Source organism: Enoplosus armatus, chromosome 12, assembly GCF_043641665.1.
Source record: "Enoplosus armatus isolate fEnoArm2 chromosome 12, fEnoArm2.hap1, whole genome shotgun sequence".
NCBI classification, from domain to species: Eukaryota; Metazoa; Chordata; class Actinopteri; order Centrarchiformes; family Enoplosidae; genus Enoplosus; species Enoplosus armatus.
The window spans coordinates 1,583,032-1,655,120 of record NC_092191.1 but is presented as its reverse complement, the minus strand read 5'-3'; the positions used below and the strand labels follow the sequence as shown (position 1 = coordinate 1,655,120).

At 43.0% G+C, this 72,089-nt stretch overlaps 2 protein-coding genes across 4 annotated transcripts in view; both read left to right on the top strand.

Moving 5' to 3' along the window:
- Positions 1–13,286, top strand: part of pcgf5b (polycomb group ring finger 5b) — a 17,316-nt gene extending 4,030 nt beyond the window's left edge. Inside the window, exons 2-9 of one of the 2 annotated variants that reach the window (XM_070915920.1) lie at positions 1–423; positions 990–1,086; positions 1,590–1,645; positions 3,492–3,551; positions 4,079–4,266; positions 4,517–4,615; positions 5,517–5,606; positions 12,868–13,286. The exon at positions 1–423 is cut by the window's left edge and continues 406 nt beyond it. In XM_070915920.1, coding sequence (XP_070772021.1) covers positions 309–423; positions 990–1,086; positions 1,590–1,645; positions 3,492–3,551; positions 4,079–4,266; positions 4,517–4,615; positions 5,517–5,606; positions 12,868–12,915 — 753 coding nt within the window. In that variant the 5' untranslated portion in view covers positions 1–308 and the 3' untranslated portion in view covers positions 12,916–13,286. Of the gene's footprint in view, positions 424–989; positions 1,087–1,589; positions 1,646–3,491; positions 3,552–4,075; positions 4,267–4,516; positions 4,616–5,516; positions 5,607–12,867 lie in introns of both variants that reach the window. The other variant, XM_070915919.1, reaches the window with a different exon arrangement.
- Positions 13,287–30,263: 16,977 nt separating this feature from the next.
- hectd2 (HECT domain containing 2) lies at positions 30,264–63,547 on the top strand. 2 transcript variants are annotated; one of them, XM_070916032.1, is made up of 22 exons: positions 30,264–30,344; positions 35,136–35,277; positions 40,391–40,529; positions 40,682–40,784; positions 40,954–41,043; positions 41,501–41,565; positions 41,724–41,769; positions 43,726–43,835; positions 45,003–45,151; positions 45,254–45,377; positions 45,897–45,993; positions 46,311–46,418; positions 47,316–47,448; positions 49,990–50,078; positions 54,256–54,320; positions 54,438–54,531; positions 56,156–56,230; positions 58,356–58,443; positions 59,071–59,177; positions 61,452–61,567; positions 62,545–62,688; positions 63,351–63,547. In XM_070916032.1, the coding sequence occupies exons 1-22, from the start codon at positions 30,264–30,266 to the stop codon at positions 63,469–63,471; spliced, it is 2,286 nt and encodes a 761-aa protein (XP_070772133.1). In that variant the 3' UTR covers positions 63,472–63,547. The 2 variants fall into 2 exon arrangements, with proteins under 2 accessions (XP_070772133.1, XP_070772132.1); XM_070916031.1 differs by having other exon boundaries at positions 30,264–30,347.
- Positions 63,548–72,089: the final 8,542 nt, after the last annotated feature.

The window sequence follows — 72,089 nt, the reverse complement described above, 5'->3', positions numbered from 1 at the left end:
GATTTTACACAGTAGGATCTCTTATCTCTCTCATAAATCGTGGATAGTGAACACTTGTATGCACTATCCTGGACACTGGCCAGTGTGAAGACCCCAACCCTTTACAGCCAACTCAGCTTAAAACTAAAATCCTAATTAAACTCTAGCAGGCAATATTAGCCTGTAACTGTAATCTTTTCCATTCCTCATCGTTGTGAATGGACGTCTGACTCTTCTAAAGCTAGAAGGTGACGTCTCCCTTCAGCTTCGTACTGTCACTCCGACTCCCGGGCAGTATCTCGCTGTAGCGTTGCTAAAGAACTCCAAATATGGCCGCTACAGGAAGGAAGCACTTAGTGAGAGACTTTAACCATTTCATCACCTGTTACCTGTGTCGAGGTTACCTGATTAAACCGACCACGGTCACCGAGTGCCTGCACACCTGTGAGTCAAACACGCAAACACACACAGATTTCTTTGTTACTTAAGGTGGCGGTGCACGACTCTCATGTCAAGGGGTTCAAATAACTGGCAGAAGTTCATCAAGATAGTTTCACGTCATCTGGTTTGCTCAGAATCCCCCACAGTGCATTGTGTGAACACATCATCGCCCACTTTTGTCAATTAGCTGGTTAGTTAGGACGCTGCGTTCATATCATACTGTTCAGAATCTTATTGTGAGCAGCTGAGAGGCAAAAAACATTCATGTTAACGAACTGCTTCAAATATGAAACCCAATAAAACAGCTAATTTAGGCTTTTTTGTACGATGTCACTTAGAGGCCAGAATGGTGGTAACCGTTAATAAAGTGCAAACTCTCCCAAGTTGGAATGACAGCAGGTTTCTTCTGTTTTTCTTCTGTTGATATTCGATGCACGAGGTGATTGACAGTTAGAGAGTCAGCTACTCAGGCTCGTGAGTGAGCAAGCTATCTGCTAACGATCAAGCTAGCAAGGAGATACTAACTTAACCTAATGTAATGAAATATGTTGATGTTGTTTCTTCTGCAGTCTGTAAGAGCTGCATTGTGCAGCACTTTGAGGACAGTAATGACTGTCCTAAATGTGGCATTCAGGTCCATGAGACCAACCCACTGGAGATGCTCAGGTGAGATGTCCTTTCTCTTGTCTCACTTCGTCCTCTCTTTCATTTGACTGAGGGTTTGTCACCCTTGAGCTCTCTTCCTCTTTCTTCTTTATGGCTCTGTGTCTCTCACTTCATCTTAGAAGACACTGTGTTGCTAGCTTTCCAATGCTTTGAGTACCACAAATTTAATTCCATTCACCTCCATTGTATTGATCCACCTGTTGTTCTCGTCTGTCTAGTGTTTGATCATCTGTCTCCTGATCCTTCTGCTTCTCTCCTATCGTATTTACCACCTCCTATTCTTTGTTGTTTTTGTTGTTTTGTGTTTCACCCCTTTGTTCCTCCATGTTTTTTATTTCCTCCCTTTGTCTCACATCTTTTAATCCCACCTGACTTCTTTTCTTGGCTTTCCGCCCACCTGATCCCTCTCCTCTACCCGTGCGACTTCCTCTTCACTTCCTCATCATCCTCCTCTCGCTCCACCTCCTTCTCACACTCTTCTCTCTCTCTCTGCATATTCTCAGGTTGGACAACACCCTGGAGGAGATCATTTTCAAGCTGGTGCCCGGGCTCAGAGAAAGTGAGTTAGCCAGATGGTTTCATCAATCTTTCTTTGTTTAATTATGTGACTATTCATGGGAGGTAGGAAAAATAATTGAGTGAACGGACAGCACTCCGATCACATAATTTATTACAAGACATGCAACAGATTTATTACTGCGCACAAATGGCCTTCAGCATGCAGACTAGCAACAATGTTGTGACCCCATGCTAGTTTATATATGAGGTTTAACCAGTGGAGGAACCAAATTACATATGGGCAAAGAAAGACAACAATCACAACATTTAATAACAAAATATCAGAAGAAAAAAGAAATACACAGGAACATTGTCTTTGTAGCTCTCTCATGACTCTCCATAGTGGATTACTAGTGTCCTTGCTTTGGCAAGGCAACTTTTTTAACCTTATTACTGGGTGTTATTGATCGAATACTGTTATTAGTGCTAAATACATGCGTGATACATTAATATATGGGGCAATCTGTTGTATAATGTCTGTAGCAACCACCTAGCAATCACCAAGAACATCTTATCTTATTAACTACAATCATTTAGCAAGACCTTACCAACCACCCAACACCCCCTCATAACCACACAATGTCTGTAGTAACCACCTAGCCAACGGTGTCCTTATGACTCTGGTTAATGTCCGTCCACATTTCTAGAGCCCTTGCAACTTCCGTAAAAGGCAGGACCCAAACTGCTTCACAATTAATCAGATCCAGTGGCCTCCGAATGGCACCTGCACGGCTGAAAAGTGCTCTCGAACAAAACAAAATCCCTACAAGCTCATGGGTGCTGCTGTGCAGTTCTGATCCTCCTGTAAGATGGAAGGGAGCTCCTGCCCAGATCAGTATTCATTTGTCAGTGTCCCATTTTCAGAAAGGCGGAAGCTGAAGAATTTTAGAACAAGATGATGATGTACAACATCGTCTCTGCAGCGGGGCCAACAAGAAGCCACGTCAACTTGTCTAACTAAAGCTGTGATGGTACTTTAATTTTATGACTCCATAACTTCACCTCCGCTGACAGAGCGCTCTGGCAGCAGAAAGATGGAGCAGATATCATGTATTTTAGTGGGGCTCGGTGTTAAAATCAGCCTTGTACGAGTTCTGTGTTATGGTTTTCTTTCTTTACCCGACACGTGTCACGTCCGTGCAGAGCATTTCTTTGCACTCATTCAAATCAAGCTCGCCCGTGGCTGTCTTTTAATTGTTCTTTAGAGTGTGGAATAAATCAAAGTTTATTCAGTATGAATACAACATTGCAGTGTGACTGACTGTTCACGAGTTTGAGTCCCATAACGGCAGCAGTGTGTGTGCCGGTTTCTTTGACAGAATCAACTAAATGCCTCAAATGCAGAGGTTTTAAACAGAGACAGAGACAGAAATGCTTGTCCAGGTTACACCATAGCTCCGAACAGGGCTGTTGGGGACTAGATATTAGCCATGATGGTGTTTATTTTTAGTAGTCGTGGTCAAATTAGTGCAGGTTGCTCATGTTAGACAATACATTCCCCAGCCTATAAATCAGTTAAGGAAAGGCAACCTTTTGCCAGGATAGTATTCTTACTGTAGCCTGTTTGATAAGCTTAGGTCTAGTCCAGATAATGGGTCTCTGTCTTTAGACCTTAATGCCAAGGAGCCTGTATGCATCAACTGAACATAAACCTTCCCAAATCCCTCCATTACACCCCGAAGAACTTAAATTCAGTTAAGAGAAATTGACTTCTTTGAACACAAATACCGTCTTAAAACACAAGGTCTCTATCTGGAGAGAAGTAGCTCATCTAATATCAGAGTCACCCTTCCTTCTTCTTTGTGCTGTTAAAACTGCCTTTTTTATCTGTTGTTCACCTGAACCAGAAGAGGAACAGCAGGAACTCGAATTCTGGAAGAAGAATCAGCCCAAAGAAAACGGCCAAGGTAAGCTGCTGGCCATTCAGAGTGTGTGAAAATGGCAATATTATCTGTATTTCTGTATCTGTAGCACCTTTGTTAGTTAAAACTGAAAGTTGTGATTCACCAGCATGTGAATAATCATCATATGAATCATCAAATGAATGTGGGGCAGTGCTGATTGCAGGGGAATTTCTTTCTCATACATCATCAACATAAAGCTCTTCTGGGGCAAACAGGGTTTCTACTGTTCTTTGGAGGGGGAAATAATTCAGTAGTATCATGTATCATCATCATCATGTTTTTGCTTGGGGACTGTTGGATCGCTGTAATAATATCCTGAAGAGTCGGTCTAGACCTGCTCTATTTGTAAAGTGTCATGAGATGACTTTTGTTGTGATTTTTGGTGCTATATAAATACAGTTGAATTGAATGAAACCGTTAAACTGTATCTTGAACATTTGAATGGATATTTGGAGTTTTGTTTGACGTCACACCTCACTGTTCATGCTAACTGTACTCAGTAGTGTGTGAATGTTTGTCTGAAACAGCAGCAGAAACCTTGAGGTGTCAGAGGTTCGGACTGCCTGAGGTTGGAGGCGATGATGGTGATGGTGACGGTGGTGGTGGTGAAGATGGTGACGATGGCGGTGATGAAGACTACCACAGGAGTGACCCTCAGATAGCCATCTGCCTGGACTGCCTGCGCAACACGGGACAGTCGGGGGAGAGCACTGTCACGGTGTGTGTGTGCTTTAATAATAATTTCACTTTATTTAAATGATTTCTTGGTCAATAAACCTTAAAAACAGCAAAGCCTTATAGTTTTATAGTTTTTTATGACATTGGGGAGACGTTGGTTTGTAAATGTTTCTAAGCTTCTTGGATGGTCAGTATCTAATCCCTTGTAATGGTTTGAATAAAAACTACATTTATCTTTTAGGTCTCTCATTAAATCACGGTGTAATAGAATTTGTCTCTCGTCCAATTAGGATTTGATGAAGAGGTTCATCCGCTGCTCCAGTAGAGTCACCGTGGGAACAATTAAGAAGTTTCTCAGTCTTAAACTAAAGCTGCCGAGCTCGTATGAGGTGAGAAACACATTCACTCCTCCAGTTAAGGTTAAAGGGATTGAACAATTTCTTTACCCGCCCAGTCTCAGACAAATTCATTGACCCCTTTCATGCACACCTTTATACGTCTACATGTTATTTGAAGGTATGTTGATCGGTAACAATAGCGTAGCTTAGCTCAATTTCTGGATCAAATAGCAACTTTCCTCAAAAGCTTGGAAATAATACTTTTAAACCTCCATGACGGATGGCTACTCGATCCACCTAAACTGCTGTCAGACGTGTTGTTATTAGCTGGTGCTTTGGTTTGAACAGTAACGGACTCTCTGTTGACTCAGTCATCAAGCTGCCACACAATGAGAATGAGACAGCAAATCACAATCACAGTAAGCTTCAAGGAAATAACATCTGAATGAAAAGGTCAACAGAGGCAGTCTGAGCAAAAGCCACAGCAAATGAGTAAAGGTGGAGTCAAACTCTGACCGGGTGAACTGTGACTCCAACCAGTCAGTGTTTATGAAGCCAGATGCTCATTAATATTCCATCCCAACTACCATTATCATCAGTCAGCGTTATCAGAGGATTCAAAGCTGCTGGCTTCCATATTTGCTAAAGGCTGTGTGAGTGTGTTATACCAGTTTTAGCTCAGTCTTTCACACACTCACACATTCAGAGCAGCCTCCCTCTCATTACCACAGTGAACTTCCCCTTCCCTTTCATTTTGTGCATTAGCACCAAGATCCTTTTTAGTTTTGTTTCCCTCGTCCTTCTCTGCATCTTATCGCCCTTTGACTGGTTTTTGCACCACGTTGTCATTTTGACCCTTTTATTAAATGAACTTGCGTCTTTAATCTTTTTCTTTAATTTTGCGTGGTGAAAATATTTATTTAATTTATCTCTTGTTGTTTTTTCTGTCCAGCTGGATGTGCTGTGTAACGGAGAGATCATGGGCAGAGATCACACTCTGGAGTTCATCTACATGACCCGATGGAGGCTACATGGAGAGAATGTAAGGCTGTCGCTCTCACTTCCTGTTTATGTGTACATGTTTGCATGCTCATGTGTAGGTGCACTGGTGCAGGAAAGTGTGTGTGTGTGTGTGTTATGCATTCACTCACTCAGAGGGACTAAAAGCTCATCCCCACGAGGTTAAATTTTTATTTTATGGTTTAATGCTTCGTGTTAAGTTAAGGTTTAGAATCAGGCTCCAGCAGCGATCAGGGTTGTGGTCAGGCCAGCAGAAGTAACAGTGTGGTTAAGGTTAGCAAAAGAATGAAAGTAGTACAAGTACTGTGTGTGTGTGTTCGCGTGTTTGTGCGTTGTACTAGTTGAATGATTCTCTATTCAGCTTTAAATAGTTTTTGCAGGAAGAAAGTCTTTATTCCAAGAATCTGTCATGACTCAAGATGGCTGAAAGGAGACTTTTCTCAACGTTGTTATGTTGTTAGTGTAAAATGCTGAAAGTCACATTTTAAAGATGAAGCTCTTGCTTTCATGCTTAACTGAAAGTTTTACTTCCTTTTATTGATTATATTGTACCTCTCATACCACACACAAACACTTTTTTTTCCAAACATTTACACACTTTGTGTTTGTGCAACTCATTCAGAGCCTTAATGTTTTCCTTTTAACTGCACAACAACTAGCCACACACTGTGTACTGTAGTGCCTCAGGTTTACATACTGTTTGATTTCCACTCCACTGTGAACACCGAACAGGTGCATAGTGAGAGTCAACACAGGAAATGCTTCACTGCTGATCTTTAGGGGATTAGAGTCTAACACAGATGCCCACAAAAAAACATATGCTTGTAATTATAATACTTGTGAGAACCTTAACTCTAACTCTAACCATCACAGCACCCTGCCTAAACACAAGCCTTACCCTAACCTTGCCCTAAACCTGATTCTAACCTCAAGACAGAACCCACAGACTCTCCTTAAAGAAATGAGGACTGGATCAAACGTCCTCACTTTCAAGGTGAAACATTTTAATTGGTCCTCACAAGGATAGAAGTACAAGAGCAGACGCACCCAGCAGCAGGAGGAGTTGTCCTGGTTTCATCTGAAATGTGACAGCACGCTCGGCCTCAGGCTGGAGGGTCATCAGTCCACTCTGGGGTTCAGTGGGCCAGTGTGTGTGTGTGTGTGTGTGTGTGTGTGTGTGTGTGTGTGTGTGTGTGTGTGTGTGTGTGTGTGTGTGTAATGAAAGGTCCTGTCTGAGGAGTGCAGACAGCTGGCACCGCAGGAGGCCTCCGATACCAGGTCAGCAGGAGGAGGAGAGGAGGATGATATAGAGCAGGGGAAAGATATATATATATATATATATATATATATAGTCATTATATAATCATACTGCATAATGAGCAGAAAACTACACAACCTTAATTTGTAAACAACATTTTGTCAACATTATTTTAAATTGTTATTATTTAGGATGTTATGGGCGTGTTTTCCCAACAACACACACATTGTTTGACCTTAATAATCCAGTTTGAACTGACATCCTTCTTATGTAATAATGAGATACAGATTGTCTGTTTAGCGTGCACAGATTGTCAGAATTGTAGGTCATGTCATTTTCCATCTGGGCCTTTATCCCATATGGAAAGTTGTGGACACACATTATGCAAACATTATGTTGCAGGATTTAGGACAATAAAACAAATCATTCAAAGCGCACCGCTCTGGTCAAAGTCATCCCTGCAAGGAGCACACTGGTGATTATTGTGAAGTGGACTTGTATTGAAAAGGCTGCTGGGCATCCAAACCACAGATCAGAGCTAAGTTATCAGATCCGTTCAGTCCTGCTGTCGTCAGTCCTGCTTAGCACTTGGAACTTGCTTGCTTAAGGAGAGCAGATTTTGCCACACAAGGGGAAGTACATTTTTTACAACCTGGTTTTTACCTGGTGAAAACCTGTCCAGGTCCTCCCTGTAAGCATTGTCAAAAGACATCTACTCATCAGGGTTTAAACTGGTCTTCACGTTACAGCAAGTGCCTGACTTTTACATATAAATAAACGTCTGTTACATTCAAGCCGTTGCCAAGCGGTCGCAGTCACTTGAATGCATTTGAAGATGTCTCGTTCAAGTTAAAATGCTGTGTGAAGTTTCTTTTTTATCACGTAGCTCCATGTCGAGCAAAATCTACTCGGCAGTGTTTCAGAGTTTCCTCCTCCGCCGCTCTGCCCACCACTTTCGTCTTCCAAAACAACAGACAGAAGTCAGTCCTTCAGAATTATTTATGTCCTGCCTGGTGAGTCAGAAGGATAAACACCAAGAAATTATTTTTGAATTCAGTTTGAGGCCTGTCTGGTTAAGGGCAAGGCAAGGAGAGGAGTGATGGGTGAGGGGGGGGGGGGGGGGGGGGGGGTCAGAGTCAGGAATGGAGACAGAAGAGATACGAGTCATTCATCAGTCTCATCCTTCTGACAACTCCTCAGCTTGGCTTCATTTTTCCCCTCTGACATCGAGACACGCGGAGGCCGGCCAGGGCGGCTGCACTCACATGGGAGCGTGGAAAAGATTAATCTGGTCCCAGTCAGAACAGGAAACTGCCTTCTGATTGCCACCGCGGTGGTTTTATAAAAACAAGGGACTCAAACGTATCTGTGAAATAGAAAGAGAAACATCTTTGTTCCGCCTGGGTAATGAACACACTCTGAGGTCGGTTATTGCTGACTGACAGTTCATTATATCCTTCAGCAGTTAAGTTTGGTTGATTTCTGTTTAAATTAACTGTCAACATTTTACTTGGAAAAGATTCTGCAGCTGTAGTTTCACATCACATTAGATAAATATATTGTCAATCTTTCACTAATTTAAATCACATAAACTGACCAACCGAAATGAAATATGTTCTGCAAGAAACCTGATTGCTGCCTGGACGATGTTTTAATTCCAGGAAGTGTGACATCCTGACACTGCCCTGACAGGAGGGCGGGGTGGATGGGGGTCCCGTGTGTGGTTGGGTTAAGTCTACTAAAAGACAGAAAGACAGTGGTTCAGGTTTGATATCGGAAACGTCTTCCTCTGACCTTAAAGAAGTGCTTCAAGTTGCCCAAATAAACCACGTTAGTCATGCTTCAGTAGCCGGGAGCGAATATTGAGGGGAAAAAAAAGAATAAAAATATGTTTTTGATCGCATTAGACTGGACAGGTGTACCTAATAAAGTGGCCTCTGAGTGTATAAACAGGCTGTGATAACACGAACCAACATATTAAGAGGAATTTAAAAGAATATCAGTAAAAAACACAATGCACCAAATCACATACTCATAAAAAACAATAAAAACTTCATACACAGTAAATGGTAGAGGGGATGTAGTAAATATTAAAAGGATTTTAAATCCATACACCATAACATACCAATCTATTTAACCCTTAGATTCAGGATGAAAAATATATATTTTGGACTGCACAATAAATAGCCAAGATGCTCATCTGTGGAGTATAAAATGACACAAAAAGGATGTAAAATCAATCTGTTTTGTCATATGATCGAAGTCTGAACAGATGCAGTAGATGGGGAGATGTGGGAGATGTGTCATAAAGACTTGTGACCTGTTTTCACCGTCTAAGTGACAGACAGAGCCGTCCCACGGATTCTCTCCATGTTTATTCTGTTCAGACAAAGGTCAACTCTGCCTCTCAGATTAGATTAGAAAGAGTAATCGCATTGTTTTTGAGCACAAAATGTATTTCTGAGATCAGCCGAAGTCACAAACTGCAGCTGTGACAGAGTCCCTCCTTCCCTCCAGTAATTGAGGAGCAGTGGATTCACCTCGTTTGCACAAATCAGTTTCAGGTGTTGGCACCGTTTGTTCAGAAGCAGGAAACTTTTTGGCCTGAATGATGGAACAAAACTTAAAGAGTGAAACCCAAAACTTTTTCCTAAACACCTCCAAGCAAGTGCTCCATCCAGAGAAATCCAGACCTCTTCACCCCCTCAAACACACCACACTCATCACACGAGAAGTGGAGTTCAAAATAGGTCAAACAATCTGGAGGGACAGTAGTGTCTTGACACAGTGTTTGAGCAGGAAGATGTTAGTTGGAGAAAAGGGTATCCGTACATTCAAAAACAGTAAAGAAAGCAACTTAGCAAGCAACAGTAGCTCTGCCTTCAAAGAAGTGCACAGGGGGGGGTTTAATCACAGGAAGACATTTTACCAACACTGTCATGTTATATCACTTTCGTTTCCAGTAGAAGGCAAAGATCATTTTTAGACTGACCGTTCAGATGGTGACTGATCTTGAAACTTACTAGAAGCTCCAGTTCTTATATTTCCTCCAAGAGATCCTGACAAGAGATGACAGACAGATTTATTATTCAGGGTCCCCAGAGGAGGAACCTTTGTCATCTTATTTCATGAGCTGTAGTGCAGCCTTACACCAGGGGAGAGACACTAAAGTAGAATATATTGGCATTAAAGCAACTATATATATATATGTGTGTGTGTGTGTGTGTCATGAAGATCTTGATGTTGCTAGCACGTGCATTTGTTTTGGAAGCAAGTGAAAGAAAGACGCAACACAAATCAATCATTGTCAGTCTTGGCAATCGAAATTTGCTACACATACTGGAAGGTGCTTTTTAGCATTTTTTTGTTCTTCGATCAGTTCATTTTCTTTCCTCTTTGCTGACCCGGTATCAGCCATAACCACAAAATATAACCTGCAAAATACAATTCTCTAAAGAAGAATCTCCTTCTGCTTCCTTTTAACTAACTAACGTGCAACCCACTGTGAAGCTGTGACTGGGATTATGTAAACACAGGCTCTTCCAGTCTGCTGTAAATTGTTTGGTCTGGGGACAGACATTAAGAATGACCATATAGAAACAGCCAGTCTTCTCGCTGATGGTGTCGTTTCCTTATGTAGGTCATTAAGAGGCATCAGCATTAAATTGAGACTGTCCTTGTAAATGCTTTAAGCATAATCTAATATATGATAATAGCCCTGTGGGATATGTACTATACAAAACCAGTTAATTGTCCTTTTTGGAGATACCAAACACCATTTGACAGAAGATGTAGTTTTCATTTTTTCCCTTTGTTGAGTTTTGCTTGTGCTGGATGATTCTACATTTCAGTCATTTGACACCAAAACAAAATCCCTTAAAACCAGCTGACAGCTGAACAGAACGTATTTTAGTGCAGTATAATTAAAGTGTTTGGAGACAGAAATGCTGAGTGAAAGAGGCGCAGTGACAGTCGGGTTAGGCTGGATTCAGTGTTGTTCTTTTTTTTTTTTCTTTTTTTCTGAGACATGATGCAGCAAAATGCAGAAAGCCGGAGGAGATGACAGCAGCTGTACTCTGCTGCACCAGCAGCCTCAAGCTGCCAGAAATAGGAGACAGACTCCAAAAAACAGGAGACACACTCTTCACTCTGCAGCTGCTCCGACACAAACACTTGCCTTTTTCTTTTTGAATGTTTTATGAAAAGGGCAGCTCACGTCTTTTGACTGTTTCAAATGTACTTCACAGCCAAAGGAGGCAGGAATGTACAAGTAGTCAGCATTGACATTTCTATTATTTAACCACAGTGATGGATGGATTACTGAGTCGGGCTACAGGCCACAAGCCCACGCAGGGGCCTGAGAGGTCAGGGGTCCCCTGGGCCAAGGCACCGATGTGAAGTGACTGTTAACTTCTGAAAAACTGAAGGTCGATCCTAAACACTCACCATGACGATGCCACATGGCAGATCAACATCATGATTCGAGTTGCAGAGTTGCTGTTTGGTTGCTCTTTGAAATAAGATAAACTGCATTGTGTTGTGGTGTATCAGTTTTTGTTTTTACTGCTGAGCCTGAATTAGAAAGAATCAAATCCCTTCTCCTTTCTATTCTATTTACATGTATTTCTATGGTGGAATACAACGTCTGGAACCCAGATCTGTATTCCTGCCCACTTTTTCACCTCGTTGGTCACAACTTCTCTCCTCATCTCCAACGAATGTGTTTTCCCAGTTACGTTTTAATGAGAAACGTAATTGATGCCTGTATTATGCTCACAGACAATGTTTTTTCATTGAAGGATACATTACATATATGATGCATGTGTCCAATTTCTTCTACAAAAACTTGCTCCTCACGTCCTCACAAGTTCTTTGTTGTCTAATATTAAAAGGTAAACCTAAAGCTAACGTAAAGAGCTTGTTATACACGTAACACTTCCACACACTGGATTCTCTGTATTTCATATATATATATATATACTGAATGAAACATTTCAGACCATCTGTGCTTTTCCAGTGGATTTATAGCTTTTTGGAAATGAACTTTTTAAATGGGCTTCAGCAGAGCGAGCAGCAGCCAGGCCTCTATTACTTTTTATTTTTTCACATTTCTTCTGCATCAGACACTTGGCCTCCGTCCCTGCAGAGCAGAGCCAGGTGGATCCTGGACCGTTTCATGGAAACGGGTTTACGTTCTTCTTTAACTCTGAACTGAATTCGAGAAACCTGCAGATTGAAGTCAGATGAAATAAAAGTCTTTTATGTCAGAAAACAGATTTATCGTCCACTGACACTTTCACAGCCTCGAAAGTGAATATGATACTTGGTAAAAGAAGCCCTCTTCATGTTTCTTCAACTTTTACATTTACATTTGACAACCTGAAAAATACAGTATTCACCTCTTCAGACTGCTCTGTTTACAGGGTGATTCAATGAGTAGAGGATTTCCTTTTAACATGTAGAGGTTTGTTATATAATTTAATGGCATGGGAGTGGACATTATATAACCAAGGATGAGATTATGGAGGAATGCTGAGGCTGATGAGCTGAGTTTTATTTTTTTTTATTTAAGATAAAATGTATTTTTTACATCGCATTTAAATGATAGAAAATTGACCAGTGTATTTACTGTATTACACATATTTCAATATGACACAGTCTTTGTGACATTTAGCTCACATTGACCTCATTCAGTCCTATTTGTTGCGTCTGGAGAAACAGTAGTGTGTGTGTGTGTGTGTGTGTGTGTGTGTTTCAATGCCTGTCATGTTGTATTGGTGTAACAAGGGTTGAAAATGCATGTTGTTGATGTAAAAACTGTTGTTGCACCTTTTAAAAACGTTCTAAAAGTCTATTCAATAAATGATAATACGCACACAGGATTTTCCAGCTTTAGTGATTCGGTATTTATCCAATTATTCCGCTCAGTGTTCGTCTTCATCTTCTGGTGATTTTACAGTGTGAGGAGCAAAAGATCGATTCTCTCTCTCTGAAATAGTTTCTCTTTCCTCTGTCTCTCCCTCAGACGTATCCCATGGTTCTTGAGTACCGGCCACGAATCGACTTTGGCTGAACCACAGCTGCAAGACGAGGACCACACACACACACACACACACACACACACACTTATGCAGACATACATACCAAGAAAAGAAAACATTAGGAACACCTACACGTGCACGCAGACAAACACAAATGCACACAAACACCAACAATGTGCAGAGAAAGAGAAAGATTTAAATGTATTTTTGTACAGCCGATGATGAAGTGCATACGTTGTTATGGTAAAGAGGTTTTATGCTACATAGAATAATATATGCTATAATATATGATATTTTTAAATGTATGTCCCTGTGCCTAAAAACCTGTTGAGATCAGAAAGTATGACCATATCTTCACTTTGCCTGTCTAACTCTGTAGATTAAATGTTGATTTTCTACTGTTGATGACTGTTTGGATTCGCTCTGACTATCCGAAGGTGTGGCTGACAGAACTAACGGCCTAAAACATGTATGCTCTGTTTGGATCTGTTGATTTTCTGGTGAGAACCGCCTCGATGTGGTTTTGGTGAATGAAAGTTCAGGGAGCGTGGTACATACGGGCATCGACAACAAACTTCATCATCTCTGCAGAGACTGATCAGCAACAATTACAATCACCCACTCATTCATCATGGTGTTTCTTTTTAAAGAGAGACAGAACAATATGACCATGATTTCAATGCTTCTTCTGTCACTGGTCATTCCTCATCACACACACACACACACACACACACACACACCTCATGACGACCTGCTGCGTATATACACTGTAGTAGAGCAGGTGCATCAGATGGCATGCGAGCTATGTATGTATGTAGGAGTTATGTAGTCTCAAGGTGTCTGTGGTTCCTGATATGACCCACAGGGATGCTGCTGACCCCTCAACACCATAATACCCTCTGGGTTTACATGAAAAGGTGAATTTATTTGAAGTTTCAGTGAAGACACCAAAGTGTCCAACAACAGCAGATATGTCAGGCTGAAATGTGTATGGTTGTTGATGAGTCCAGCTGTAGAAGAAACTGTTCTGTTCTTGTGGCGTGAGGTTTTGGTCCTGATGGACCGCAGAGGGTCTGAAACAGTTAGTGTCCAGGGTGGGAGGGGTCAGCCACAATCTTCCCTGCTCGCCTCAGAGTCCAGGAGGAGTTCAGGTCCTGGAGGGGTGGCAGATTGCAGCCAATCACCTTCTCAGCAGAGCGAATGAAAGGCTGCAGTCTGCCCTGGTTCTCGGCAGCAGCGTACCAGATGGTGATGGAGGAGGTGAGCATGGACTCAATGACGGGGGTGTAGAAGTGACCATCACTGACTTGGAGCTGATGCTCTCCCACTTGAGGTCCTGGGGGGTGATGGGGGCCGGTGGGGCTTTCACGTTGAAAGACAAAACAGACTTTGTGGTTAAAATCATAATGAAGTACTGTTTGAATTAAAAATCGTTGTTTTAATCAGATATTCATTATATTTATCAAATCTAAATCACGTACGCGTACAGGATGCATTGTGCCAACTTTCTACTGCGTGGACTCATCTCTTCCCTGTGTGGGTGGAGAAGATTGATAATGAGTGTTATCAATACTGAAAGGAACAACAAGAAAGCAATATTTTTTCCACTGAGAGAAAGTGAGAGTGAGAGTCTCGGTACTCACAACCCAACCTGCATTCTGGGTTGGCGAAGCTGCAGTGGGAAGACAAGCGAGTTTCACTTCCTCTTGGTTGATTCATTGCAGGTTGTCAAACAGAAAACAGAAAAGGACGGAGTGAGAAACTGTAACAGACGTTCGTATCGATGACACAGGAGCATCGTGGCCACTGTGGGGCTCTTATTAAGTACTCAAAAAGGGCAAGTAAGCAGATACAGCAAGAAATAAAAACTGACACCGCCTGAGTCGGTATCTCATGTTAAACAAACAGTAGTTCAACATCTAAACAAAACAAATAACAGCCGTAAATAAATAGATAAATACATTGAATATTTATTCAGTAATTATTAATGAATAAATATGTTTGAGAACAACTGATGACAACTGACTCCAGTAAGATTTGTTTGTCATCCAGGTTCAACCTTTTTTTAAATAATATTCAACAATATATGTTATATATTTCACTGTATTTTTGTTGGTAGAACAAGAACATATTTATATGCATGTTTGAATTGTACTTATTATACTTATTAAAAGGGAGAAAGCGTTCTTTCTTCAGAAGCATGTAAGAATTAGGAGGCAACAGAAGATCAAAACTCAAAGTTATTATTTCTGTGTGAACCTGATTAAAGGATGGACTGAATCCCCTCATCAGAATCCATCTCCATCTCTGAACAACCAGGACCTCGTTGATCTGTTCTGATAAACTAATACGTCAGACTGAATTCAGTCTAGTTTCCAAAGACCTCCTTTGTCACATCGCACTGGTGGCTGAAACCTCCTCTGAGTCCTTCAGCTCTGGACTCCTGCCAGTCTGCCGGACAGAAAGACACAGTGATATTGAAGGCAAACAGCGCCTGGCACGAGACAGCTCAGGTGGACTCACTGACAGCTGCAGCGGCCACATCCCAGCTTCAACCTTGGATAATATAAGTATATTATCCTCAGTGTGATTCTACTGTAGCCGTAAGGCTGAATACCCCGTTAGTCAGTGACACTCGAACAGTATTTGACATGTTGATAAAGGAAACAGTGTTAGAAAGAAGTCCTCTTCGTACACAAGATCTTGTATTTCAGAATCAGGTTTATTGCAGAGTAGGTTCACACATACGAGGAATCAGTTTTGGTATTTTGGTGCATACAGAAACACAGTAAGTGGCAAATATAAGACAATAAGATATATTTCTCAGGGAATGTGCAAACGTTCACAGTATGAAGTGTAAGAGTGTTTGCAATGTGCGAGATAGATAATGAAAGTCATATAACCATGAAGTTGCTGAGCACATTGATCAAAATGTGACCAAATTTGTAGCTCTAAAAATACTATAGTTCTTAAAACAGTGAACATAATTACAAAAACAACAAAAACGTCCCTTTTGTCAAGTGTGACTTCAGCGAGCAGGCAGTCCAAATGACAGATGGAGAAACAAACAAATGACTGACGTCTGGATTTTAATCACGGCTGTTGTCATTTTCAGGTTTATTCCCAAATTGTTCCATAATTCACTTAAGATTAAAGAGTTAGAGAGTTAGAGTCGGGGAGTCAGCGGAGACTTTCTGGCCTCCAGTTAAGGACAGTAAAGTGGAGGTTAACGGGCGGTAACGCAGCAGCGGTGTGCATCCTCTGGCTGATGTGGGGGTGTTATAAATATTTTCCTACACTGTTCAGCTTTGGTGAAGTAGCACAGTTGTTACAGACGGCTGATGTCACCACAGGGGTGTAATATTTATCTACTTTTATTTCCATTTATTTCTTTTTCATATGATTCTAAGTGGATTCTGTATGAAGGTCAAACAAAGAAAAGACATTATTATATCATATTTCTGGGATGATGTGTGTGATTAAAAGACATGTAAGTTATTTTTATTAGTGACATTGCAGTAGATGGTGTGTGTGTGTGTGTGTGTGTGTGTGTGTGTGTGTGTGTGTGTGTGTCGGTCATGTATGATTCTGTGTGACAGTGCTGCAGTAAGTATTAGATGAGTGTGTGTTAGCAGACCCGTGTGTGACTGAGTTCATGTGACAGCGTCTGCATGAGTTTGTGTATGGGTGACTATCTGTGAGACATGTTATGCATGTGAGCACGAGTGTGTTTTAGAAAGTGTGTATTTACAGCAGCAGCCCCACCTGCACATTTTGTCACCTCCTCTGCAGTCACATGTTGGACTCTGCTGCCGTGTGAAGGGCAGTTTCACCTCATCGTGTCCTGAAGAGCAACTTTCACCACATGAAAATCTTCTTCTTCTCACCCCGAGGGAGCTAGGATGAGGTGGTTCCGGCCAATGAGAGAGCTGGAGATGGGAAAAAACCAATGCACGTGTCTGATCACAAGCAAGAACTGAAGACTGAAACTGTGTTTCTACTATTTTGGTGAAAATATAACCGGAGGAGCATGTTTTTGGATATGATTGCTCAGTTGGCAGGTGACAAAGCCTTCTTGTCCCACTTCAGCTCTGGACCCAAAGATGGTGCTCATTCAGTCCATGGATCATAATAGAAAGAATCAGAATTTACCTTATTTGCAGTTTTACAGACGTCTCTTTTAGAAATGCCTTTTGGGCCAAAGGGGAATTTTTCGTTGCAATACCGCGAGTGGCCATTAGGCAACAATGGAAGCCAGGCTGAGCCATATCCAGGTCTTATAATACATACATACTTCATCCATCCACCCAGACTTTCTGGCAGTACAGCAGCTGTAAAGATGGTGGAGATAAACGTCATGCTTCTATTGAGCTCAACAGGTGGAAGAAATAACACTAAACAACGTCACGCAGTCCGTCACAGCAGCCTTGTAATAAATCCTTGGTAGCCAAAATGGCTTAATACAAGAGTGGCCTCAATGTGGCGCTCCTGGTTGCCAGAAACATGTCAGACTTGTGATGAATGATGCACCAGAATCGGCTAAAGCACACTTTGGTCAGCTGAGCGCTGCTAACTGGAAATCCGAATTCAGCCCAGATCCCGAGAGACGGCGTAAGTACCGTAAGAATAATCTGAGAGAATAAATACTCTAAAATATAAATACTTTTCAGATGGAAATGTTGTACTTTACACACTTGCACCTCTGACAGCTATAGTTCGTTACAGTGACTCTATTTAGCCTCTTCCCATATGCGAGGGCTTTGCAGGTACACTAGGAATATGTTAGTGATGATGATGATGATGATGACATGCAGGGCTGTCGACTCAGCACATGCCTCAACAACGCCGGCCATTTGTGGGAATGTCATGTTGGTGTCCCGAGCCAGCGACTTGTGGCTGGTGACACATGAGGATGCCAGAGGAGTGACTGCACGACTGCAGACGGGCTGCAGGTCAGAGGTCATTCAGCCCTCACAGGGTGTGACGGTTCAGAAGGTGGAGTTAAGGAGTATAACGTGTATTAGTGAGCCTGCCATGTGTGTGATTTCTGATACTGTTACGGGCCGGTGTGCCGATGGAGTTCAAGTCTGCCGACTATAATTAGAAGCCCAAGCGAACGCTGAAAGAGGCTTTGCTTGCTGTAATTGTTCCTCCTGTTCATTCTCATCATCTCTGTTGTTGGTCAAATAAAGTCAAATAATAAAAAAAATGATTTAATTATGTGAGCAACTTATTGAGTGTCACATTACAGACAGAACTGAAACAGCTGACTCTCATTTTGACTCCCAAAAATGTTCATGTTCAGTTTTTACAGTAAAGTTTACTGAAGTATTACAGATTAAACAGTCAGTTCATAGGAAGGCATGCTCTTATCAGTCTCCATGGAGACCATTGGTCCGTTGTCTGGGAAGCCATCAGAGGTCAGAGGAGCGTTCACAAAGACATGCAAAATGCACCTGTTCAGCATCACCACACACACACACACACACACACACTGACCCGTCAGTCTGGAAGATAAATGGCGTCCGGGTGAGTTGGTGACGGCTCGTTCCAGCCCTCGTGGTGGAGACTGTGTCGTACAGTGAGACGATATGACTGCTTCTTCCCTCCTGCCGAGTCGCCTCACACTATGCTAATACTAATGGACATTAACTTTTACATCACTTACATGTTGACTGTTATTCCTCCATCTCTGATCTGATTACTGTGCTTTTTCTCTGTGGGAGATTACAGCTCCTGTTTTGAGTAATTGAAGTACAGGTCAAACAATAATCTCATTACTGTTTAATTTAAGACTTAAGACTTTTAGACAACTACTGGACAGATTACCATGAACATAGCTGTGGATATTCAGGGGCCTCAGATGCTTTTGGTGACTCCCTGACTCTAATTTTCAGCGCCACCATCAGGTCAAGATTTTAATGTTAAGAAATATTGAATTGTAATGGAGAGATTGTCACGGAGCTGACTGAACAAATGCATGTTCCCCAGAAGATGAACCTTCATTGTGTCACTGGTAATGACCACAGCAGCTTGTTGAGTCTGCTAACAGGGCTTTTCTGTCCATAGGCACCATTATTTTTCACTTTTCACTTTTCATATCTTATTTCTGTACATACTCTTTCTAAATGTATGCTTCTTTCTATTCTTGAATGGGAGCACCGGCACTGTATAATTCCCCCCCCCGAGGATCAATAAAGTATTTCTGATTCTGATTCTGATAACCAAGTCGTTCTTGTGCCTAAACCTAACCAAACCCTAACCACAGCGCTGTCACATCCTGAAACTGGTTTCTCTTTCAGCACTGATATTGTGACGCGGCGCAGACGTGTGACGTCGCCCTGCAGATCAGAAAACTCTTCCATGTGTTGCTCAAGGGGGCTTTGACAAATGAGGTATGTAGTCTTGTTGGGCCTTCCACAGCAACAGCATGTGGTGCACATCACTCTGCACCTATGATTCTGTCAGCTGAAGGTGACGAAGGCGAAGAAAAGATGCAGAAGGGAAGTGACCGCGACATCACACAGTCTGCATCAGGACGGTTTGTTGTGCCTTCTCGTTCGCATACTAGAAGTTGAAACAATACTTCACACTGTGGTGTCACATCCTGGTAACTCTTTGTATGCGCTTCTGTTTGTCCTCTTACAGCTGCATCTTAAAAAAGTTGTTGGTGTTCTCCGTCTCAGAGGAGTCGCTATCTGCTGAGAGTCCGAAATGATTTATGCAAAAGCGCCTCTCTATATTCTGCCGCGACTTAACGGGAGCAGCTGCAGGATGATTTAAGTTGAAAGAGCTGCTCTCTCTTGGTGAGTTTAGATTGTGAATAAAGAACCTTGTGGCAGATTCAATAAGGAGCTGTCCTTGCAAAATGTAAATGAGTCTGGCCTGTGAACCTCCTGATTTGATACTGGACCGATGCCCTCTAGAGGACCCCTGAGGAAAAATGACTTTCTTAACCCAACTTTTAATATGGTGTATTAGTTATTCTGCTTCATTTTACCAATGTTTTATTTCATGTGACTTGTGGCTGGTTTTCACAGTTTGATTATTAGTTTGATAATTATGATTCTCGTGATGTTTTTTTAGCCAGGTTTTCCCAGGCAAAGAGGTGGGTGAGTTGTTTTTCCTTTTGATTTGCGTTATCATAACGAGTAGAGGCAAAGAAACACAAAGAAACACTTCATTGCTTGGGGTCATAAAAACAATTTAAAAAACAATGAATACTATACAAAACAATAAAATATAGAAGATATAGGCCCAGAAATTACAACATTCCTTGCAATAAAAAAGAAACACATTAGAGTGTGAAAGTAAGGAATTAAGAAAGAAATTGGGATGCAGATGACACCAAGACACAAACTCACAATTATGTTTGTATGTTAGTAATTGTCAGTAGTATTACTTTAATATTGGCTATATATATATGAATTGTTCAACTGCTCTATTCGAGTTTTACAATATCTACAAATGTTACTATTTTCAAAATTTAGAAAGCTGACACCATTTCACTCGTCCTTGATCTCATTGGTAAAATGGTGAACTGCATCTCTGTGTGTTCTGACACCACGCCAAGAAAACCAGATCAGAATAAGAGCAGGCATCAGAGAGACAGCTGATCTCTGTGTGCTTCACCATTTTTAAACATGTCAGCATATATGTCACACCTCTGTCACATCATTTCTATTTAGGAAGTTGTGAATACCATAACGGGGAGCTGTTCATCTGGATGGACGCTTCTCTCCGGCACAGAAAGCTGTTGCCATATGAAAGGACCCCTGATCTCCATGTGACTGTTGAATAAAGATGTCACTGTAAGAGAGAAACAAACACTGTGGCTCTAAAACGTTAATGGATGTGTGTTAAAACGTGTCATTTAGATATAAAAGTCTATTCAACAGGTTGCAAACTAAAATATATTCACATCCCCATCAGCCACCGGTATGTGGAGGAGCATGTGGTGTGTGTGTGTGTGTGTGTGTGTGTGTCACTAAGCCACAGGTGTTTTTCTGGAATAGAAAGATGACATAATGCTCTGACAGGCAGCCTGATGACACAGAAGTGTGTGTGTGTGTGTGTGTGTGTGTGTGTGTGTGTGTGTGTGTGTGTGTGTGTGTGTGTGTGTGTGTGTGTGTGAGTGTGAGTGTGTGTGTGACTGAAAAAGGAGAGAGGGATCATGTGACAGTGTGACAGGAGGGCGGGTAACGAAACGTATCTGTAGATCTATAGGATGCTTTGTGTGTGTGTGTGTGTGTGTGTGTGTGTGTGTGTGTTCGTGTGTGTGTGTGTGTGTGTGTTAGTATGTGTGTGGGTGTGTGTGTGTGTGTTAGTATGTGTGTGGGTGTGTGTGTGTGTGTGTGTGTTAGTATGTGTGTGGGTGTGACTGTGTTTTATGGCAGCAGGTGTGTGACAGCATGTAGTATATATGTGAAATATGCAGTTACTTCAACGCCCATGTAACTTTGTCTGAGCAGTGTGTGTGTGTGTGTGTGTGTGTGTGTGTGTGTGTGTGTGTGTGTGTGATTGACTTGAGAAGATACTGAACTCAACACGTCTGTTTGACTTTGAATCGTAGCAGCTCAAACACACTAAAGGCCGAACAGTCCATGAGGTTCATTTTGTCTTACCATCATCACTGAATGATGTCCGGGTAATAATATTCCATTAAATACGCCTATAGAGATGGATAATGTGGGGCGGGAGGGACTGTGCACATCTGCCTACCTGCCAAAATATACTACCAATACATTTCAGTTCATCCAGAGATTATTTAGGCCGAGACAACAAAGAAACAGAAACGTTATTCAGCGTTACAATGAGAAACGATACAAGTGGCAACGCACAGTGGACAGGCAGCCCTCTAATAGAAGATGTTTCATGTGCAGAATGATTGGAGGAATGTAAATTACAAGTGGAATCCAGGAGATGTGTTTGGTGCAGTGCAGGCTGGACAGAGGAAACAGGTATAGCTTCATATATCAAGAGGTTTTGGGGGGAAAAATCTGCTGCCTTCTGCAAAAAGGAATCCAGCTGAACTTTCATTAAAGGCAAATTCTTTCTGGTAAACCCACAAGGCAACAGGAGATGAGGTCATTAAACTGCTCTGTCCTCGGACATGAATGCTGAGTCAACTTCTTGAGAAATTGTGTCTTACACAAAAACAATAGTGTGGACTTTTTTAGTATTTTTTCAGGCTGTTTGTGATGGTTTCTACTTCTGAAAAAGAATATTTAATGGATTTAATTTAATGTCTGAAGCCGAAAAACACAGAGAATTTAAAAGGGAGTGTGGATTTTCACGCTGACTGGTGAGTACGCACAGAGTTGACTGTATCATTTACTCTCCGCACATCGAGCTGTTTGCCTCGACGCTGGGCTGCTGTGCGATCAGGTTTCAGCAGCAGAGATCTGTCGTCCGTGTAATCACCCAACATACCTGCGCACGCCGCGTCCCTCAGGTCACCGGAGCTGTGAGTCATCGTCATTGTGAACATTCACGGCTAAACAAATCTGTGACATCAACACTTGTGAACGGAGCGCGACTGTACGGAAAAATCCCACTTGAAGGATTGAATCATTTGTAAATTGGTCTGTTCACACAAAGTCAGTCTCTACTTGTCTTCTGTCTGAGATCTGAGATGTCACCCCAACAGAATGGAGGGATAGACCGACGAATCAGTGCATTTTAATTTTGCAGCGTTACGATCCTGACGCAGGATTCACAACATTCTTTGACAGACAGATCACTGCGCCGCACTAGAGGAAGCCACCTGGAAAGCTTGCGCTGTTTGCAATAGTTAAAACAAAACTGAGAGAGGTGGGGTGCACACCTCAGCCACCTGGCGGGGGGAGGGTTGGTGTTGCTGCAGCATCCTCCTGCAGCTATGGTGGAGGGCGACGATGGGAAAGTCAGGGTGGTGGATGGCGGTGCAGCACGTATGACTTTGATGCAGGAGACCAGCAGACATTTGTGCCCAGTTATGGCCACAATGATCTCTCCCCAACCTCAAACTTAAAGGTGTTTTAGTTGTTTTGGTGTTTTATTTGGGCCACTGTGGAGCTCTGTACTGCGTGAGACGAAAGCTGCAGGGTTAAAGGTCAGAGTCAGAGGTCTATTAGTTCCCCGTTGGGCTGTAACAACGTGAATTTTGAACCATTAACACTCAGATGCATCAGAATGTGAGACATATGAATGACATACAGTCAGTGCATGCTGACATGGTACAGCTTCATCTAAAGTGCAGGGCAAGACATCTATAAACAGTATACATATCACACTATGAATACACCTTCAGCATGCTGGGAAATGTCATGTAGTTTTAGGGTCAACAGCTTGTGTTTTGCTCACATGAGAAACAGTAAAACTTTAACATCCTTATCAACCACAAAGGAATGTTTTGAGCCGGTGAAGACAGAGAAAAGAATGTGTTTCTACGATAAAGAAAGGTGCTTTACAGAGCAGAGGTAACTCAGCACGAAGTCCTGCAACCTTTTGAAATGTGTCCTGCTCGTCTCCTGCCTCTAAATCTACATTTTGGATGGCGCAGTTTGAAGTGAGTCACCAGCTACAAGCTGCTGTGTTTGCATCAGGGTGAGTAGCTAAATAGATTTTCTTTATGTCAAGAGTCAACTCCTGAGAGGTCCAAATTATTTTTACTGTAATGTCTCAATTCCAGACTTTCTAGATAGTATCTGTCGGTCACTGTAACAGTTTTGATCTTTTATTTGTTAATTATGCAGGGGAGTCGTGTACGTACACACGTGTTATACCTGGAATCATCATACCTCTAAACATCTAGACATCCAAAAGCCAGCGAAAGGCCGCAGTGTTCGTTTCGTTCATTACAGTGTGGACAGAGCAAACATCATACTGACCATTCAGCTTTTCTCACCAGTGGAGTTAAAAATGTCATGTTTGTCCTAAGGGTGGCGCTAGAGGACAGAGCTGGGGTCGTTTAAATCAGCCAGTTTGGTTTGATATGTCTTGTGTACGAGGCGTTTTACAGGGTTTTATTGGCCTAAGACATTTTAATCAACCAACAAAGGAGCATTTAATCCTCCAGTTTATGGAAAACAATCATCACAAAATGCTGCACAACAGTTAAAAGTCCTGCTGTAAGTTGTAATCAAGACGTTTGGTTTATTCTTGGTTGCTTTGGCACGACTTTCAGTGATTATATGATGAAGAGCAGCAGTCGAGTGTGCAGAAATCCTGCTGACTTGCTGATTTTTGAGGGAACACCTGCAACATAACAGGCATGAGGACATTATTAAAATTAACCCATTTATAGCACTAATGATTACAAATCACACCGGATATTAGTCTGAATCAAACGTGGGTCTGTGTTTAAAGCACAGTCTCACAGATGGCCCAGCAGGTGCATCACACACACACACACACACACACACACACACACACACTGGTCTCCAACATTAGAGCAGTTTGATGTGTGTGATTAATTAGATCATATTTCTACAGCAGCAGCAGCAGGAGGCTGTAAATAGGTGGTAATGTGAGGCAGTAAATGTCTGAGGGACAGGGAGGGACACTGACAAGAACACACACACACACACACACGCTTTGTTCTACTATACTTGGGAGGACCCTAACTGACACACTACATCCATCCCATAGCCCCCAGGCTGACACTGACCTAAACCTAGTTCTAGCCTTAACCCTGGAAAACGTATTAACCCTCAAAATATCCTTGATTTCAAAAACAGTCTCAAGGTCAAAACTCTGACTGAGGACACACACACACACACACACACATCAGAAGATATTTAATGATGTTTTAATGATGCTTCCTTGACAAACCTATAATAACCCCAGTGGTCACGTGCCATACCTTATCTGTGGCTGTAAGCATGACGCTCTTCTTCATATTTTTTGCCTTGTATTTTGACGGCTCCTAACATTTAACAAAAAAGACGTTGTTAAAATATGATATATACATATACAGGACAGCTTTTAGACCAACAGAAGTACTGTAAGTCTTTTGAATTAAAGATCTATCCGACACCATTTCTCTGTGCCTCCCAAAACCCTTAAGAATCGCTGTTGAAAATACATTTGTCTTGAGAAACGCCACGTTTAAGGTTTGGTTAGGTTTAGAAACAAAAACAACTTGGTTGGGTTTGAGAAAAGATCATGATTCGTAGCGCTTTGATGAAGTTGGGGGACCTCCTTCATGGTCACAATAACAACATGTGGCTCGGGTTGTGGAGCGATCGTGTTCATGGTTAAAAACAACAACACCGACTGTCAGTTGGAAACAGGAAAACAAACAGTGGCCTCGCATGTTCCAGTCCATCCACCCTGACCCCCTCCCTCCATAATATCGTCACCTGACGTTTGTGATACAGTGAGAACAACTGTATGACATTTGCAGTGATAACTGAAATGAATGCAGACCATGTGAATCCTGGGTAAACAGCCCCCTCTTGTGTTGAGAGAAGACATGACACACACACACACACAGTAAAGCTTCATTACTGAGAGACAAATGTTTCAGTCTGACAAGAAGCAGCGAAAACGTATTCAAGTGTTTCATTTTTCTCTTTACTTTCTTACTGTCTTGTTTCCTCACATCTCCTGTCAGACATCCCTCCAGCAGCCTTCCTCGTGTTTACTTGTTTGTTGTGTATCTGTTTATTTTTCTTCTTTCGATGCACGTTTCATATTTCTCTCCCGTATTTTCAATTTGTTATTAACCTTGTTTTACTTTCCCGTCTTTCTTTCATCTTTTCATTGGTTCAGTGCAGCTCAGACACACTCTTGTGTACTGAAATGTTCAGACCGGATACAGAAACACACCCTCATGTGCAGGAAAATGTGTGCACCATTCACCCTCCTCCTCCTCCTCTTCCTCCTCTCTCTGGATCTCAGTTGAACTAGAGTAACCTCTCTCTCCCTCTCCACTACGGTTTTTGAGGAAAGGCATGTGTGTGTGTTGCTGCCAAAAGATCTGAAAAGAGGATTCTGCTTCTCTCTCTCCCAGATGTTTGTCCTGCTCTCTCTCTCTCTCTCTCTCCCAGATGTTCGTCCTGCTCTCTCTCTCTCTCTCTCTCTCTCTCCCAGATGTTCGTTCTGCTCTCTCTCTCTCTCTCTCTCTCTCCCAGATGTTCATCCTGCTCTCTCTCTCTCTCTCTCTCTCTCACACAGTTTGAGGCGTTGCTATGAATCAAACCAAATATTCCTCCTGACAACAGATGCCTCTCCTCCTCCTCCTCCTCAGTGATCTCACATCAGTGCAAACTGACAGTGATCACAGACCGACTATCATCCTTTCACACACACACACACACACACACACACACACACAGAGTTGTGTTTTATTTACTTGAATGTGACGTGTGTGTTGTGAAAATGCTGGAGGTGTTTTCTTCATTTGCTCGTGGTTTCTGGAGTTGAAGTGCATTGAACTCTCTCTGTCATTGTACAGAAGACCTCCTCTCACACATCTGCACTCTCCACACTTTCAAATCTCTATGGTGTAACAGTCAGATAAATAAATAAATAAAGTAACTGTGCAGTAGGTGTCACCTCTATTTAGCAACAAGAGGCAGTTTGGCTCATTTTCTCTCTGATTTGACCATTTGTTGGTAAAAAGATTTTCACAGAGACACAGTCCTTTAAATGCTGTTCAAACAACAGTTGTATGTAACAGAGTTGACACTCTTCATGAAGTCTGTCTTCATTATTAGATCTGTCTTGTCTAACCTGGAGATCTTTCCGAGGACCTCGGTGGAAATGAAGCTTTCATTCATCAATCAGATAAATGATTGTTTTCCTGTTCCAGTGAGTGAAGAGGCGGAGGTTCACTGTCCGGCCTGTTACGAGGATCAAATCCTTAACTTTTCTTGTACAGGACCTTCTGCAGGATTAGGCTGGAAAACCCGGAGGCAGGGTTCTGTTTTCTTTTCTTTTTTGTTGAGGGGGGTGGGCAATTTTCTCCAGGAGTGCCCAGACTTTAAAAAGTTGTGTAGGTCAGCAGCTTTGATGCTTATGTGGGTTCAAAATACGGCTTCCTCTCTGCCAACTGGTCCCAGTCTGCTTAACTTCTGTTCAATTCAGTTCAAAAACACTCCCAACCTGTCTCGTCCTGTTAAAGAGAGGAGCAAGTTACCTTCAGCTGAGGGCCTCACGGGTCCAAATACTCCAAATACCTGTGACTTATCTACCCGAAAACCTTCACCTCAAAAGATACAGAGCTTTACCCAACTGGACCAGAGCCTGAACGGAGCAAACAATGAGACTACTGGCTGCATTTTACAATCCCAGTTGTAATTATTATTTATGACGCTGATTATTATGAGACGCGTCGGCCATCTTTATATACAGTCTGTGGAGACGCGTCTTCCATCTTTATATACAGTCTGTGGTGGAGACACGTCTTCCATCTTTATATACAGTCTGTGGAGACGCGTCTTCCATCTTTATATACAGTCTGTGGAGACGCGTCTTCCATCTTTATATACAGTCTGTGGTGGAGACACGTCTTCCATCTTTATATACAGTCTGTGGAGACGCGTCTTCCATCTTTATATACAGTCTGTGGAGACGCGTCTTCCATCTTTATATACAGTCTGTGGAGACGCGTCTTCCATCTTTATATACAGTCTGTGGTGGAGACGCGTCGGCCATCTTTATATACAGTCTGTGGAGACGTGTCGGCCATCTTTATATACGGTCTGTGGTGGAGACGCGTCTTCCATCTTTATATACGGTCTGTGGAGACGCGTCTTCCATCTTTATATACAGTCTGTGGTGGAGACGCGTCGGCCATCTTTATATACAGTCTGTGGAGACACGTCGGCCATCTTTATATACAGTCTGTGGTGGAGACGCGTCTTCCATCTTTATATACAGTCTGTGGAGACGCGTCTTCCATCTTTATATACAGTCTGTGGTGGAGACGCGTCGGCCATCTTTATATACAGTCTGTGGAGACGTGTCGGCCATCTTTATATACAGTCTGTGGTGGAGACGCGTCTTCCATCTTTATATACAGTCTGTGGTGGAGACGCGTCTTCCATCTTTATATACAGTCTGTGGAGACGTGTCTTCCATCTTTATATACAGTCTGTGGTGGAGACGCGTCGGCCATCTTTATATACAGTCTGTGGTGGAGACGCGTCTTCCATCTTTATATACAGTCTGTGGTGGAGACGCGTCTTCCATCTTTATATACAGTCTGTGGTGGAGACCCGTCGGCCATCTTTATATACAGTCTGTGGTGGAGACGTGTCGGCCATCTTTATATACACCTTGCTCAAGGGCATCTGGAGAAGATAAGTTAATACCAGCAACTTCCCAACAGAGACTGGAAGGTTGCTAGTATTTACCAGGATGTATGAATACACAAACAAGCAATCCTTCAGTTGACCTCTTGGTCACTCACTCACTCATTCATTCATTCCCCTCCTGACTGGTGTGTTCGCTCCCCAGCTCGTGTCCTGGACGTGTTCGCAGAAGAAGCCCACAGCCTATAAATCCATGAGTCAGCCACAGCCCATCTGCTCTTACATAACACTCCCATAATGCAACAGTGCCTGGTGCCTCTGTCTGCTGCCTAAATCCTTCATACAGAAGGCAGTAAAACATCAACCTGATCCGACTGTGTTCAGAGGAAGCAGATCATTCAGGGTGATACTGTACATTAAACCACGTGTCATAACTCCCAGCAGGAGTTTGTGTTTCCACACCAGGTTGCAGAGAGTTTGAGGCCCAGACGCCATAAAAACCGAAGCACAACACATCTGCTGTTACAGTAACGCACTGCAGTTTGACAGTCTGAGCTCCGAAAACAAGCAGAGCTCAACCTGACGGCCCACTGAAACACTTTTAGAAAAGCTGATGCTTCACGTTGGCTTGAAATAAAACTGAACTACAATTTTAAAAAAATCAGAGTTGTCATTACAAGAATATCAGATCTAAAACTGTCTCCAAGGCTTTTCCAGGACCTGCAGGAACACTGAAGCTGTTTTTAGGAAACCAGAGGGAGAGTTCAGATGATCTCAACTTTACCGAGAAACCCAACACACACACACACACACACACACACACACACACACAGATCTGCGACATCACTTTCTTTATGTTCAGGGAGACTTGGCCTGGATCCCGGATCCTGTTTCTCACTAATTATGGACAGAAGTTAAATTGTAGCGGTGACGCAGAGTCTGCGGGGCCACCGTCAAGACAGAGGGAACCACAGCACATCACTTCCTGTCACAACTGTCAAAATAAAGGCCCTACTGAGGATGTACGGAGTAAAAGAAAAAGAAACAGAACAATAAAAAGATTCAGATAGTCACAAGTTAGTAAATCTGATTCATCATCAGAGACTCTTCTCAAATATATGTTATAATATATAAGTTTCTAACTGAAGAAACAGCCTTCAGTGTTTCAGTTACACTTCGTGTCTGGCCCTACTTCCTGATCTACAGTGCAAATATAAAGTAGGTTGAGAAGAAAAAACATGATGATAAATAATGATATGTAAAAATAATAATGTTGAAAAGACAAAAAGGAGCATTTTCTTTCTCAATATTTTGGAAGGATGAGTCGCATGAAGTGAAGATTATGAGATAATAAATAAAACCGACTGTCTCCTAAATTTAACATGTCGTCATCATTTTGATTAACCTCATTACATCATCTGTTCTTCTTCTTTTAGTCATTTTAATTCTTTTTCTACGTGCTTCTGTTTACATCTGTGTTTGATTCTCTTCAGTGAAGAGCAGTTTTAACGCCTATTATTGGCATTTCTTTCTTTCTTTCATGGCTCCCACGTTTATTGTGAATCCAAAGCTCCTGTTTCCTGTTAGTCTCTCTCTCTCTCTCTCGTGTGTGTGTGTGTGTGTGTGTGTGTGTGTGGCGCTGCCGTCTCCAGGCTCTCGTCTCCAGGCGCCTCCTCCTCCTCCTCCTCCTCCTCCAAACATGGCGCCGGCCCGCAGCGTTGCTGCTTCCCCGACAGGCGACGCAGAGAGGGACAAAAGGAGGAGAAGAAGAAGCGGGTAGTAAGCCACCTGAACGCGTTTTAAAAACTCTTTAAAACTAAAACAACTTCGCGCTTGTGAAGGTTTCTCCGGAGACTTAACCTGCAGCTTTTGGAGACGTTTACGCGTCAGACCGTGCGCGTAACGGAGAGCCCACCTGTCCGACGAAGGTAGAGTTCACTCCGTTTGCTCTAGGATGTGAATCTCCCTGATTTATGTGAAAGAACGGAGCAGACTGAGCAGACAGGCGGGTAACTCGGGGTCAGAGCCGGCTCTGCTAGAAACATGTGCAGCCCTCTGAGGAGCAGACACGCAGAGGTTGTAGAGGACTGAGGCTTTCCAGGGAAAAACAACTTTTTCCGCTCATCCACACCGAGAGGATGGATGGAGAACATTCTGCGCTGTCAGGAGTTGAGAGGGAAAGAGAGAAGCTCCCACCAATTTTCAACAGCTCCCCTCCTGCTGTAAGAAAAGTGCCTGTTTCCTCCTTTTGTATTGACCAAGAGATGTTCGCCTTCGTTTCTGTCTTTGTTGTCTTTTTGTGGTACACAACGTGTTTTCTTCCTGTGGCATGAAGTTAGTCAAAGTGAAAAAACTCAGTAAAATTATTCAATGAGCAACTTTTTTTCTTCATTTCCAATTAGAAAAAATAAATGCCTGTTTGTATTTGAAGTCATACAATATCACTGTCAGTCTTGTAGTCCACTATATGATTAATGAATATTAATGAAAATATGTTTACAGTTTACAGTTTTAATTGATATATAATTATCCATAGAAAAAACACCTGGGTCCTAACTACAGCACAGCACTGTATGAATCACTTTAATGCTCACTTGATCCCAAATCATTCTGATGATCTTTAACTTCATAGTTTCTGAAGTGTAATGTTGTCTGGCAGCCAGGTGAACAGACTTGAACATAAGATGCATAAAGCCTTTTATATAAAACATAGATATGTTTTATACTTTGTGTCTGAACCAGCGACACTAACTGAACATGCAGTGTGCACGGAGCGACGCCAAACTGAGAAACCTTCTCCTGTTGGAAAAAGTGATGCCCTGTCTTACATAATGACTCCTGACATCAGCTCTCCAGCAGCGTCTGATGACGTAATCACGGTGTTTTTAAATGCATTGCAGGGAGCTGAGCGTCGGACTGTCGGACTTTGCGTCCGTGTGTTTTAAGTTTGGTTATCGGTGTCACTTGGGAGCAGACTGGCGGGGTTGCAGGCTGGTCGGTTGATGTCATCTCCATTGTGTCAGGGAGCAGGAATGTGCAGATCAGATGGTTTTGACCAATAAACAGTCTGTCACTGCTCAGACCGACTCTGGTTGTGTCTGGAAATGCCATAAAGTGGCTGCATGCGTTCTCTCTCTGCAGCTCGTCTCTCCGGGACTTCAGTCGGACTCTTTCTCTGAGTCCTCCTCAGAAGCCTTCTGGCCCCTCGAGCTTAGATCTGAGGAAATTCAGGCTCAGAGGTCTTGGATACGGTGGGCTGTCATTGTATTGCAGACCAATAAAAACAGAAAAATTGAAGCCAGCTGGTGCTCGCTGAAGAAGAGCGTTTGTTTTCACCTGAACAGAAGTTTAAGCAGAGCTGCTGTTTCTGGAAGCTGCCTCAGGGTTTCCTCATGAACCCAATTTTCTAACCGAGGTTTTCTCCAGACCGCCGAGAGTCTGATGAAATGATGGTCTGGTTACATTATTATTAATTAGAACGACTTTATTGGCTCAACGGCAACTTAATTACGCTTCTGGCTGCTTTTCTTGTTTTTTTCATGTCATTGTAAATTGAACATCGTCTGAGTTTTCAAATATGGAACCTAAACACGTCAGTACATTCAGGTACAACAGGTGTCTCAGTGTTGTTTCAGCACGAGCCTCCAGAACAGCTTCAGTGCTCTTTGCATCCTGAAACCAACGTGGTGCTGGTGACTGAACGGATCAGTCTAATCTGTAAAATCCTGAACCATAAATTAAACAGCATAATCTGATAATCATGAGAGGGACTCGACGTGATGCTTCCACTTAAAGACGACTATCTAAAGCTTTGACAGGCTGCTCTGACTCTCCCTGTCTGATCCCTGTATCCTGGTAATTCAACCCGATTTAGAACGAATTAAACGCTGAGAGAACCTGTGAGATTTAACTGCATAGAACTCCCAGTCAGTGAGCAGAACTGAAAAAAACCTCTTGCAGTGGCAAAACATCTTTAAATGTGTGTTCAGACAGAAATCTGGATCTTTTGGACCGTTCTGTCCTTTGTTTTATCCTCTCGTAGCACTTTCACACCCAAAGGAGCCAACAGTGGCCTAACGACTGGCTGCCAGACTCATCCCAGACTTGTGTTGAATGATGCAGAATCAGCTCAAGCCTACTTAGATCAATTCTGTGAGTCATCTCTGGCCCGAGTGCTGCTAACTAGAGCAGATTTGTCAGCCTAAAGCATCTAAAATCTGCTGACCCAAACCTAGTCGAATGTGGCAGCCACATACACGCCAGAGTCGGCTCATATCTGGTCCTCCGGTGCCCGGACTCAACGTCTGTCAGACGGGATAAGAACTTCAGCTAAAATGTTTGACATGACAAGTATAAAGCAATAAGAAACATTTGGACACGACAGAGTTAAATCAGAGGACAAGAGCAGACAACCATAAAGTTATGTAGTTATAGTAGAATGACACAGACACAGTCTCAGAATAATCTACAGGGTTTGATTAGAGATTAACAGCTGAGAGAGAGGGGGGGTGTCAGATGTGGAGCTCCTCTTGGTGTGGTTTCTCTCTGGATGACAACATTTCCTCTCAGACTGAATGACTGAGAAGAGTTGGACAGAACAAACATCACAAGACTCACTGAGATAAAAACTGCTGCTAAAGCTGCTAATTGTAGTCAGATGTGAACCAGGACGTAGTCAGTGTTCATTTCATCAAGGAAAACTACTAGAAATACTTGCTGTTTTTTCCTCAATGAAAAACCCCAAAGTTGAACTGATTCGGAGATCACCTGTCAATCAGCCGGAGTGGGCGGGGCTGTGGCGGTGATAATGAAAGCGTTAGGCCAGAGATGTGGCTCTCAGATGTGGCTTCACTGAGACGGGAGTGTAATTATAAAAAAAATGTAATGACGATCCATCAGATGGTTGTGATATTTCATTGTGGACCAACGTGTTGGACCGACACACCAACATTACCATCCCTACAGACGCTCACACACTGTCAGTTTAAGATGAAGCAGATGGAGGTCTTGATAAATGGAGCACTGCACTGTAAAGTCAGTTGAAAATGTATATATTCACCCAGCTGGCAACAGTTAATATACATGTTGTGTTAATGTTACAGGTGTTGTTCTTTTCAATGATTTCAGTGGATCTGGTTTCTGTAAAAGCTGCGTTTGTATTCGCGCACACACGCCGTGTTTTGTGTGCAGATCAGTCATCGTTGTCGAAATGTGTTTGATCCGATCTGAAAGAAGAAGCTGTTGTTGAATCTCATTAACGCTCCCACAGAGAGGCAAAGACACGAGATGAAAGCACACACGTGTTAGTGTACAACGTGTGTGTGTGTGTCTGTTTGTAGTGTGTGTGTGTGTGTGTGTGTGTGTGTGTGTGTGTGTGCCGATGCAAAGACTATGATTTTGTTGTGATTTGTATTATTTTGAATGATTGACCGTCTTCCTGCTCCTGCTGGTCTGCAGCCCCTGAACACATCGCTGCTGGAGTGTGTGTGTGTGTGTGTGTGTGTGTGTGTGTGTGTGTGTGTGTGTGTGTGTGTGTGTGTGTGTGTGTGTGTGTGTGTGTGTGTGTGTGTGTGTGTGTGTGTGTGTGTGTGTGCGCTGCTGTCAGGAGCGGCTGCTGTGCATCTGTTGATCCCTCCACCTCCTCTTCCTCCTCCTCTTCTCTTCCTCCTGTCTCCTTTTGATCTATTCTTTCATTTCTTCCTGCCCTTCGTGTTTTTCTCTGTCTTCCTCCTTTTATTCCTCATCTTTATTTTTTCCCGTCTTATCTGCATCAATTTCCTTTTTCTCCCATCTCTTATTCCCCCCCTCCCTTCATCTTCTTATTTGCACTTTCTTGTCCCATCTCTTATTCCCCCCCTCCCTTCATCTTCTTATTTGCACTTTCTTGTCCCTTCTCTCATTCCTCCTTTCCTTCTTTTTCCCTCTTAACTGCTGTCTTTTCATTCACCCTCATATCCTCCCCTTCCTTCATTCCCTCTCTCCTTCCTTTTGTCTTGTTATTTCCATTTTCTCCTCCCTCCTCTGAATCCCTCCTTCCTCTCCTCTTCATGTCTTCCTCTGTTTGCCCTTGAGGCTCGTCTGCAGCTCGCAGAGACCAAAAACCTGCCTGAATCCAGGAGGTGATTAATCACAGTGAACTTTTAGTCAGTTCAGCTTTGTTTATATTGTCATTGTCTGTTCATGCAGCTGAAAGTCTGGATGATCTGAGAAGTTCCCGATCTGGTGAGAAACCTTCGAATCTGAGAAAGCAGAGTCTCTGTTTAGTTGATTTATTAGTAACACTGGAGTTTTTCAGTGTAAAAACAAATCAGCATTGGTGTTCACGTGTTTTACATCCTTAGCCATTTCTTGCTAAAGTGTTTCCAATAAAACTGTATTAGAGCTTCACATGTCGCTTCAGAAACCTCTTGAAGTAGCTTCATTTATATTATTGGCAGGTTGGATATAAATTGAATATATTGGCAGATAAATAAAATGCTGCATTTTTATTGATTTAAATTTTCTTCATTCAAGCTTAAACTATTTTTCTCATTTGTGTAATTGGTTATTTTTTAAATCACAACTTGTCAGTGAAGTTCAGCGTTCTTATATATTTTGTTAAATGTGTTACTGTCATCTTTGATAATAAAGGGGCCATTATTGAAAGGCTCCAAAAATCAACCTGTAAAGCACTTCAGGCTCCACACAAATAATATGGCGCTGGCTGAGGCGGTAGAGCGGGTCGTACACTGATCCCAGGGTTGGCGGTTTGAACCCCGGCTCCTCCTGTGCATGTTGAAGTGCCTTGGAGAGAGAGAGAGAGTGAAGCAGGTTATGTTATCTGGTGAGCAACAATGGTTCTCTGTGTGTCAGCCCAAAATATAGTCATCAGGCGGAGTAATTCGCTGTTTAGTCACCAACACTTTCTGATGCCGGTTATTTAGTTGTTATTCAGTGTTTGTGTCCTTCAGAGTGTCTTCAACATAGATATAATACCTGGTGGTGATGATGATGTCATCTTCCTGCGTCAGGGTTTGGGGCGAGGAGCTAAGCAGCCGTTTCCGTCTCTGGGCACCTTCATCTCCACGCTGAGCCAGCGGCGGGACGCAGGCGGGCGGGGCTTGGCTGGCGGCATGATGGGCACCCTGACCAACACCCAGTGGCTCAGACACGGTGAGTTCAGTATTCTGGCTTTTCCATTTCTCTTCACTCTCGGTTACCAGAAGCAAGAGGACCTTGTTTATCAAAACTGAGGAAATCAAGAAATTAAACGTTGTTTAATTATAACGTTCAGCTTTAATGCGCTTTTTCTTCAATATGTAGGGAACAGATCGGAGCACCAGCTTCAAGAAACAAGATGACGAATGTTAAAACCACATGGTGCTCAATACTCGATCAGACTGGGACATGTTGCTGTGTAGACGAGATTATTTCATCCTTCTCTCATATTTGGAACTTTTTGGACTAACATTACATAATGTTTATGAGAGGAAACAGGTCTTTACTCTAAACTTTAGTTACCTAAAACAAAAAAATGAATTGCTTGAGGGGGAAAAAATTACTCTGCAACGGTAAAAGGAAAAAGTCACCTTATGTTTTTATCATTGTTACTGGTTTCATTTGCAACTAATGGACGGACTTGTTGTTTCTGTCTGTGGCTCTCCTGTAGTCTCCTGGATCTTCTCGTATGTGTACAGGTGCAACTGTTTTCTTACTGATGGCTACCCGGATGACGTGTCCTGTAAAAAGGAAACTCATTGCCGTCATGCTCTGATGAAGGCTTCATGGTGCAACACATCAGTAGAATTGTCTGCCCATCAGTTGAAAATAAAACCACTAAAATGGATAAAAAGATACGAGGTGACTTTAAAAAAAGAAAACTAGCAGTGCTGCCTTTTTTCCTAAATGTGTATTCAGAAAAGAAACTCAGAAACGCTGTATGTTTGCCTTAAAACATGTAGCATCTTTAAATCAAATGTAACTCTTGCTATGTGCACGTTTGACTCGTGCAACAAGCTACGCCAGAACTTTCCTCCTCACAAGTTCATTTCAAAGCAAATGTCACAAGTTTAGCAGCTCGGTGTCACAAAACTACAGTTCGAATGTCAGCGTGGTGCGTTCGCTGTCGGACTGAGACGCCGTGGTCTCCGTCTCTGTCTCGGATGTAATGATGTGTTACTTCCTCTGTTTACATTATGCTTGATGTTTGTACTCAGACTCTGTTTATGTTGAGCAGCAACTCCTGTTGCCAAAATGGAAGGTTTTAAGAAAAGAGAGAAGAAGAAGAAAAGCTGTTCATGCTTTCCAGTTGATGACCGAGCATTTGAAAAATCTCGCAGTATGCAGAAAATCATAGGAACACACTTCTAATTAGATAGTTTCAGGCTTTTATATGGAGCGATTCAGGTCTCAGCTGACTCACAGTTCAAGCTTAAGAAGATTTAAGAGCCGAAATCACTCAGAGAAATATTCTCCTGTTCAGCATGTTTCATGAAAAATGAAAGTTTACTTCCATTGAATTTGGTTTCACTGAGTCCTCAGAAGATAAAGCATTAGAGAAAGACATTTAATGAAATCAAAAATATCAGCACTGAAGCCGTCACTGTGACAGCCATGAGGGTCTTGACGGCGGCGATATCGTTTATTCGTCATCGGCGTTTTGACATTAAAGGGAGTGCTGCTTCCTGTTAAAGGCGAGGTTATTTCTGACTGCCGTGAGAACGCAGACCCAGCGGAGAGCTCACCAGCCCGCTTTGTCACCACGGCTACTGATGCCAGAATAATTATGCAAACCTCCGCCCCAAATGAAAACCATATGAAAGTGAAAACACTCAACACACACACACACACATAAGATAGTGCAGCATTCCTCGGGCCCGTTACAGGCGTCCGGCCTGCTGGATAATCACCACAATTTGCTATTTCATCTGTAAAGTATTACGGGAGGTTTGTATTTCCTTTTTAATATTGTCAAATATGGTTTTGTGTGCCGAGGCTGAGCAGAGATCCGTCTGAGATTCATTTCAGGATCGGAAAACAATGACACCTTTTCTAGAAACACTGGCATCAAAGATTAAAAACTTTATTGATCTCAGCTGGGAAACTCGGGCTCTGCAGCAGGATGTAGTGACGCGGAGAAGAAAACTGCTACATTGGGTGTATGAATATGATATCTGTGTACGCGCTCGTTCCTGAACAGTTTCTGTCACATTTGAAGGTCATCTACCACCATGCTGCTGGTTTAGCTCTCCTTTAAACATCCTTAACTTCCTCAGTGCAAAGGATGATTCAAATTCAATAAATAGGTAAGTATCATACACAAAATATAAAGTCTTTGCATTTACACGTTATATATTTTGAAGACTTGCTAGCTACTGCTACGACCTTGCTATTGGAGAGAGGCAGAGTCAGGTGACCCTCCATCTTTTTTTCTTAAGAGTGTGGTCACGCTGTACGGATTGCATTCACACCTGGCTGAGATCTGATCACAATGTGAGCCTGACCACCTCCAAATGTGGTGTGGCTGATCCAACGCATTCAGATCCCAATGTGTTCTGCACGCATTTAAACCTGCCATTAACTTGCGTTTTCCCAGATAATGTTTCCCGATACGGATCACACTTTAATGCCACAGTTTTGTCCGAATCGAACATGTTTGACACCTTGTAGATCGCGTCAGTCTGTCGACAGTACCTGAGCGTGGCTGAGTTTTATCTGCTGCTGTTGGTCAAGTGGTTGACCTAAACAGTGAATTGTTCCCTAATTAAACGGATTTCTTATACTTAACATGTTCCATTTTAGAGGGAAAACTCCTCATTAGGTTGCCTGACATGCAGGAGGACAGCTCACGGTCGGTCGGATGTTTGTGGACGGCTCCATTCATGAAACCTCAGCAGGAACAATGACGTGAATTAATGGACGGCACGTCGTGACAACACTTGAGGAAGATCCTTTTACCCCTCGTCAAAAGAAATCAACTGATGAAAGAAAAAGAGGAGAGGGAGAGGATGTCCTTGGAGGTCCTGAAGGTGTCTCTTCTGATTAAAGGGTGTCATGACGACCGAGGCTTGTTGCTCTCAGGACTAAATTGGGTGATGCACAAGCTGACAAAGCAGGGGTAATTAGGACGCAGTGAAGGGGGGGGGGGCAAGGGTGCAAAGATGGAAGGATGAGTGTTAAGAGCCTTTTCTTCCTCATGTTCCTGCTCTCATCAGCACCACGTTTCTTTCTTGTTGTCCAACAACTGAAGAACTAATGAATACATTTCATAGCCAGGCTGCTATGAAACATGCTGGATATTCATGTTCCCCGGAGGATGATTCACAGACCCTCTGATTCTCCCTGACCGTCCATGACGAGGGCTCTTCAAAGCTAGATTTCCATGAAAGGTGTCGTGGATATTCATGATCACCAGAGGATTCATCTTTTTGTTTTGTGAACCCAGGAACTGGTATATCACATACAGCTCTTATTGGATTTCAGCCATCCAAGGAAATGGGAGTTTATTTATGTTCGTTATGTGTATTTTTCCTTTGTCTTGAAGTGGTTAGAAAGTGTTGTTGTTGTTGTTGTTGTGGTGGGCCTGTAAAGCTCAATGACATCATCAAAACAGCATAAAACAGAAACATGGATGAAAGGAAATGGTCTAAAGGTTAAAACAAGTTTGACAAATGAAACTAAAATATGGATATATTAATACAAAACATGCCAGTAAATAATACAGAAAACTGTATTTCAACCTCTAGCGCCACCATCAGACCCATATTTCGTCTTGTACACAGACATGTCAAACTCTGCTGGACAGATTCACATATTCAGATATTTCTGCGTACTCTTTTAATTGTGACGACCCCACAACCTAACATGAGACGAGACGACGACCCAACACCTGATCACATTGTCATTTGTCCGTCCGTCCGTCCGCCTCTGTACTTGTGTCCCTTTTACAATCTGTCCACGCCTACAGAACGAGCACCCACAATGCACCTGGACAGGCCTGCCGGTGACTATTGTTACTGTGGAGACGGATACAATAGGAGGCTAATTATACACAGAATGGACGGGGGGAAGTGTGGGAGGACGGTGTGTTTGTGTGTTTTTCTGAGTGTGTTTGTTGTAGTCGCACAGTGCAGCCTGGCCTCTGTGATTACACACTGATTGAGGTTAAAGCAATCATTTGTGTGGTGTGTCTGCGTGTGTGTCGAGGCGACATCATCACGGACGTCTCTTTCTCGGTCTGACTGTCTTTTGCTGTCTGTCCTCGTCCTCTTTGTCCCGCTGTGTGTTCTCTACACCTTTACATGTTACAGGTAGAACAGTAAAACACTTCCCATCTTGTGTTTTGTTCTTTGATTTAAAGCTCTTTTGAGCTATTCGCAGTACCAATCAGTCGTTTGATGTTTCTATCAAAGTGCTGTCTACTTGTTTGATTCATTTATGAATGGATTGATGAATCGTTTTTCATCCTCCATGAATCCAGCGAGTGTGAAACGCGTTCTCACTTGCAAAATGACTGAATGTGCAGCTGAAATGACTGAAAGCTTGAGTTTTAAGCCTAATTACATTTGTAATTCGAGAGCTACTGTGATCTATTCATTAAGACGGGGGGCTGTGGCTCAGGCGGCAGAGCGCCCTTTAATCACACGGTTGATTGTGAATGTGAATGAGATCGCTTTCAAAAAGCACCATATGAGTACAGTCCATTTACCATCCAAGGCAGTAGAAGCATTTGTGACAGGGACAACAGAGGTGTAACCTTGCAAGGGTTTTAGTATTAAAACATCTAATTCAGATAAACCCTTCCCTGTCTCATCTGAACTCTGTGTCTGTAATGATGTCCAGGTCATTCTCTGTGTGAGAGCTGATCCAACTCAGAAAGCTCAGGTTCGAGAAGTTGTTGGTTCAAATCCAATCTGGATCTTTAAATATACAATTTGACTCTTTTACAAAAAGATATTTGTCTGCTTCAGAGTCCAAACAAGAAACCTTTGAGATCTGGTGCCACTCTGGAGGCAGCTTTCATATCATCTAGACATCTTGATTACAGACCTCACGTTTATTTATGAGTCTTGCTGATTTTCTCGTCAGAACTCCATTTATTTATTCTCCGTGTGAGAGCTGCTGTAGCTCAGAAAGCTCAGGTGGTTGAGAAGAGGATGTGGCCTCATCGTTGAGGCTTGAGCACTTCGCAGTTGATTCCTCCTCCAGAGCTGAAATGAAGGTCACGCCTCCACAGGAAGCCCAGTTAACGAGTGTTTTGTTGTCTTTCTGTGTGTCTCTCGCTCAGGGAGAGAGCTGCCGCCGATCTGCAGCGATGTTCGTCAAAAGCAGCGGCTCTCCATCGACACTCTGCCTCCAGAGGTCAAAGCTCCGTTCCCCTCCGACCCCATCATCCCCCTACGAACCAAGACCACCAAGGAGTTTCAGTGAGTTTCCAGCCCCCGAATTGGGGCCCATGACATCAAGACTGTTCTCCCCATAAAACAAACCCACCTCGCTTCTGATGTGCGAAACACATGAAAATAAAGCCAGGCCTGGTTCGTCTTTTCAAGCACTGCGTGTTTGTGTGTGTTGCCAGAGAGGACATGGAGCGTGCCGTCCAATCAGGTGACTGGAGGGAGGTCCGAGAGTTTTACCTGACCACCTTCGACTCCTTCATAGAAATCAACGCTGCCTTCAAGGTAGAAGACATGAGCACACACACAGAGTCTGCCTCTCAGCAGAATGCCTGTTGTGAGAAAACTGTTTTAGATGCTGTTAAAATTTCCCCAGACGCCATAACCGTTTTTTACGATGGGAAAGCGTTTTTTTTCTCATGCTCTCTCCTCATTTTCTTCTGTCCTTTCCCAGCGAGAGGCGAATGGATCATTTAACACCATAGACGACTCAGGAGTCAACGCCAAGTTTGTCAACGCTGTTTACGATGCGCTGCTCAGCACAGTAAGCATGTGACAGCAAGACCACACCTACACACACCTACACACACACACACACATATATACAAGGGTCTCATATCACACCATCAAGCTGATCTACATCCTTTGTCCTTTTGGAAATATTGAACTGCCACCAAGCCACTCAACATTTGCAAAGAGACTGTATTTCATCATGAGGCCAAGTCTGTAACAGAGTTTATGATCTCTATTCAAGTTTACACACATTCTATAAAACTTGATGAACTGCCAAGTGATGCTCATTAATGACATCCAGCCAGTGACTTTAAAAACTGTCTTTTCAAACATGGACCACTTCAGTCCTGAAGTGACCTTTAAGTAAAGGTTGGATACATATGGCGACCAGTGTTTCCTGTTCTCTTTGTGGGTCTCTTCTTGTGATTCTTGCTGTTTTGTCAAGAATCAGAATATATTGGAACACGTTATTTTCTGTGTGTGTTTAGCCTCAGGACATCCAGAAGTCAGTGTTGAAAGGGATCATCAACAGCCTGCTGAGGGAGTGGAAAGGGTGAGAACACGTCTTTCAGCTTCAGTGTCATTTACAAACAATGCGAACACAAATCACATAATTTGGTCATTTAAATTCTGGTTGGGTTGTGTTTTTGTCGCAGTGCAGTTGTTCTCTTGTGTGACAGCTTGTGGTTTGTGTGTGTGTTCTGTTTTCAGGCCTCGGACAAAAGATGACCTGCGAGCATATTTCATTCTTGTTCAGGTGAGACTGAAAATCCTTGAGACGCTGTAAAGATAGTCCGAGGTGTCCTGAAGGAGTTCAACAGACTCCTCACATCCAGCATGAGCATGTTAAACTGTTTGACAGTGCAGTTATAGAGAGCTGAAGTCCGGATGTCACATCTGGGCTCGCCTCCGTTCCGTTCACCTCAAATCACCATCAAACAAATCAGCTGCGACGCCTCCCCTCGCTCACAGACTCCATGTTTAGCCTGCAAAATAAATAATTGAGTAAATATTGATAGTAGTTTTTCAGAGCAGTACTGCCATTAACATACTGACATGTTTTTAGTTATGAGCGTAGTTACAAATGTCAGTGAGGTTTTCTTGAACAGAAGCCGAGGTTCCAGTTTCACTTTGGCTCTCGGATGCTAATTTAGAATTTTCTTTTGTGACCGATAGACAACCCTCTTTCACCAGCTGTTAACCGTTAACCGACAAGATTAAGAATCTTCAGAATCTAAAATAAAGGAAGCAGGCCAGGCTCAGGCCTCCCTCACAGCCAGCTTGTCTACTGGTTTTTATTCAGAAACAGCAACATGTCGACATGTTGTGGGGTTAGTCTGGTGCGGAGAACGCCCCCTCAGATGGTCCCGATGTCTCTGGAAGAACATCGGGGGCGCTGCAGTCGTCTCTCAGGAGCATCGTCGTGGCTGTTAATAATATTTGGTATTATATTAATCTGTATTGTCGGTTAAACAGTTAAACAGTTAATTATTTACATCCCTAATTGAAACAGTTGGATGTGGATTAGGTTTGTAAAGCTGATCCTGGTCCTAATTCTGCAGGTCAGATGTATGATTGCTTATTTAACACTGGAACTTTGACCGAACAACAACTGTGTTTTACTCTTTCTCTCCTTCTCTCTCGTCTTCTGTCTTTTCCCATCAGTGCTGGTGGACAGGACTGCTTCCCTCGTACCTCTCTGTCTCTTTCTTATTCTGCCCTTCATTTCTGTCTTTTTCTGTTTGTGGGTTCCTCTCTTTCATCCTATTTTTGATCTCTGTCTCACTCTTTCTCTCTCTCTCCAGTCTGATTTCCATATATGGTTTTGGGGATTAGAATCAGATAAAACAGGAATCTACAGTAGTTCCACTGTGGTTCCACGCTCCATCAACACACACACACACAAGCCAAATGTCTGATTTTGTCCCGTTGGACTTTGAGGACTTGCCTCGTCTTCCAGCTCTCAGGAGGACACAACCGCACACACACACACACACACACACACACACACTGGGACTGGGTGAGGTCATGTTGGAGTTGAGGACTGCTGGTTTCCTGTCTGATGACGACTCTCCCTCCTTCACAGGCTCTTCAGGCTACACATTCAGCTCTCCTCTGTGTTAAACCCAGTTAAGACCGAGTGGAGCTCTTTGGGATTATCTCACTTATTATGTCATTTGTTATTATTTTTATTACATCCAAACAGTCTAAGAGGGAGAACCTCGTGTTCTCAAAGTCAAAGGCACATAATGAAGTTGGACAGGGCAGTTTTCTTTTCTACCATTTGCTTTAATTTTCTCTTCCAAATAAGTTTGGGGGTTTGATCCTTTTAGTGCCAGTCCCAGATTTGAGGTATTAACTTGGTGAGTAAAGTATTATTAATACTGATATGATGGTCAAAACTACTAGAATAAGATCCAAGTTGTAATGAGTCGAGGTTTGAGTGTGCTACTGATGGACACACTGATGGATGAAGTGCTCGACAGAAACGGAGAACCTCATTTAAAACCACCAGCTGCATGTGTCCCAATTCAGGAGCTGGAACTTCTGAAGTCAGTAGTTTCTACGCCAAATATGTGAGCAGTTAGCTTTCTCACAAAATGACATATTGTTGTGTGTGTGTGTGTGTGTGTGTGTGTGTGTGTGTGTGTGTGTGTGTGTGTGTGTGTGTGTGTGTGTGTGTGTGTGTGTGTGTGTGTGTGTGTGTGTGCAGAACCCCCAGTATTCGAGCACCAGCACCTATGTGATCTGCGCTCACCTGCTGAGGCAAATTGCAGCTCTTTCTGAGGCCGACCACCACTTCCTGGTTCACTGGCTCAAAAAGTAAGTCTAAGTGTGTGTGTGTGTATTTGTCTTCTTCTTCATCTCCCTTAAAGTTAATTTTACAGCAGGATTAAATCAAAGGCGCGTTTTCTTTATCTTTGCATTCACTGATCCAACCCGGGTTTAAGGACAGAGGCTGTTGGATGTTCACACACTGTAAAGCCCTCTGAGGGAAACTTGTGATTTGGAGCTCTGTAAATAACCTCCGGACGTGCAGGCAGATTGGGTCTCGTCATCCCGTCTTTGCAGCGGGGTTAGCAGGTGATTGATTGTGTGATGGGAACGTAAATTTAAAGTGTTTCCATCTCTAACTGGAAATGCTTTGCTCTGGCTCTCTGTCCTCATGCAAACATCACACACAGCGTCGAGCTTTGACGAGTCTCTCTTGTCATTTGGTACAAACCCCAACCAACTTGTTTTTCATCATCATCATCTTTGTTTTCTGTCTCTAATCTGAGGAGGAGGAGGAGGAGGAGTCATGCAGCAGTAATGTAAAATATATACTTTTACTGCACATGCGTTATTACCATCACTGTCCATCACTGTTGTGTGGCACCTGGAAGAAATCATCTCTGTACTGATGCAGTCCACAGCTCATGCTATGTGCATGCCAAAGAAAGCTGATGAGAATACATTTCTCTGAGTATGAAAACTCAGTACATCTTGAGTACAAATTGAAATCCATCTGTGGCACCAAGTGTTTAAACAGGAGTGTTTAAACATCATTTAGGTATCTCCTAAAATGAAAACTAGGTATCATGTTGGTCAAACGGTATGAAGCCCTACAATTATAAAGGACGTAGAAACGTAATCCACTTTCAGCCAGTTTAGTCAGATCTCGTAGCTTTTAAAACTTGACACACAGCCTACAATTACAAATGTAAGCCAGCTTCTGTGCGTCTCTCTCAGCCTGAATAAGGAGCCCTGAAGAATGCATCCTTTTTGTGGTGATGATTTACAAGCGAGCTGCTTCAAATTACAAGTTCTGTTCAGTTCTGCTCGAATCCAAAAACCCAGTTTCTCCATCCAACGCTGCTGTTTTTCTCTCTTGAAGTGTAAGTGTCTATTTTTGTGCATGTGTATATTTCAGGGTATGTGCAGTTTTGACTCCGCCAAGCTGCTGATGTTAACCAGTATTAACTGTGTGTGTGTGTGTGTGTGTGCCAGGCTGTCGGCGAGGCGTTTCAGGCAGCTGGTAGAGCGCCTCCTGCAGTTCATCTCCACCCGTCTGTTTCCTGCAGAACCAGACGAACTTCCTCCTCTGGCCAAGTGCTCCTGGTGGGTTCCCTCTGCTACCAAAGTGCTCGGCCTGTTCAGTGAGTCCCACACACACACACACACACACACACACACACTCATATCACGCCAACAACTTGCTGTATATTTATTGTATATTTATCTTCTTTTCCTCTCCTCAGATGCAGCCAACAGTGTCTCCTCTCCTCCCATCATGCCTTTCACCGACTTCTACAACATCACTCTGGAGCACATAGACTTCATGGAGGAGTACAGGACCTGGCAGAACTACGGCAACTCAAATAGGTCAGATATATCCAGTTTAGCCAGAAACTGACTGGCTGACTTCTGCTAAAATGACTGAACGTGTCCAGAATGGTTTTCCTGCCTGGTAAACTAAACAGAATCTGTCTGCAGTGCTGCTTAATAGATTTGGTGCTCGCCGTGTTTTTGTTTTTGTGAACAGTGTTAAGTTTCAAATTATATTAGACAAATGAACTATCCAGACAACAAAGAAAGACCCATTTTAACACTTAGTCTAAGCTTGACTACGTACCCATGAGCAGGGGGGATGTTAGCTGGAAGGCAGACTGAGTTTCTCCTCCTGAGCAGAGACGAAGTAACGTTCCCACAGCTGCAGGTTATCCAGAACGTGGAAACACTTTCAGAAGCCGTGAAGTCAGCTTCACGCTGCGTCACGGCTCGTTAGCATCTGATAAAGGAAATGGATCCAGAGTTTACAGTTCAGACCATCAGCTCCAAAGGTCCCTGGCTGGTGTGGTGGGGTGTTCTAGTAAGCCTTTGCATATGTCTTCTTGTCCTCAGGTTTTCCTTCTGTCAGTTTCCCTTCATCCTTTCCACAGTGGTGAAGAAAGCCATCATCCAGAAAGACTCTGAGCAACAGATGATCAGTCAGGCCAGGGTGAGACACACACACACACACACACACACACACACACACACACGCAAACGTCTTTGCACTTGTTTACATGTGAGAAACTTCATTTCAATACAAGTTCAAGCTCCTGCCCTGAAACTAAACACATGAAAACTAGAAAGCAGACAGAATGTGCAAGATGCAATATCTACAGACTTAAATTCTGTGTGTGTGTGTATGTGTGTGTGCGTGTGTGTGTGTGTGTGTGTGTGTGTGTGTGTGTGTGTGTGTGTATGTGTGTGTGTGTGTGTGTGTGTGTGTGTGTGTGTGTGTGTGTGTGTGTGTGTGTGTGTGTGTCACAGCAAAGCCTGGTCAGTAAGGTTTCTCGCAGGCAGAGAGTGGACATGAACCTTCTGTTTCTCAACATTAAAGTACGACGAGCACAACTCCTCAGCGACTCACTGGATGAGGTTAGTACACACACACACACACACACACACACACACACACACACACACACACACACACGCTCTTGTCACATCTGTTTCAGATGTTTTTAAACCAAAGTACTCATGAAAGCAGAAATACATACCAAGGTCTCACTATAAAAGAGAATAATGAGCGAGCTTTCCTCTGCAGAGAATTCATTGTTTCATGGAGGACGAGATCTGGGAGTTAATTCTGTCTCCCAACATAAGCAGAATGTGCACAGGTGTTACTCAGAGATGTTTATTTTATACTTCTACAAACATGAACTGACGCAGTGTTGAGATTTGAAAGGCTCCTTTATTGTGTGTCTCTGCATCAGAAATGTTTTCAGGGTCAAACAAACGTTTGATTGAACAAAATCACTGTCATTTGCAGTTTAATTAGAGAGTGTGTTTACACGCATCCTCCACTGAAGCACTCAGCAGAGATAATGAAGAAGGAAGGAATTCATCTCCCACATGCAGCCAAATGTCTTGTGTGGAAACTTCAGGCCCTAATGAGGTTGTGATGACAAACAAGGATATATTTTTTCAAATGTGTTTTGTAATTAGAAAGAAAATAGGCCATTTTGTGGCCTGAGAACGACAGAAAAAACAACAAAAACAAATACAAAACTATTCATGAGGATCAGCAATGTTCTTCATTCATGTGTCAACCGCAGACGCTCAGTTTGACCGAATCCTGTAGATCTGAGGTCTCAGTGATGTTAGATGTTTGTTACTTCAAGAGGTGAGATTCAGCCCAAATGTGTGTAGCCTGTCCACATGGCTCCCTCCCTGTGAAGTCATTTGGTCTGCAGAAGTTTCTTCTTATGTTTGAGGTTTTAATGAAAGTGACCTGGTGAGTCTCATCTGTTGGCTTTCTCTCCTCCTCTGTAGTTGACGAGGAAGCGGTGCGACCTGAAGAAGAAGCTGCGGGTGACGTTTGTCGGGGAGGCGGGCCTGGACATGGGCGGCCTGACGAAGGAGTGGTTCCTGCTGCTGGTCCGACAGATCTTCCACACAGACTACGGTGAGACACTTTCAGTTCACAGCAGCCAGATGTCAGTGAGCATCCGTGCAGTACAGAAGGCCTTCAGCTGGAGGACATTCTCACTGAACTATAAACAACGTCCACGAAACGGCCTCAATCAAAGTGTGAACACAGAAAACGGAAAAGCTGAGATCTTTCAACGGGTCTTCAAGGAGCAGCAGGGAGCGAGAGATAACACTGAGAATCTGGAGGGCAAATCCAGTCAGATGCAAAGTCAATGGAAAGTGAAGCCATATTTTATTGAAAACAAGTGGAAAGAAAATCTGATTTTTATTGGATAAAAATGGAAAGTACATTTTTATTAGATGATGTCTCAGTGGACGAGCTGTGTGAGTTTTCAGGTCAGTCAAACTGCAGCAGGAATAAGTGTCAGATGGCTGAGAAAAGCGGTCGGTGTTGGTTTTGGAAACTCAGCACCGAACTCTCATTTCAGACCGGATCGGTTCTTCTTCTTCTCTCAGTGTCTCTGTTCAGCTTCCAGTACTCTCCCGTCTTTACTGACGGCCTGCCTCTAATGGGCTCTGTGTCCTTTCCTGCCGTGTTAAAGGAGCAGTCCACCAAACAGCGATCTTTTGAGTTGGTTTCTTGCTGCTTTACAGTGGATTCTTATGAAGACGCCGTTTCACAGCGAAGAAAAAGCTTCTCAAACCTCCTGCGGCACAATCCAGCTCATGTTTAGTGTGTTCAACAACCGTTATCTCCGAGAAATCCTGTCACACATTAGTTTGTGTCGCAGCATCACCTCCTCACAGCTCCTGCTAAGATTTGGATCTCAATGGTGGGAAAGAGGTTCATGCTGCTGGAGTCGGTTCCTGTGGACGTTTTGATAATTGTTTTGCTTTACTCTGGGTCAACACTGAAGTCCATCATATCCTGGATGTCCAGCTGCGCTTATACCTCAACATGACCTTTTTTATAAGACACCGGTAGTATTATAGTTTTCTTATTGTCAACAGTATCCCATGAAAAGAGTCTCTCGACACTTACTTACTGCTGACTGAAGATGTAAATCTATAAAAACAAATATATAGCTTCAGTTTTAAAAAAGACACATTTTCTAAAACAGCTGCCTGCTGTTGTTTTTTCACATGTGATGAACAGGAGGTCATATTGTGTTTGTTGGGGACTATTTTCATTTCATTTATTTAATATTTGCTATCCATTTAGTGTTTTCTTCTTAACTGTTGTTTTTCATTACGTTTCATATTTGGTGGATGAAGTTTAGCACAACAAGTCTTCCAAATTAAATGACAAAATATGTCTTTTGTGCATGCCGGCTGGTTTGCTTTAGGGAATAAAATGACGTGATAATGAACACTTGGTTAATAACGATCGCAGCCGTGCTTAAAAAACAACGTTGACTGTTGGAAAAGTGAGACGAACAGCAGCCTCCAGTGTTAAAGACCCCAACATCACATCATTTTAAGCCAAATCCAAATCGAACGCGCGTGAAATGTGAGTAAAACACTTCTCAAGCTGATTTAATTCCATCACTGTTGCTCCAACGTTTCCTTGAAGCACAAGAAACATTCTCACGTCATGTTAAACATGTTTAAACCTTTTTACAATATTGATTTACTGTTTTGATTCAGCCTTTTTTGGTACTTTGGAATTTGCATAAAAAATAGTTGAATTGAGACCAAGCGAAGGTCTGTCTGTGCATCTGCCTCTTTTCTCTCTCTCTCTCTCCTACTTTCTATCTGTGTCTCTTTCTCTCCTTGTGGTCGACTTGTTCTTTCCATCGTCTTTCCGTCTTTCCGCGGTCGTCTGTGTTTTTGGTGCCAGGGGACGTCGGCCCAAAGCAACACACTCAATGAAAGCTGTGTTCCCCTCATTAGCAGCACAGGGAAAGCCCCGGCTCTGCCTCACACACACACACACACACACACACACACTCTGCTGCACACAGGCAGGTGTACACACACACACACACACACACACACACACACACTCACACACACACACACACACACACAGGCTCTTTTATGCGTGTAGCGGTGTCAGTTTCTGGTGTTCAGAGATGTGAGCGGTCCAGATGTGCGTCTCCGCTCAGAACAGACTGCTGCTGTTTCTCTCAGTCACAGCTGGAAAACCTTCAGCGACTTTATTCTTCTTCACTGGCTCGCTCGTTCTAGCCCGCCATCGCCCGCCATCGCCAGAACAATTCGCAAAATCGAACGAAACATGTGGGAGAGGAGCTGCGATGGAAGATAAAACCGTCCAGTTCGTTAAATACTGACGCGATAGCGGATTCTACATCAGCGGCAGCCATCTTGGTTGTTTAGGGAAATGTCTTTCATCCGTCTCCATCACTTCTTTACTTCTATAGTTCCATGGTTCCTTTTTTACATGTTACTCCTGCAGCGGTTCATTTCTTCACAATCTGCCAGTGTAGTGTATTCATCCTTCCTTCCTTCATGTATTTTCGCCTCATCTGTCTTTCCTTGTTTTCTTGCCTTTCCTCCCTCCTTCCATTAATCACCAGAGATGTTAAATCGAATGTTTTTGTTTATTTTTCAGGGATGTTCACCTACATGAAGGACTCGCGCTGCCATTGGTTCAGCAGTTGGAAGTGCGACAACTATTCTGAATTCCAATTGGTCGGAACTGTATCCTTTATTTAAAAAGCTAAAGGGAGTGTGCGTTTAATCCGAGGCTCCACATTTTGTTTGTGTATTTTTGACTTTTTCCCAGTTTAGCTTAGCTTGTTTAGTGTCTGCACAAACAGACCACGTTAGCATTTGAATGTTCTTCTGTTATATTCTTTGTTTTGGGGATGTACAGACTTTAGTGTGTGGGTAACACACACAGGCACTCCCCCCTCACATACTATAGCACTCCTCTATTTTAAACCACAGAGGAGAAAGAGATACTATAATGTGGGCTTTTAGGCTGTAAATCTGCACGCTGAACAAATACATCTCAAACTAAATGTCTTGTTTTCAGCCCGGAATATAAAATACAACAGACGAGGTCTGAAACTGAAACATTTGTCCAAAACAAGACCTCAGTGTTTTCACACCCACATCCTCTTACATAACAAATACGTCAAAACAATTTGAAAGCTCAACTGAGTGTTGTAAAGACATTGGCAATAACGTTTTTGTAATAATGGACCCTGCAGGCTCTGGATGCGGCTAGCAGTGCTTTAGGGAATTTTCTCTGCAGTGTTTTTGTAGTCACTCTACGAACAGCCAGTGCACCGGCTGTACGGATGGTTGGTCCAGTTAGCTAACACCACTAACTTTACGTTTGTTTCTGTTCTTTTTACTCTTTATACTTTGAAGTAGAGTCCTCCAGCTTCAGCAGAATAAGAACAGTGCCAGCTCTCTAAAGCAGCAGCCTTCACAGCATGCACATTCAGCATCTGGGCTGGGGAATCGGGTGCAATACTATTGCTACTGACTTTACTGTTGAATTGAAGGTATAAATTCCTAAGATGTAACACAAAATACTTGTAATTCATGTGCACAAACCATCAAAACATGAACACCCACGGTCCATGTATGGAAAGAGTATTTCGAAGCAGAAATCGAAGCTTTATGAAATTCTGTTTATATCCTCCTCATTTGTTTTACCAACAGTGTTTTGTTAGGAAACATATTTGCAGCCTGGGTCAAGTCGCTTTTGACTTTTTCAGTTTTAAACCAAGACCCTGATCTAACTCGAACATAACAACAAAGTTTATCAAGGCTTTTGTTTTTTTGCAGGGCCAGATATCGAAAACAAATGAAATACTGTCAGTGAACATTTTACTGATCTGCTCATCTGATACACCTGCTGACTTGCCACATACATCAAATAACAACTTTTCTTTAATATGTAAGTAAAACATAATCAGGTGGCATTGTGTAGCAGCTGCTCATCGCTTCCTCTCGCAGCTTGTTTGAAGCAGAATGTTTATTTCATACATTTCTGTGAAACGTTCAGACATGATTCTCTTTTTTATAGTTTCAAATACTGCAGAGTAGCTCTACTGTTGTTCCTGCTATTTGTAAAATGTACTTTCAGGACTGTGTGTGTGTGTGTGTGTGTAGCTTGTGTGAATAGAGAACGATCTAGCACTTTATCCTTAGTTACTAGCCAGCTGGGAACTGTCAAAAGGTTATATAACCTAATAGCTGCCTGTTCCTCGCCAGGTTATTGTGTGTGTGTGTGCTCCTGGGTGTTCCATGCATGTTCCACATGTGCGCTTGTGCTAAGAGCTAATTTATCAGTCTCCCTCGTTCCTATTTAGTCGCCATGGTAGCGTTGCGTCACTATGGAGATGGAGAGAGAAGGAGGCTGGGGCGAAAATGTGTAACAGAGAGAGATAGAGGTAAATGAGAAGCAGAACGAAAGTGGTGCAGTGGGGGTGTACGATGGAAAGAACATCAACAGATGTACGGTCTAGACCTGCTCTATTTGTAAAGTGTCATGAGATGGCTTTTGTTGTGATTTGGCGCTATATAAATCATTGAATTGATGAGAAAGCGGCGACAAAGTGGGACATGAAGAGAGGAAGAGGGATGTGGAGATGAGACTGAGGCAACACAGTCACAGGTTCGCTGTGTGGTACTTTGATGAAACAAACAAAAACTATTTGTAAGTCAAACAAATATGAAATATTCATATGAACTGTATGTACACGCATGGTTCTGTTTGACATATCAATCACTGTAAAGAAGTAAGTGCACAGACAAAGTGGAATAAGATGATTTGAACTATCTGAAAGCTGCTGTACTTAAGGGGAATCAAAGGGGAAACTAAATGTTAATATTTCAGTATGGCATAAAAATGCATGTTCAGCCTTAATGAAGCTGCTTAGCAGACCGTTATGTCTCGCTAACTGTGAAGCACACAGCCTCTGCTAACAATTTGTAGGCTGAAACTGAGGTTCTATAAGGGACTGTGTAAGGAGGCCCACATGCAAGTTGAATTACAAACCGGGCAAAGTGGGCTACTTCAACACGACCCCAGGACATTAGGGGCCCCGAAAGCTCCAGGCTAACTTGAAAAATGTGCTTGACTAGAGACTTGGGTCCTGCTTTATTTCCAGGGTTTGTGTTCGATATCACTAACCAAATTAAATTGTGCGTAATCAAATTATAAACGAGACTAAGAGTCTACAGCCATGCTAGCCATGCAGCAGCTCAGTTAGGCACAGCGGTGCTTTGAGGTGGATGCTAACATCAGCATGTTAGCATGCTGATGTTAGCAGGTACGTTTACCGTGTTCATCATCTTAGTTTGGTGTGTTAGCATGCTAACATTTGCTAATTAGCATTTACTACAAGGTACAGCTCAGGACAATGGGAATGCCGTTCGTTTTGTCAAAAATCAAAGTATGGGACAACTTTAAATTTTGAATTGATGGTGGCGCTAAACGAAAAGTAAGAGGATCACCAAAGTCAGCGCAATTAATCATCTATGAATTACCATGTTATTTTGTTCAGTCTGGAATGAAATGAATAACTGGTGGAACGACCCACAGACAGAAATCCAGTGTGAGAGGGAGGAGCAGGCCTCGCCCGAAGGGTCATCTGGTCACAAGAACCTGATTGACTTCTTTTAGCCTTCATATTTGCAGAGTCTGTTTTTCACTGTTGTTTCGTGGCTCTTCTTGTTGTTGCACCAATGAAGCAACACTAAGAAGCAGTGTGGCAAATAGAAGGAAGTGGGTAGAAAAACAGAGAGAGAGAGAGAGGTAATGTGAAACAGAGCAGGCATGAATAGAGAGACAAAGATAAAGAGAGGGAGGGCGGGGGATTTATTCATGCCTGTCCCATAAAGTGAAGATATATGAACGAGGGCCTCTAAATGCTTTTCTGTTACACTCTTTGATATCTGTGTGTGTGTGTGTGTGTGTGTGTGTGTGTGTGTGTTTGACTTCTTAATGACCTTAATGGTTCTGGTAATAGTACAGTTTATGTTTATTTTCATGCCGGTGTGTGTGTGTGTGTGTGTGTGTGTGTGTGTGTGTGTGTGTGTGTGTGTGTGTGTGTGTGTGTGTGTGTGTGTGTGTGTGTGTGTGTGTGTGTGTGTGTGTGTGTGTGTGTGTGTGTGTCACCTACCTGCAATCAGTAGTGTTCAGTTCACAAACACACACACCCAACCTACACACACACAATTACACCACATATGGTCACCACATGTGGAAGCTGTGTGTGTGTGTGTGTGTGTGTGTGAGTGTACACATGCATGTGTGTGTGGGGTGGGGGGGGGGCCCTAGAACATAAGGAAAAAAAGCAGGTGGATGGGACGTTCAGTACATGAACTCATCATCGCCTGGCCTCACGCACACACACTGAAGTTACACACTGAAGTCTTTTAGTCTCCAGACTAAAAGACACACACACACACACACACACACCAGCAGTCTGTTATATTAGCCATGAGGTCAGAGACGTGTCTCCACTGATCGATGTGATCACTCTGGATTGTCAGCTTCATGTGTTTCCTTCCGTGTCCTCCAGCTCGTGTTCTCTCTGAGAGAACTCGTGAGATGCTGGTTTAGGGGGCGGCTGCAGGCCACCAGAGACTCCCAGCGAGTTGTTTACAATGATCATGCTAATGTCTCAAAATGAATGTGGTGATGATGTTTACCTGTGGACCCTCGCTGTTTAAATAGGCTGATGTTTTGTCATAGAAACTAGAAAATATGTACAAACAAGTGAAGAACACAAACCATCATCATCTGGTAAGTTGATGGAAATACAGGTTATGGGCACATCTACAGTGTGTGTGTTGGTGTGTGTGTATTTGCTCTGTCAGTAGTTACTCACTCCTTAACCTACTGTGTTATCAGCTGATGGGCTTAGCGGTTTACAACAGCATCGCTCTGGACATCCACTTCCCCCTCTACTGTTACAGGTAGGTGTGGGCGCACAGGTAGCAGCAGTTCATACCTGCGCTTCTGACGAATGTTTTGGAGAAATGTAATGTGACTTTAGTGTGAATTCTTTCCTCAATGTGTGTCAACCCTTACAGGAAGCTACTCACTCCGCCCACTGTACCGTGTGACCAAAACGCCCTTGTCGGCATGGCAACCGCCACCCTGGACGACCTGCAGCAGATCATGCCGGTATGAGTCTCAGCCAGATATGTCACCGGTTGGATTTACTTTGCAACCAATCAGCATTTACTAACTTTCTCGACCCCCAGAATCACTCACAGCATATTTACCTGCACGTCACGGTGCATCTATACCTGTGCAAACAGCGTGTTCTTGTTAAAAACTGTTAAAAAACGAACTATTTCTGGCGTGCTGACACTTGCATTTCTCTGTTGTGTCACTAGAGGGTGCCAGAGTTAAGCTTTTGATCTCTCTTTGTTCCCACCCCTCCAACCATTGTAGAGCCTAAATTTAACTTTGTGTGTTGCTGCCAGATTGAAATGAAGTTGCAGATTCTAGATTCACAACCTTCACATTCATTCTATCTTCTGCTGTATTCTACTCACATGTACCACTTTGTTGATGTAACAAAGACGTATAAAGTTTAGTTTCAGCTGTTGAGCGTTCCCAGATGTGAAGCTGGTTCCACCACTCTCTCATACACCCCCCCCCCGTCTGAAGTTCAGTCGCACACATACATTTTCTGCCACACTCTCATGCCAATGTATACATCACAGTTGTACAGGCTGTACTCACATCGTGTACTTTCTTGTCCTCAGACTGTGCGAACACGTTTTATATATATACACATGATAACATCAAGTGTTGTTGTTTTGTTATGGATGCAGTTTAAACACAACTGCTCAGATTTAGTTCTGCAAAGGATTTTTTCAAACTCTTTGTATTTGAAACTGCAGCACAGTAAAAAGTGAGATATGTGAGTACGTTTTTATTTGCATAAATGATAAAACCAGGCTGCAGTTCATTCTGACAGACAGCTTTGTTTCAGATGCAGCTGCCAACAAAGGCAGAGGTGCCGTTGAGCAAGGCAGTGAACTCCGCACACCTGCTGCAGGGGCCGACATATTAGTCTGAAACTTTGTGAAAATAGTGAGCTCACTTTTTCAGATGTAGCAGTTCACCTGTATCGTGCAGCAGCACTGAGAGAAAGATCCTGACCTGTCGCTCAGAGTTACCTGATCCAGGAGCAGCTCCACATCCAAAACCTTCCTCCCTGTGAAGGTCGAAAGCTCTGGTTCTTACGAGGACACAAGCACACACACACACACACACACAGGGAAGCTAAAACGGGCCCGGTGGTTGCGTAACAGCAGGATATCAGATACGAGGCCTGCAGCTGGCGTCAGCACCATAACTCTGGTGACCCCAGAGACGTAAAATATTCTAACTTCATTCAGTAAATCCATGAATCTGTAGAACCACGTGGAGCTTTAGTGCCTTGCTTAGTGAAATAGTGACAGACCTGGAAGTTACCTGTCAGAGCCCAGACGATGCTGCTGAGAGTTGTTTCATATCTAACATGAAGTCACGGGTGTTTGAGTTTTTCCCACCAATGCATGAACATAAAACAAAAGCTTTCACTTACATACAATGAAAACTGTCCTCGTTAGATATCTTACAAACAGGCAAAGACTGTCGGCTGAAAACATGACGTGCTGTCGTCTTTTGTACTTCTCTGATTCTAATTCCCTCCGTTCATTTGGGATCGAACCAGTGAGCTCTCGGTCCCGGCTCTGTATGTCGCTGTTCCAAAGGATTTGTCCTGATCCTGAACTCTTGTGTCTGTCTGCAGGAGCTGGCTCATGGTTTGGGAGAGCTGCTGAGCTACGAGGGAAATGTAGAGGAAGACTTCTACCTCACCTTCCAGGTATCAACGTACACTTACAGCTTCATGATGCGCAGGTACAAAAATGGCACAAAGGAAAAGCCAAAGGAACAGAATAGTCTTTCTTTTTCTTTTGGTTTTGTTGTCGCCTCATCAAGGATTCAGTTTAGCATCACAGCCAGCCATTTGATTTCGCTTGATGTCAGTGGTGGAATATAAACTATATAAAGTACATGTACTGTACTGTAAGTACTGTACTTAAGCACAAGTGCAAGGTAATTGTACTTTTGTTTGTGATAAACTGAAGGATCGCTGTAGATTAAACTACCCAACAGTATTTAAAGTCGTTCAAATGAGCTCAACCTGAAACAAAATGAATCCAGAAACACCAGGTAGAACAGAAACACTGGCCATTTTACTGTAGAACGTTTTGCTGATACTTACATACTTTTACTGAAGTAACGTTTTCAATGCAGGACTTTAACTTGTAGTGGAGTATTGTCACAGTGTGGCCTTAGTACTTTTACTTGTGTAAAGGATCTGAATACTACTCCCCGCGCCGCTTGATAGGAACAATCCTGCCCTGCAGACTCTATTCATGGCAAGAAAAGTGCCCCAAAAATGTTCAGCTTCCTGGTTAGTTATCTGTGCGGATTATCAGCTACAGACTGGAACAGGAATGTCGACCAACTTCTCACTTTTACCTGCGAAACAATGTTCTTCCTGGAAGTTCATGTGGTGATCTATTATCGATGACGCGTTTTCCCACAGACTTATTGTAAATACATTTACTGTGAAGTTGCAAATTGCATCACAAGTCAAAAAGGCCGCTTCATCATTTGGTCCACAGTAATCATGTAAAACGTCACCAAGTTCCTCACGCTGAGTGTTACGGACCATGACGTCGGCATGTTTTATGGAACAGGCTTGTCAGAGGCAGAGAAGGCTGCTCTCTGCCCCTCACTGCAGTAACCAGATATAATGGAGTACTTTATGGTGCTGCTGGGGTTATATATGTGAGAAGAGACGTTATGTGGAAGCCTGAGTGGAGGTGTTATTTTAACCCACAGTGGGAGCTGACTGGGAGCTTTAGGCTGGTCACAGTCACACCACTGTGGGACGGGGGAACCCACTGACCTGCAGTACACTGGCTCTCTCTCTCTCTGTCATTTCTACAGCTCTCACCACCGTGACTCCCCACTTTTCTGTATGTATGTTTGTACATCCATGTGTGTCTCTTTTATTGTATTTATATCCTCCCATTTTCCGCACACATATAGCTCCCCGCCGTAAGCTAAACTTAATTCTAACCGCAACCCGTAAAGTTTATTTATGTACCACATATGAAGTGCTGTTGACACAGAGGCTCCTCGTTGATTATAGTTCAACAATTTCTTTTTTGGAAAGCGTTAGATGAGAAGATTGATACCACTCATGTCGTTAATGATACTACAATACTTCATTTAATCCTCCTACTAAAAAAACGGATGTGTTAAAATGAAAGTTGTCCCATGCTGGAACTATTTCTTGGCTGGGCGTACTTTTAATTCAACTCTCACCAAAGAAGTGAGTGAAAACAGTATTCCTGTTAATAAAACAACAGTGGGCAGTTTGACACAACACAGCATCTGACATATTTCCAGCTCATGAGTTGACACTGACACTGGCACGTACCTCTTGCTGCTGTCCAATATTCATTCCTTTTAGCTCTGGTTTGGTCTCCACCAAACTTAACAAATATTTGGCTCTTCATCTGCCAGATGTCCCTCTGTCTTCACCAGTTATCAGCAGGTAGTGTTCTGTGGGTTCTGTGTCGTAACCTCTAATATATATCTCTGAAACATTAACATTGTAGACCGGCTTTCACCGCTTTTACTTTGCTGAACAAGCTCTTTGTTATACATTCAAAATATATATTAGAACCTATATTTTTTAGATGTGTATCATAATTGTGGGTCGTCCGCTGATCACAGGCTTGTTGGTTGGTTTGTGCTGAATCAAGGACATGTCAAAGTTGAAGAAGACCCTGAACCCCAAGTGGCTCCTGTTGGTCGGCTCACCTTATACAGTAGCTCACTGCCAAACTGTAAAGCGTGTTGGATAAATGCAGCCATTCACCAGCATCACCTATGTGACATTATACTTTGTGTGTTTGTGTGTGTTGCAGGTGCTCCAGGAGGAAATGGGTGTGGTCAAATCCTACAACCTGAAGCCTGGAGGAGACCGAATCCCCGTCACCAAGCAGAACAGGAAGGGTGAGTCCACGCCGAGAGTCACAGCAGGAGCTACATACTTTGACTCAGAGGTCATTCGCTGCTAAAGTCAAGAAACGTGCTCACTGACACACAGACCGCCTTTACACCTGTACGAACCTGCATCCTGCAGGCTGATCAGACCGTGAGAGAGCAAAGAAACACACTACATCCAGGATGAAATGCCACCGAGCACAACCAGCTGCAGATATTATCTATCTTCAGGTTTAAAATACAGACTTGGTATGAATGACTGTAGTGAATTTGATATCTTTAGACGTTTGAACTCACAGTGAAGAGGAACATGAGAGGGACCTGAGACTATATTCAGGGCTCAACAACGCTGTCATGGCTTGCCTGCCTACACTACAGGCTGCTGCTATCCACCTACCGTACAATCATTACTCCACGCGAGCAGCGACACAGAAACCTGGCTCAGCTCGAAGGCTTCTTTGTTCCCTTTAAGAGGATGAACATCAACTTTATTTCTCTTATTAAACCTAATTTTCCATCTAGCAGGCTCTAGGTCCAGCTCTCTGCCAGAGTCCCTCAGTGTGTTAAATAGAAGAGCCAAGACTGGAGGGCACATGGGTAAATGTTTGTAATGGAATCTGTTTTGTTCCTCCACAGAGTATGTCCAGCTCTACGTCGACTTCCTGCTGAATAAGTCCATTTATAAACAGTTTGCTGCCTTCTACCACGGCTTCCACAGTGTGTGTGCCTCTGATGCACTCATGGTGAGTCCACATGGTGTGCAACCAACAAGCAAGTCTCTGCTGTTTCATGAGCCCTCGACAAGTGCACACAAATATTACATGCAAACTTTCCATTCGTCACTCCCTCCACTCTCTAATTATTGCAGCGGCTTTTCAAACAAATTGTGCCAAAGGTTGCAACCGTTTTAGTGTAATACTATGTATTAATATTTCAAAATTATAAGTCAGTTGTAAAAACATCTCTTTAGACTAACCTCCTCTTGGGTACAACGTACTTATGTAACTTGGATAAAGTCTAACACTGCCGTACATTACACCAAATTCACTGGCGTCCATTCAGCAACAAGCTCCGTCCAGAACAGCATCACAAACAACGCACATAACATGGCAAAGCTGGCTTTCCACATCTGTAGAGAGAGCAGCGTGAGAGTGGAACTGTAGCTGTATCAGTAGCTGTGTATGTATGTTGAGTAACAAGTGTCAGGCAAGAAAAGTTAGAGACAGTGTCTCCGATTCTTTTCCATCATGGACAAAAGTCATTTGCCCAAAAATGGAGTTCAGGCAGTAAATTCTGTTTGCCTTCCTCCTTAATCAAATGTTAGCTCTCCTGATAAAGAGCTGCCGACTCAAATCTGATCATGTCGTTGTTTGTTGAACTCTGGGGACCCTGAAGAGGGTCAAAGGCCCTGAGGGGCCCAGTTATACACAGTAGAGAAGTCCACAACATGCATCCAACCTGCAAATAGTATTCCTCTAATCCTTTCAAGTGCCCACACGTTTCTCACTAATTTCTTTGTTTCTTCGTCCGTCTTTTTTTTTCTTTTGCTCGGAGTACCTTGAAAGAAAACCTGCATTATGAATAGTCAAATGTAATTTATAACTATGGTTTAACATTATTGGTAGTTGTAGTGAAATTGACGGACGGACAGTTTGACCGCAGTTTATCACCTGAGAGCCTGAATCTGGGTCAGGCTGATCTGAACTGTAAAGACCTGGACCTGCATCCTGTGTTTCCCACAGTTTGGAAAAACAACCTTTTCTAGTTTTCCAGGCAGATTTTTGTACCATATTTTAATTTAAAGTCGATCTCTGAAATAGATCTGTAATAATAACCAGTAGCACCTCCAAAACCTCCAAATCTCCTCAATGTTCAAGCTCTGCTGTGTATATATACAGTATATATACATATTTATATATATATATATATATATATGTATATATACTGTATATCACACTACTTGTTGTTTTATCTTCTACACCTGATTTTCAGTCATTCTGAGGAGCATTAAATGTTTTTCAGTGGGGTCAAAGTTCAATGCGTGGGCCAGGCTTACTGTTTAGCTTCCATCGTTCTGTGTTTTGCTTGTGTGTCTGTCTCTCTTCTGTTTGCATCTGAGACTTCAGTCACGTCCACATTTCGTGACGTGTCAGGATGTGAGGAGGTCGGCCTGTGGTTAATCTGCAGGTGTGTGTGTGTGTGTTGGGGCTTTCAGTGTTTTTATTATACTATTGTTATCTGTATCTTCCTGACAGAGCAACCACTGAACTGCTATATGGGCATAGATTTAAATGATCGGTGTATTTAACGTTTATTTTTACTTTATAAACTGCTGCTTTGGTGTCTGACTGTTGTCTGTTGACTGACTGTTGACTGTCTGTTGACTTTCGTATGTCTGTAAATGAGAAACAGAGAGTCACTACTGGAAACCCAAAGCTTGAAGTAGGTTGTTTGACAGTTTGACACACTTTCTGTTATCAGCTGCTCTGATGAGGCAGAACTTCCTGTTTCTTCCTGCTCTTACATGATGCTCTTGCACCACTCAAGCAGCTGAAATGATTGTTGCGTTCGACTGCTGTTGTGTTTTTGTGGAAATTCTGCTGAAAGGCTGATGTTGCGTCCATCCAGCTGTTTTACTAAAGTGCTTCCTCATGGTCGCTGCTGCTCCAGCTGACACTAACAACACAAGCACACAGGCTGAAGTTATCATTTTCATGAAGTCAAACTCCCTTTCAGACGATGGTTTTTCAGGTAGAGCTGTAAATGACCTCATTTATTTTAAGTTGCGTCGCATTATCTTGCGTTATGGCAAGTTACCATCATTTATTAAAATGTACCTTTTATTATTATTATGTGAGCCAATGACAACAATGATTTGTTGTTTTTATGTACATATATGTGTAAACACGGGTTGTTCATAGGATGTAAAAAACTACTTCCATTTCTTCTACTGTCTCGCATGTTCTCGTATACTTTTTTTGTCGTATGTATTATTTCTGTCTGTCTTGGTTTTGCAGTTGCTGCGGCCGGAGGAGGTGGAGATGTTGGTGTGCGGGAGTCCAGAGCTCGACATGAGCGCTCTGCAGAAAGCTGCTCAGTATGAAGGATACAGCAAGACCGACGCCACCGTACGGTGAGACTAAGCATGCTCAGATCCCGCTGTCTCGCAGGATTGGCCTATTGGTTTCTTCTCAGCCACAGTTTGTTTTTTCAATAAAGTGAAAGTCAGTGATGGTTTGCAGTGTGTTTAAGCTGCAAACATGCAAGGCTTTAATTTTGTAACAGGAAATAACTCTCTCTCTCACACACACACACACACACAGATGTCCTTCACTGCTTTTATTTCCTGCAGTAGAAACAGAGGAAACAAGCCAACACTTGTCAACCACAGATAATGTAACTCAGCACGGTGCTGAGAGCTGACAACAAGCAGCTGCAGGCCTGCTATACAACTTCAGTGCTGTCTGTCTGTCTGTCACTTGTTTATTTCTCAGCATGCGAAGAGTTTAACGCTAAAACTACAGACTAACATTCTGGCAGTGGGAAGGTTCTGTTTTCACTCACAATCTTCAAATGGATCCATTCTGGAGAGCTTTTTCTAAAAGCACATTTGTTTGGAAATGAGAAAGTACAGCTAAGGATCCCGCTGGAAGTCAAAAGGTGATGTGGACTGCAGCTCTCGTCCTGGTCACACTGAGGCCTCCCTGCACTTAATGCTTCTGCACCAGTAAACCACACATATAACCATCCACAGACATGACGGCACACTAATGATAATAAGATACAGCACTAACAGATGATGAATAAATAAAATACTCCAAGTGCCCTACTAATGTTCTTCCAAGCGGTCTGTGAGATCCGACTGGTCAGCCGTTAGAGTGACTCGGCTTTCCTCCATTCTTGTTGAGGGTTCAGTAGGGAGGTCTGTCTCTGGGCTCTTCCCATTGGACAGCAGAGGACTAAGTGGCAGTGATGTACAGCGTAACACACAGGTCCATTTCAATAATACAATATCTTCTAAAATCACCTGCACCAGGTAAATCAACACTTCAAACCAGCCACCAGAGAATATCCGTATCCATGTTTGAGCTATTGTTTGTGTTGCACCAGGTGTTTCTGGGACGTGGTCTTGGCCTTCCCTCTGGAGCTCCAGAAGAAGCTCCTCCACTTCGCCACAGGAAGCGACCGCGTTCCTGTCGGAGGAATGGCCGACCTCAACTTCAAAATCTCCAAGATCGACGTTCCAACTGACTGGTGGGTTCCAAAAACTGAGTCCAGATCTCAGCTTTGTCACTGAAAACTTTAAGTCTACACGACCAGAACATGTTAACACGGTGCTAACACAATGAGAGAGAGACGTTTGGTCTTGCACATAACTTTTAATATCTTACAAAGAAAAAATCTGCAGACACAAAGACATGAGACAAAAAGCCAGGACACCACAGCCAACTTTCTGTCTCCTTACTCTCTGATTTGAGCATCTGAAGTGTTTGAGCCGCCTCGCAGATACTGTCGGTGCAGTATTAACAGAGAAACTGCTCTGTCTCTTCTCTGTGGATCCTATCGAGCTGCCTGTGATCAGACTGGAGATAAGACACACTGTTGAACTCGAATGTGGGTCAGAGAATGAACAGGCCGCTGACACGTTTGTCTGATACTCTGCGAGTGTCTGCTGACTAAAAACAAAATACATGTGTGTGTGGATCAGTTGAAGATCTCCACTTTTTAAGGGCTCAAAGTTTTTTGGGGAAATGCGACAACAAGAATGTTTAACTGAAGCTAACTGTGACAGCTAGATGTTTGAAAACATGTCAAAATGATGATTTGCGGAACTGTCTCTCTCTCTCTTTCTGTCTCTGTCTCTCTCTCTCTGTCTGTCTCTGTCTGTCTGTCTGTCTCTGTCTCTGTCTCTGCAGGTTGCCGATCTCTCACACCTGTTTTAATCAGATCTGTCTGCCTCCATATCGAACCAGGAAGGAGCTCAAACACAAACTCACCATCGCCATCTCCAACGCTGAGGGCTTCGGCCTGGAGTGACCAGCGTGCACACACACACACACACACACACACACACACACACACACACACACACACACACACACACACACACACACACACAGACTATTAGCGGCGCTATCTATCTGCCACAACTACCACAACGCACCTTATGAATCTCTTTGGTCGAGGATCAGACTGTAGAGGGACGAGTGAGTTCTAATTTCAAACAATAGATATTGGACTGTTGTAATATTGAGGTTGGGACGCTCAGTTTGATTTGCAGCAGATAAGATGGGAACCTTCCACTGCAGCAGCCACAGAGAAACATGAGAAATCATTTTATTTGCACATGGACTGTGATAGAAAACCCCGATTGAAGAAAATCGTATGAAGAAATTCAGATTTTTAGATCAAAAAAAAAAAAAAAAAAAAGGTTAAGAGGACGACATTTCGTCGTCTCTAACTTTCCGGACACTCATTCATTCATTCATGTCGATTTGGTCAGACGACGTCGCAGCTGTGAAATAACGGTCTGGCTTTCTCTCTCTCACACAAGATGTTGGCTGTGATGCGGTTTTGTTGTTTGCCAACTGAAAAGAGGTCAGATGTGTTTTCATGCTGTTCAGGTGTGTCACTGTGGACAGAGGTGGAAATGTTGACGTGGGCTCGACTCACAGTAAGAAAATATAGTGTATTATTAAATATATAAGTGGAATATAAGATTTCTGGAGGGCACTTAAGAGATGTATGGTTGTAATGCTTCCTGTTTTGTGTCGAGTCTGACGTCACTGCTTTGGTGACTTTTTAAATCTATTTTTCTGAGGGCATAGGAAATGTGTTTTATATGGTTTTGCTTTGTTTGCAGCACACTGTCAGGAATATAAAGCTTTGCTGGGAGAAGAACGCTATCATGTATCATGAGATGTAGATTGTCTTGTGAACTGTTGTTATTGTTGTTTTTTGACATTGCTGCCTGTTTTATTGAACAAAAGGCTGCAGCACAACTGTCTTTTTTTTTTTAATGTTGTAATATTATAATACAGTGGAACCAGAGCTGTTGATTGACAGGTCTGTGTTATGTGTTGTTATTATCTTGGCTGCCGTCAGGCTGAGAGACGACCAACAGCCTGCAGCTAGAAGCTGGTAGATGTTGACTGTCAGTGGAGGATGGGAAAAGAAGCCGTCTTCTGGATGTCATGTTCTGTTGTTAGCGTGTAGTTGTACAGTCAGACGGGTTATTTGAGTTTTGAGATGTTTCAGCCACTGTGGCCAAACACTTACAGATTATCTAAAAACTTCAGTTAAGCTCCTATTTCTGGCATTCAGTACCCCAAAACAAATTTCATCTTCCTTCAAGTGGGCTCATTTTCCAGATTCAATGAATGTGGAGCTTCATGAGCAGAACGTGGTGCTTGCAGTTGTAGTGCTTTGTTTGTGAAAAGCTTTTACATGTAACCAGGTCACCCAGGTGTTCGGTTACTGTAAATCATGCAGCACATCAGTCTCCTTGTTTTGGAACAAAGTGCTTTTCTCTCCAATGAGTCCTCTCAATATCGCACCCCAAAGATGCTAGTTCATTGGGCCTTTAAATCAATATTACTTGCAAACAGTGGGTCAGGGAAGTATATAATCAGCCATGGTTTCGGCACCACCAGACTCTCTGCCTGTGGTGTACTTTTATGTAACGTTCTTGGCTCCCATGCCACTGCTGTCTCTGGTCCACAGCTGAGCACTGCTGCTTTTAAACGCTCAGCAGTCTCTTATGTAAAGGTTGCCATGGCAGGATGTCTACAGTCCTAAACGCGAACTGGCAAAAACCCAGAAGTTACCAAGCAACGGTCAAGCAGCTTGTGCGGTTGCACCGTCCAAACTGGCATCAGTCTGATCTGGGTCACTCATTCACTCAGTCTCGCTGAGCGTCTATACGCTCTGAAAAAGCTCCTTTTACAACAACGGATCCTTTCTATCGTTTGACAATAAGTCCAGAGCAACAGCAGGAACCAGAAGCAGCTCTTCTCCAAGCATCTGTCACATTCACATCCTGTCAGACTTAAAGAAGAAGAAATGTCAGCATCGCTCTGCTGAGTGCAAAAAGGACACATTTCACGGCCTTGAAGTGGGAGACGTTGTAGGAGGAACTCATGCTCGGACAAATGGGATAATGTGATGTCAGAGAAGTTGTTTTATGAAATGTTAATCTGAACCCAGGTCTGTTGTGTGTGAATGGGACCAAACTGTGTCAGGTTATACAGTGGGATGGCAGTGTAAAGACCTTGTCAGTTTGAAAATAGTTCAAATGGATTCAAAGGATTTGTTGAGATGTAATTATTTTCACTCGTCAGAAAAGTGCATGTAGCACTTATATAAAATAAAGAAAAGTCATGTATTTCTCATGTTTTTTTATTATTTAACAGTTGTAAACCTTCGGGTTCGTCAGTGTCTGTCTGTCTGTGTACACTTTGTTCTGGTGGGGGTTAACATGAAGTGACTATCTCTCTTGAGTAAACGACCATGCATGACCCTGCTGTCTATTGTCTTATGTAATGTACTGTATGTACTGCAGTATTTACTGTACAGTAAAGGTCGCCCCTCTCTAGAAAAAGGATTTGCTGGCTATGCATGTTTTTTTAAGATACACCTTGCTTCACCGTCACATTCACACTGAGAGCTGCACCGAACAACCACAGTCCACAGTTCACCTTGACTTTATTAACAAGAATTTAAAAAATGTACTTAGAGAAATAGCAGCTGACGATCTGGTAAGAGAGGCTAAACTCCGGACTGCCAAGTGGTTATTTAATAGTTATTTACTGAGCAGTCAGATTGTGTAACTTTGACGTGGCCTTTGTAAACTGTGACACTGACAACGTTGGCTCCAGGTTATGATGCAATTAACTCTACGCTCCTGTTAATGCACAGAAGCTCATTAAGCACACAGAGTTTACCTGTAATTTAATACAGACACCGTTGCCTTTCCCCGCCTAATGACTATTTCCTTCTGTGTTTGAATATCTATTGTTCAGTGTGCATCCTCCTAATTTCTTCCCATCAATTAAGCTGAAAGTAAAGGTTCAGTATTCGGAGTTCAGCCCGGAGCTGCACTGCTGTTTCCGTCACCTTTACGCTCCACATACACAAACACACATTCACTCTTATTCTGTGTTTCTCTCTCCGTTGCTGTGGACGCCAATTAATCCCCAACAGTGTTTTTTTTTTTTTGTTTTGTTTGTGTTTCTCTGCTTATTTTCTTTTCTTCTCTCTGTCTGTCTCTCTGTGCTGGTGAGGTGCCCTACTTTAAGCCGGGAATCTTATCGTTTATTAAACAAACAGAAATATGTAGGCCATGGCCTGCGCAGCTTTGTCACTCAGTAACCAGCCAACAGTCCACCATTATCTTTTTTTAATAGGAGAGTAGACAGGCTGACTAAGCAAATTGCACCCTATTGATTTTGAAAAATAATCACACTATAGTGCCAAGTGTTGGGACAATGACCTTAAGTTGCTCTCTTTTTTTTTTAAATGCGGTGCTGCTGTTTCAGTGTAACGGCGGCCTTTAAAAGCCCTTGATTAAACCGTTCATCCTCTTATTGATCTGTTACTGGCACCGCCTCTGTGTACACACCACTTCAGATACATAGTTGTTATATATTTATATAGTGTATCAGTATTTTCAGCAAGATAATATGGCATTATGAGGCAATAGTTCATATTGGCGTTACATAATGAGACATTCATATTGACCTGTTGTCTCTGATTAGAGTTTGATTTCAACAATGGCAGAAATATCAGGCTTAGTCCCAGTCTATGAGTCAGTAAAGCTGTGTTTTATAGTTTGAGCTCTCAGGCACTCCTGTCATTGTCCCGTGTAACACACCTCATACCTGAAACCCAGCCGCGCACGACAAACCACAAATATTTATTTCTCAATTCAGTCTGACTCAGGCAGGGCAGGTCGAGAGACAAAGGAGGGACTGAAAACTCACAGCGGAACATTTGGATTTCCCTTCATAGCAAAGACTCGGTTCAACCTTTGTAGTCAAACAACAGTGTCAGATGTTCACATCACCAAATCCAAAAACACAGATTTAAATAACAGATTGTTTCTAAACTCCATTTCATTCTTTCTTTATTCAAATATTCTCCAAATATTCTCCACCATCATCCCCGTCCCCAAAAAACCAGGGCCCACAGGATTAAATGACTACAGACCCGTCGCCCTGACCTCTGTGGTCATGAAATCATTTGAACGCCTGGTTTTGTCCCACCCCAAATCCATCACAGACCCTCTGCTGGACCCCCTGCAGTTCGTCTACAGAGCCAACAGGTCCGTAGACGACGCCGTCAACTTGGCACTTCATCCTCCAGCACCAGGACTCCGCAGGATCCTACGCCAGGATCCTGTTTGTGGACTTCAGCTCTGCCTTCAACACCATCGTCCCGGCTCTTCTTCAGGACAAGCTCTCCCAGCTGAACGTGCCTGACCCCCCCTGCAGGTGGATCACAGATTTCCTGTCTGACAGGAAGCAGCACGTGAAGCTGGGGAAACACGTCTCAGACTCGCGGACGATCAGCACCGGCTCCCCTCAAGGCTGCGTTCTTTCTCCACTACTCTTCTCCCTGTACACCAACAGCTGCACCTCCAGTCACCAGTCCGTCAAGCTCCTGAAGTTCGCGGACGACACCACCCTCATCGGACTCATCTCTGGAGAGGATGAGTCTGCCTACAGGTGGGAGATTGACCACCTGGTGACCTGGTGCAACAGCAACAACCTGGAGCTTAACGCTTCAAAGACAGTGGAGATGGTTGTAGACTTTAGGAAGAGCGCAGCCCCACCCGCCCCCATCACCCTGTGTGACTCTCCAGTGGACACTGTGGAGTCCTTCCGTTTCCTGGGCTCCATCATCAGCCAGGACCTCCAGGACCTCATCAAGAAAGCCCAACAGAGGATGTACTTCCTGAGGCAGCTGAGGAAGTTTAACCTGCCACAAACAATGCTGGTTCACTTCTACACCGCCATCATAGAGTCCATCCTCACCTCCTCCATCACCGTCTGATACGCTGCTGCCTCCACCAAGGACAGACGCAGACTGCAGCGTATCATCCGCTCTGCAGAGAGGGTGATCGGCTGCAACCTCCCGTCTCTTCAGGACCTGTACTCCTCCAGGACCCTGAGGAGAGCAGGGAAGATCGCTGCCGACCCCTCCCACCCCGGACACCATCTGTTCGACCCCCTCCCCTCTGGCAGGAGGCTGCGGTCCATCAGGACCAAAACCAGGTTTATTCTGGATTTATAGACTATAGAATTTCTTAAAAACTGGCTGTGTTTTGCATCCTGTCATGTTTAAAACTGCAGAAGTCAAATTCACTGATCAGTTGGTTCGTTGTAATCAGTTTCTACAATGAAAATGGGTGTAACAGGTGATGATGTCATGCTGCAGTTACAAAGCCTTTGACACAGCAAACCATGTAGTGAAAGTATGAAATGAAGTGGACCCCCCCCCCCCCCAGCAAGACCACCAGCCCTGCCTACATTCATTTTCCACTGGTTGTCAGTTGAGGTGTCACTGTTTGTTTTTGTTGCAAATTGATCAAAGTTTATCAAGCTTGGTTTGTGATATACAGAGACATAAACTGGAAATCGATCATATTCCGATGCTCCTCATGTCTTTAAATTAAAAGGATAAAATCCCAAATTCAGAGTCAAACACACATCTGTTGGTCTGCAGACAGCTGCACAAAGGGCTGATGCACAGGGGGCATATTAAACTCCACACACACTGCTCACCTGTGCACGTGCATCATAGCTGCACATGCACAGTTTGTATGATATTGAGATTGATATTGATATATGACAAACAAAACTTATTTGATGTTTCTTCTAGAAGAAAATATGCAAGAGACAAAATAAAAGATAAAGGGGGAAAATGTCAATATTTATATTTGAATAAAAAAATATAACCTGAATTAAGTCTTTTGAGATTTTAAAAAAGCTTAATGTGAATGTTGGAAAAGATGGTTTAATAAATACTATTTAAATATATACTAACTATTTAAATGTTACATTTCATAGAATATAAAATACTTTCTGTGCAGTAGTTTTCCTCTAACTGAAGTTATATTAAACATTAATCTTTTGTTATTTAGTGTAATTTTGCCCTTCATGTGGATTTTCATTTCCTCCTCCCTTTTTTGTTGTTCAGATAGTTTCACAAGTGCTTTTTTGTTATGGGAATGTGAAGGTAAAAAAAGACCCTTTTAATTGTTCTCACTGCTTTTAACTCCCTCATGTTAAAATCTGTTGTTCAAACACACACACACACACACACAGTCTTACAAGCTGGTGTTGTTTCTGCTCCAGATGTGAAGAAGCAGCCTTTGTGTGCAGCACAGTCTCGTCTGCGGTCTGGAGGAGTTTCAGAGTTTGACTCGAGAGATTTACAGTCTTTAACAAAGTGGTTTGGAGGAGGGAAAAAAAAAAGACTTTGGCAGAGAGCGAGAACAGTTACACAAGCTTATTTGTTTAGCTTCGTCACTGCCTCCTCATCACTCTGAAGGGACAGTTTTCCATCTCTTCATCCATTATAGTGTCCTCGCATACAAATACAACTGAGTGAGTCAGGAGAATATTATGTCAAAAAGTCAATCGGTGAAGACGTTTAAGACAAACTGCCAAAAAAGTAGCCTGCTTACAGCAAATATTCGGAGGTGCAGAGGTCACAGGGGTCACAGGGGTCCATAGTCGTTGCCCACACAGACAGTTAGCTGTCATCAGTTCCTGAGCTCAAAGTTTGAACATGTGTTTGGACGTATATATAGCACTGTGACAGTCCATGTGTTGCTGCAATTATAGTGCCATGCTATAGTTACACTATCGATGCTACTAGATAGTTAGAGCTGTTTTGTGCCATGAAGCCATCAAGCAGGTTTCCCTCCAAATCTGGGCAAAATGTAGGCGACAGGCTGTCAGTCTTAGTGGCAATGATCTTCTTTCATTTTGTCATGCCATCATCTCAAATGAGGATTTATTGATGTGACGTACGTAGCAGCTTAAAAAAGGCACATTATAACCCGAGGTAGCATCAAAGCCTCAGCTAGCTCATAATTCATGCTAAACTTGGCCACAGTGCTCAGTCCTTTGCCCAGGCTCTCATTATGAAGCCCTGCTAATCCTCTTGTCTCTTTCTCAACACCACCAAAAATTAGGATAGAAAAATAAAGGCCTCTTTGAACAGACTTGAACAGAATCACATGAAACAGAAGACAGAACTTGAGCTGGTTATCCTTTCCCCCAAATTCTCTTTCTCCTTGACTCCCTTCCTGGCCACCAACCGTCTCTGTCTGTCCACACGTGGATATCCAGTATCTTTAGTATGTCCATCTGATGCCAGCGAAAAGTCATCTGACTCACTTCCCTGCATGTAAACAACATCAAGCATATGTCAAACATCCAGCAGTAAACATAATCTGTCCTGCAGTGGTGTCCACAGGCTGTCTGGGGACAGGGGGTGTAATGAAAAAGGGCGCCTCTGTATGCAGTGGACGGGTTAGGTTATGCATCATTAAATATTGAACATGCAGCGATAAATATATAATAATAATGTCCTAAACTGATGCAGAACATTAGTGAGGATACATTCTCATTGTGTCTCACATTCTGTGACCAGTGTCCATTTACATGGCCAGTCACTTGGTGTTCCTCCATGTGGACTCCGTGTTCTTAGAGCAACACTATTTCACAGCTTCAATATCATTTGGATGGTACACTGACTTGTGCAGCTAGTCCAGCTCAGTGTTCTCAGTACGGACATCATGGCAGATGCCAAGAGACCGAAGAAGACGTTGATGGAGGAAGCCAAGAAGAGAAAAGAGAGTGACCGAGCAGGAGGTCGGACAAGAGTCTGCAGACAGACGGCGAGCTGGCCTTCTTGCTGTTGGACTAATACGTAATATTATCTGCTTGCAACGTCTTGTGTTGTTGCATTTGCTTGGTGTTTGGCTGTTGGCAGAGTTTTTGATCATAAGCCAAGTCAGCCCAACAAACCCAAACGCTTCAGCTTGTCAACAAATGCACGTGTGCAGCTGTCCATGAGGGGGAACTGCACTCCGAAAACTGTAGGGGGCGCACATCGGAGCTCACACAGTGTCGGAGAGGCAGGTTGTTCAGGGCTTTTACAGAGGAGACAAAACTCCCGCTGAGGAGAGCTCTTCTACATTTTAAAGTCCCGTATCTCCGACCAAATGGAAGCAATGGAAGTGTTGATTGAGGGGGTGATCGGTGGCATCTCCTATTGAGAGGCAAGGAGGCGGGAGGCAACAGACAGTGATCTGAGTTTACTGATGACATGGTGACATGGTGACATGGTATTTGAACATGAAATGATAAACAAACAAGATAAAATCATTGCTTAGTATTTTATCTCAATGCAGAATACAGAACAATGCAGAGTTTTTTTGTTTGTTTTTGACTTTCCATTCGGTCTCTTTGTCAGATTGTACTTTTCTCATGCTGCTGTGAAGCCTGTGAAGAAGCACCAAGGCAGTTGCATCACATCATTTCTCCAGGCCTTACATTGGCACTTCAGAGAAATAAACATTGCACATTGCACATTGCAACATTAGCACTGGTGGTGGTGGTGGAGTAAAGCCAATAGATGGA

Excerpts from the sequence above, each read along its gene's own strand:
- hectd2 (XM_070916031.1), top strand. The coding sequence starts at position 30,264 with ATGGATGGAGAACATTCTGCGCTGTCAGGAGTTGAGAGGGAAAGAGAG. Across the intron at positions 41,770-43,725 it reads CATATTTCATTCTTGTTCAG|AACCCCCAGTATTCGAGCAC; the intron begins GTGAGACTGAAA and ends GTGTGTGTGCAG. Across the intron at positions 45,994-46,310 it reads AGATGATCAGTCAGGCCAGG|CAAAGCCTGGTCAGTAAGGT; the intron begins GTGAGACACACA and ends TGTGTGTCACAG.